The sequence below is a fragment of the Thermobia domestica genome, chromosome 8, assembly GCF_964235325.1.
Source record: "Thermobia domestica chromosome 8, izTheDome1.hap1.1, whole genome shotgun sequence".
Taxonomy (NCBI): Eukaryota; Metazoa; Arthropoda; class Insecta; order Zygentoma; family Lepismatidae; genus Thermobia; species Thermobia domestica.
In genome coordinates, this window is record NC_137461.1 from 178661590 (window position 1) to 178733678 (window position 72089).

Consider the following 72089-nt stretch of genomic DNA (forward strand, 5'->3'; position numbering starts at 1 on the left):
TTTCCATTCTCCGAGCGCAAACGCATTCTATTTTGCAATCGGTACTTGTTGTCAGTTGGAGGCATTTGCGTGTATTCGCTGTTCCTGGTGCAAAAAAAAATTTTTTTTCATTACGTTTACACTTGGTAAATGACACAACGAGCATCTGTTCCATTGTTGTACATTATACATTTCCTAATAAGTTGCATAGTTAAAAGGAAGTCGTTATTTTTTCCATTCATTATTTCTTAATTTGCAATAATTTTATTTTACTTTTATGCAAATATTTATCTTTTTTTTGTTTAATATATTTAACCAACTATTGCCAACAACTGAATAAATAGTTTCACATAAAACATAACAATATATTAATATGTGTTTTATAAAAAGAATCATTTACATGGCTTTCTAGTAAAACAACAATTTTGGATCATCTAAATTTTGTGTTTGGCATAGCAGCAATAGCATGATGAACATAGCTGAAAATAACTGAATAGCCTTTTGCCCCGCTTTACTCTACTAGAGAAGAAATATCTTATCCAGTTCCCTTCCAGGCGGCAACGTACCAAGAACTGACGAAAGGTTGCCACGTTGGATCGCAATGGATATACGTTGTACTAAGAAGGACGGTGAACGAACATCTCCAGAAACGATAGAAATGCGTCTGCCTATCTCTCTGATAAAATCAAGGCTTCTAGAACCCCATGCCCAACTGGTCTCGATGGATATTAGAGCAAAAATAAATTTGTCGAGGAGATTGTTATATTTCCTTTCCTTTTCTGCCTCTCTACGTCTAGCAACTTCTCCAGCATTCATAACAGTCAATGGGAGGCTTGAATGAGCAAATGTGTACGAACATGTAAAAGCCCAAACTAGTGATTTGCCTCTCATCCAAGGTATAATGTCATGGCGTCAGGTTGTTTACCATCGGAACGACCACAGCCTGACGGTTCACGAATGGAAGGAATTCTTGCCGTTGTGAGGGCTCCCAAAATAATGTCATTTACAGATTTTATTTATTTATTTAGACATGACTGGCTTAAAGATCATTATGTCATACTAGGAGTATCCTTTCTCTCACTAAATCATTAAAGTGCAAACCAAATAAAACCGAAAACAGACAGAAGAACCACAAAGCAAGATTTTTGCACAGCGTTATCGTGGACTTTCAAGACTTGTTTCATCCGCTTTCATGTAAGAACATCCTCTGAACGATATTCTACTTGACTTACCTGATCATTTGAAAACTTAGAGAAGGCGGCCCTGCGGAAAACCATGAGACAATTATTTTTACATCAGTCATTGGACTGTTGAAAAGATAACAAACGTGCTTTCTTGTTTTCACACCTGTCTAACCGTTTCAGGTTTTTCGGAGTCTCACTAGACTTTACAATATCGTTGTGGCAGATAATTTGACCGGCCACCATTTTCCACATGAAATTTTAGTGTCGATACTTATTCAGTCTTCTTTCATTGTTCAGTCTTAATCATCAAAAGGGTGTCTGAAGGATGAAGCACGCTCTTGCTGATCGCTTGTTACTGTAATATTTATGAACAAGATATCCGAATTGTAATTTCTCAGTTATTTACAAATCGAGTTCAATTAATATGGAAACTGCCAATGGAGATTTTGGATGCTGAAGGAGACTTTTGCTCTTCTTTAATTACATACATATTTAGGAGTAAAATGAAAAACGGATTTGTAGTAAACTGTAAGATATCTACAATTGATAAGTGAATCCATTGGTAGGGTGAAAGGAGTACTTGCTAGCTGATGCGACTTTAACGACCATTGTGAAAAGACATACTTAGGAATAAACCGAGAGAACGAAATTTTAGTACACTGTCAGATTTTTACAATTGAAAAGTGAGTCCACTCATCAGAGTGAAACGAGTGTCTGATATGTAAATGAGACTCCTGCTGGTCGTTAATATAATCCATATTAAAGAAGAAAACCAAAGAACGGAACTGTCGTAATTTCTAAGATAGGTACAAATAAGCCGGTCTATTCGGTACGGCCAAAAGTTTGATTGGTACCTCAACTAGACTATTGCTGATCTTTCGTTAAAAGCTTACTTGTCTAAAATGAAAAAACGGAATTGTCATTTTTCAAGTATTTACAGTTGAAATGTGAGTCGATTCAATAAAATAAAAGATGCGTTTGATATTTTAAAGAACGGAATTGCGATACAAACATGAAAGAATAAATGATGCATCAAACAGTTTCACTACATTACATAAAGTAGCCCACAAAAGGTAAATAAAACTAAACCGAGTCGTAGGCCCACGTCAGTAAAAAACGTGTTCTATTAGCGGCCCTAGAAATAAGATTTAATCGTATGATGTTGAGACTTATCAATATTGTCCCCTGAATTGATTTGTCATGAATGAAGGGGTCCAGGAAGTAACGGCCTCGCAGACCTTGCCGTCAGGGAGGGCCACAGGCTCCGGGGGGATATAAATAGTAGGAGAAAGATAGAAAGAGGAGGGCCGTGGAAAAAGAAAAAAACTTTCCTGGAGGTCTAAATACACGTATTAATGCTTGCCCCCAGAAAAAATCCAAGTTACGGGGGTCTCTCTAAAGTGAATTTATTGGTACACTCTGCTAATAATTTACTATATCACGTTGGTCTCTTTAAACCTTGGGTCGTGTTGAGAAACAATCTTACAGGAGAATAATATTCAGATTTTAAGAACGTGCGGAACAGAGATTAAGAATGTGAAAGATGAGAAGAAAGAAGGAAACAGAACGAAAGAAACATTTCTCCGTTTACTTGATAATGTATTTAAAGACATAAACGAAAAAGGGATATCTGAACCCACCACCATAATATTTGTGTATTTTTGGCAACATTCTTGCCTAATATACTACCTGCGAATTCTGGGGCCTCAGACTTTGGCACAGTTCTGGCCTTATAGTAGTGGCGGACCCAGGGACGATCGGGGCCCCCCGAAAGAAAACTTCCTCATTTTATATATTTCAATAATACCCATCCCAAAGTTTTTAGCTCTTAAAAGTAGCTCTAGGTAGTAGAACTAAAACCCACGCCCCCCCCAGAAGTCCGTGCTGTATCCGCCGCTACCTTACAGAAGCTATCGTCTAGTCATTCATCTCGTGGGATTGAGGAAAACTTTATTAAGGAATACCAGCCAGTGCTGGGTTCATGCCCATTCTCGATCTACCTATTTTAATGCCTCTTTTTGTGTTGGACAGTATCTGGTAAGGGCACCCAAACATGGTAATTGCGTACTGCTTTAAAATATTTACGTGTTAAAATTCGCTTTATGGTTACTTTGAACATGTCATTCAATGTGTACTATTTTCTTCTTACAGCAGCATGATTTATTTCATAATCTTTTCTCTACGTTTTTTAGTATTATTATTAGGATTAGTCCATCATACTAACCCTTCTCAAAACTCGTTCAATTAGTATGAAATTCTAGACTTGTCACTTTGCAATATTGCAAACCTTCACCAACAGGCATTAATGCGGCGAGAATATTTCGACCTATATTCGCATCGTCATAACGTTAATATCTCAGCCATCACAAAAGCAGCAATTTCTGTTTTAATAATAATTGTTCTATGGCTGTGCAGCATTCGGTTCGGCCACTCATGTGCCTGGCAACCTTGAATTAACCATGTAGGGGTGAGAAGCAAGGTTTGACGTTCGCACTCAATTGTTGATTGAAAACAATTTTCCATCCTAGAGACAACGGAAAGTAACCTTCAGTAGGGCGAATGGAAGCTGATGCAGACAGTGTGCCCATCCCTATTTGATGACATATTTAATAAAAAAATAAAGAACCAGTTCTCGTAAATTGTCAGACATTTACAATTAAAAGTAATTCCACTCAGCAAGGCGAATGAGTGTTTTGAAGAAGCAAATAAAATAGACACCCATTGTTCTTACTTACTGATATATTTAAGCATAAAGTGAAAAGAAAATTGAAGTAAATTGTCTGTAATTTACAGCTGAGAAGCGAGTCTATTGCGTAGGGCGAAATGTGAGTTTTGGTTTAATAAAGCAGACCCTTGATAATCGTTTGCTACTGTAGTATCTTAAAAGAAATTGAAATAATGAAATTTTCCTAAATTGCAAGTTGTATACAATTGAATAGTGGGTATATAGAGTAGTGGGTATATATAAGTACTTGCACCCTCCTGCTGATCGTAGTTTCAGGACTTATTTAATAGTAAAATGAATGAACGGAATTTTCGTAAAAGGTATTAAATTCAACAAAGTGAATCCATTCAGTAGAACGAAAGGAGTGATTGGAAGATTATGTAGACTCGTGTTGATACTTAGTTACTGACATATTTGCTTAAAATGAGAGAACGGATTTCTCCTCTATTGAAAATTGAGTATATTTATCACGCTGAAAGGAGTGTTTGGAAGATTAAGAAGATCAACGCTGTTAGTTAGTTAATTGTATATTTAAGAACCAACTGAAAAAACGGAATTGACGTAAATTGTGTTTTAGAATTTCGTTTAATTTTCCGTTTAGTATAGCAAATGTGTTTTTCGAAGATATAGCACGCTCTTGTTGATCGCTAGATACTGACATATTTAAGAATGAATTAAAATAGCCGATTTGTCATAATTTGCCACATTTTTTCAATTGAATTGCTTTAAAATATATAAGGAAAGAAAGAAGTTTTTGGAAGCTGATGTAGACTCCTGCTGATCTTTTGTTACTGACACATGTAGTAATAAAATGAAAGATCGGATTTGTAGTAAATTGTCAGATATATACAATTGGTAAGTGATTCCATTCTTCAAATTTAAGGGGTGTCTAAAAGATCAAGAAGGCACTTGATCGTTTGTTATCATCATATGTGAGAATGAAAAAAAATAACGGAATTGTCCTATTATTTTAGATATTTACGATAGAAATGTGAGACTTTTGAGTAGGGTGAAAGGTGTGATTGGATGGTGAAAGAGACTGCTGCTGGTTAGTATTCTCAACATAAAAATTATGGATTGAAAGAACCTAATTGTCATAAATTATCAAATATATTTAGACTTGAATTTGCTGGAACTTATGCTCGTTGTTTGGATTAAGTATAAATTCATTGAAAAAAATTTTCTGCACCCAGAACTCCGAATATGTGCAAGTGTCTCACAGTGACAAGATGTGTCTTTGGAAAAAGAGAAAGCGATTCCGCCCGGATATTGGAAATGAAGATGCACATTTTGAACGGAAGCCATTTTGCACAGGGTAATTTAAAAAATTCGAGAATTCTTCGGTTTTGTTTGGCTTTCATTTACCAACAGTTTTCTAATGATATGGTACTTGATACATTTACCATTAGTAATTTTTGAGTTGGGGATGTCTGGGACGCTGTGGATGTCTTTCTGACAAACACTTATGACTTTAGTTCGTTGTTCTATCCAAACGATGACAAATGCCTTTAGCTGTTTTGGTATTTGTCTCACTGCTTGTGATTTCTAAGTTTAAGGGACTTTCTGTACACAATATATAACAATACAATTCGCATACTATATGATTTCGCAAAATTTTTATTACAGTTTCGTAATAGGTGTTATTAGTGTTTTTGATTAGTGTATAAATTATCTTCCACTTCGACATATAATTTCCCTCTCTTCCCCTTTTAACAACCAAGAGGAGTCTGGTTAATCATTTAAACATTTCGTTTGTTACTTTTCAATTGTAAATATTGTCTACTAAAATTCCGATCTAACATTTTTTTGTTACATAAGACCTGAACCAACAACCATCAAGAATCTGTTTTGGGAACGACACCACTCCTTTCGTCTTACTGAATAGGCTAGTCATTTAGTTGTAACTATCTGACATTTTACGACAATTATGCTCTTTCGTTATAATCACAATTATGTCAGTAATTAAAAATCATTAAAAGCCTACTTAAGCTTGCAAACACTTCCTTTGCCATACTGATGCAGTCAAATTTCAATCTAAAATATGTAACCATTAACCACAATTCCGTTGTTTCGTTTTATTTTTAAATATATCAGTAAATAACAATCAGCAAGAGACTACTTTATTTTTAAAACAATCACTTTATCTCTTTCCAAATATAAATATCTTAGGATGTGCGGCTATTCCTTTCTTTGGTTTTAGTCTTAAATATCCTAATTACTAGCAAGACACTCTGCTTCAGATTCCAAATTCAACTATCGGTATTTTATGTTTACTCACTCTTATAATGTTACAAGTTTCATGTATTGCATTATTTTATTTTATTTTAAAATAGTTCAGTAATTAACGATCACCTAGAGTCTGCCTAAATTACCAAAACACACTTTTATCCCTACTCAAATGACTTAACTTATAACTGTAAACATTGGACACTTTACGTCTATCCCGTTCTTTAATTTTATTCTCAAATTATCAGTAACTACCGATCAGCAAGATAAAACGCTACTTTCACCTTAGTATATGGATTCATTATTTGTCTAAATATTATATAATACAGTGAAACCTCTCTAAGGCGGACAGCCTTGGGGAATCAAAAATTGTCCGCTATATATAGTGGTCCGCCTTAAAGTGGTTTCAATATTTTCTTACGTAAATTAGTAAATAAGGTAGTATGCAATAAGAATTATTATTTATTTATTTATTTTTTTGCATGAATCATGTATTCACGAATATTACCGAAATGTTACTGTACCTGCATTGTCCTTCGCCATCCAATACTTTATGTCTAGGCACAACATTCAAATAAGATATTATAGTTCTCCGCCCTTTACATTTATCACTACTTACTAGGTTTTCAGTATCTCGCTTTAATTTGTGCGTTATTGCATTCCATTATGTTTTTTTGATACAATACGCGTCTACACAAGCAAAAAATGACTAACATTTCTTCTGCTTGGTTCGAGATTCTAGCGGGACAGTAGAATAATGTCATCCTAAAATTCGGGTAACTTTCAATTGCTTTTGTGTCCAAAACAGCTTGGGTTTGAGTGGAATGCAAGCAAAAAACATGAGAGTGTTGTTAACAGAGAAGTTCGTCTGGGTTACTGAGCAGACAGTTGAGCAGGCAAAATGTGGTCACAATACTTCTTTGGTGACACATGTATGAATTACTAAAGATGTAGTTTTACAGTACTTTACAACTTGTTTCTAGAGAAAGTGTCCGTAGTACGGAGGTAAATAATATCTATAAAAGACAGAAAAGACTGTCCGTGTCCGTACTAGAGAGTGTCCGCTTTAGAAAGGTTTGAAAATATGTCTTTCCTATTACAGTGTTTGGGGATTACAAAATATGTACGTTACGGGAGGTGTTCGCTTTATAGAGGTTTCCGTTAGTAGAGGTTATACGACAGATCATTTCTTCATTACATTCTTATGGCAAAAACTCCCGATCAGCAAGTCTTCTTCAGCTTCGAAATACTCTTTCCGCCTTACTGAATAGTCTCAAATGTCAATTATAAATATTATAATTACAATTATACCGTTATTTCATATTATTCTTGGATATGTCGGCAAATAACATGAGCTTAAATCTTCCTATTACCCTAATGAATGGACTCACTTATCAATGTTAAATATCTGACAATTTCAGACTTTCAGACTCCATCAACTATCACTAAGAAACTGCTATAGTTTCCATTAACTCCTTTTGCCGTATAGAATACACCCGCTTTGAACTGTAGATATAGCACAATTTAATACAATTGTGCTCATTCATTATATTTATATATATATGTCGGCCACTAACGTTCAGCTAAAGTCTTCCAAACACTTCTCTCGTCCTAGTTAATGTAATGACTATGAGTTGGTAAATGACAGGTAATTAACGATAATTCTGTTATCTTACCTTATACTTAATTATGTCAGTAACTAATACTGCTCTAACTAAATTCTGCTGTTTCATATTATTCCCAAATATGTCAAATACTATCGACTGCTTCAGCTTGTAAACAGACCTTCGACCCGCTGTGTTTACTTACTTGTAAAATGTAACTCTTAAAATTTTCAATATTTCTTTTTTTCTGATTTCACCTAAAATATTTTATTAACTAACGAACGTAACTCTGCTTTTAATACCAAAACACACCTTTCGCAGTGAACAAATGGTCTTAGTTTGAACTATAAATATCTGATAATTTACGTCTATTCCGTTCTCTCACTTTATTCTCAAATATATCAGTAACTAACAATAAGCAAGGGTCTGCTTAAACTTGCAAACACTGCTTTAACCTTAGTGATTGGACTCACTATTCAAATCTAAATATTTCATAATGTACCACAATTCCGTTCTTTCATACCAATCTTATTTACATCAACAACTACCGATCAGCGAGAGTCCCCTTCATCTTCGAAACACTCCTCTCGCTCTACTGAAAAGTCCCAAATTTCTATAAAAAATATTTCAGATATTACAATTCCGTTATATCATTTTATTCTAAAGTATTTTAGTTACATATGATCAAGATCATTCTTGATCTTCTAGACACTCCTACACCTTACTGAATAGACTCAGTAACCAATTGAGAAAATCTGACAAATAACAATTACTGATATACGTAATAAAATGGGGAACAGAATTATTGTAAATTGTTAGCGATTGGTTGCAGCAAGTACTCCTATCCAGTCGAATACAGCTTGAGTAGGAACTCGCAAACCAGGATCGTGAATTCCTTTACCTCTATACACTGGAACACAACGAATAAAAAGTCTGGGCTTTATCGGCATATACTGTTTGAAACCGCAACTTAATCGAAATCCTAACAGAGATTCAATCACGGTACACCCACTGTTAGGCATGTAGTTTGCTTTGCAGGATTCCAAAAACAACTCAAAACTTCTCCGATTGTCCCAGTTTTTCAACAGCTCTACCCTGGTCTCGAATACTCCTGTCATCAATGTAAATCAGTAAAGAAGAAATAAGTATCGTTTCGTACTCATAACTGCAATGCAGAGCAGTTTCCAAATACTATCCATTGTCCAACTGCTTCAAAAACTTTCTTTTGAACCTTTAGTTACACCGAGAAAGAGTCATACTCTTAAAAGTTCTTTTAGTTCATCCACATCAGACTCGTAGGTAAAACATCATCTACCCTTGTACGTGGTTCTCACAACTTTTATTTTCTGGTTTGTAAATTTCACTATCACAGATATCATTTGCTATCACGTGTATAGCGAAAATGCTTTTGAAGAAGTGTCGAGTTGACTTTCAGCTACTTTAGGACCTGGTTTTTCGCTTAGCAAATTTGTTGCCAACTCTACGAAGAAAATAGCTCATATACCAGGAAAAATATTACACTCAATATGAACCCATATTAAAAAAAACTTTTGCGATTGTAATAATTATAACGATTATTATTATTATTATTATTATTATTATTATTATTAATATTAATATTATTATTATTATTATTATCTGTTATTTATTTTGCGAGCAGAAACTAATACATAGGGTCTGAAAGTACCGGGATATACAGCATCTACCCTTGTACGTGGTTCTCACAACTTCTATTTTCTGGTTTGTACATTTCACTATCACAGATATCATTCGCTATCACGTGAACAGCGAAAATGCTTTCAGAGAAGTTTCGATTTCACTTTCAGACCCTATGTATTAGTTTCTCCTCCCAAAATAAATAACAGATAACAATAATATTAATAATAATAATAATAATAATAATTGTTATAATTATTACAATCCCAAAGGTTTTTTTAATATGGGTTCATATTGAGTGTAATATTTTTCCTGGTATATGAGCTATTTTCTTCGTAGAGTTGGCAACAAATTTGCTAAGCGAAAAACCAGGTCCTAAAGTAGCTGAAAGTCAAGTCGACACTTCTTCGAAAGCATTTTCGCTATACACGTGATAGCAAGTGATATTTGTGATATTGAAATTTACAAACCATAAAATAAAAGTTGTGAGAACCACTTAGAAGGGTAGATGCTGATTCACCTACGAGTCTGATGAGGATGAACTAAAATAACTTTTAAGAGTATGACTCTCGGTGTAACTAAAGGTTCAAAAGAAAGTTTGTGAAGCAGTTGGGCAATGGATAGTATTTGGAAACTGCTCTGCATTGCAGTTATGAGATCGAAACGATACTTATTTCTTCTTTACTGATTTAGATTCAATGACAGGAGAATTCCAGACGAGGGTAGAGCTGTTGAAAAACTGGAACAATCTGGGAAGTTTTGAGTTGTTTTTGGACTCCTGCAAATCAAAGTACATGCCTGGGAGTGGGTGTACCGTGGTTGAATCTCTGTTAGGATTTCGATTAAGATGCGGTATCAAACAGTGTATGCTGAAAAGCCCAGCAAATATGGTATAAAAATGTACGTGTAATCTGATAGCGCGACTTTTTATTCGTTGTTTTCCAAAGTGTATAGATGTAAAGGAATTCACGATCCTGGTTTGCGAGTGCCTACTCAAGCTGTATTCCACTTGATAGGAGTACTTGCTGCAACCAATCACTACAACAAACGGCAATTATTATATATCAATCCGTTGGCCAATCAACTCAAGTCATGGTGCCTGTTACTGGTCGGAACCATGAAGACAGACAAGAGATGCATACCACCTTCTTTCCTTACAAAATCTAAAGAATTCTGCAGCAAGTGCATCAATTTTTATGCAAATAGTATAGCAAAGATATTGTAAAGTACGACGTGTGCAAAGACGATTAAGGAGAACTACATAGGAGCAATTACAGAAATAACGAATACTCTTTTGTAAATCCAATGTGCAATGTGGTAAAGATGAGTGTACACAAACAACACAATAATCCATCTGAAAGAGTCTACTTTAGGTTCAAACACTCCTTTCGACTTACTGAATAGGCTCCATTTTCAATTGTTAATATATGACAATATACAAAGTCCGTTTCATCTTCCGATCTCTTTTTCTAATGAATTAAACAAAGTTTCCGTTGTAAATATCAGAAGACATATCTATACTACCATTCATCCTTTTATATATCAGCAAGTAACCTACTGCAGGACCTTGCTTCAACGAATGTACTATATTTCAATTCTCAATATCACACAATTTACATTTTTTTTAATATGTCGTACCCCAAGGATCACCACGAGACTGCTTCACCTTCCTAGCTCTCCTTTCGGCCTACTTAATGGACTTATATTTACTACAATTACGTTCTTTGATTCTATTCTTAAAAGTATCATTAAATAGCGATTAGCGATAGTCCGCCTCATCTTTGAAATACTCCTTTCGCCATACAGAATGGTGTTACTATGATTTGTAAAAATCTGGCAAGTTACAACAAATCCGTTCCTTAATTTCGTTCTTAAATATGTCAACAATTAAAGATGAGCAAGAGTTTACTTAAGCTTCCTTTTATATTACTGAATAGACTCACATTTCAACTGTAAATACTGGAAAAATTACAACCTTAAAGTTTTTTCATTTTATGCTTAAATAAGCTTTCAACGAAAGATCAGCAATAGTCTAGTTGAGGTACCAATCACTCCGTTGGCCCTATTGAATAGACCGGCTTCACAACTGTAACTATCTTACAAATTACGACAATTCCTTTCTTTGATTTTCTTCTTTAATATGTCTTATACTAACGACCAGCAAGACTCTGATCTACATATCAGACACTCGTTTCACCCTACTGAGTGGAGTCACTTTTGAATTGTAAATATCAGACATTTTACTAGAATTTCGTTCTTTCGGTTTATTCCTAAGTATATCTTTTAACTAGGGATCGGTAAAAGTCAGCACCAGCTAGCCAGTACTCCTTTCTCCTTAACAAATGGATTCACTTTTCAATTGTAGGTATCATACAGTTTACTACAAATCCGTTGTTCATTTTATTCGTGTGATAATATGGAAAAACGGAATTTCGGAAATTGATGTATAGTAACAATTGAGAAACGAATCTATTCAGTAAGGAGAAAGGATTGATTTGAAGAACAGGCAAGCTCTTACTGTTCGTTCGTTACCGATATATAGACGAATGATATGAAAGAATGAAATTATCACAAATCTACAAATCAATAGTGTGTCCATACAGTAGAGCGAAAGGAGTGTTTGGAGGAGTAAACAGTTTCACGCTGATCGTTTGTTTGCGACATGTTTAAGAATTAAAAAAATGTACGCAATTGTCGTATACTTGTGAAATTTTTACCACTAAAATGCGAGTCTATTCAGTGTGATAAAAGGAGTGCTTGGAAGGTGAAACTGTATCTTTGTGATCGTTGGTTGACATATTTAAGATTAAAATGAAGCAATTCAAGAATTTACAACAAATCCTGAGTATTACTAGTTAGTAACCTGTATTCACTTTAACAACGTTTGTCTATAAAATCTATTGTTCGTCGTTACACAATTAAATTTCATATATCTTTATCTTTTAATCTGGAACAACTATTTTATATTATTTTTTCTTTTTCTTCTACCAAGTTACTTCCTAAGACTAATATCATAAATGAGAGGAGTTTGATTACAAAGGATAATTTCGTGAAAAGCTTTTCCCGGAGGGAGAGTTCCTTGCATCGCTGTTACGTTCTTTCTTTGCACAGCCATTCATATTCTTTGTATAAGATAGGATGAAGCTCGGGTGTCTCCTGTGTTAGTAGTTATGCAGTGTCCAACTTCCTTAATCAAGTTTAAACCTTCCTGACCCCAGGACCCACAAGTTACGATGGCTATGGTGACGAAGTGGTATTTGTCCAAGAGGTTGTTATATTTTCGTCCCTTTTCATATTCCCGGCGAGTTGCAACTGTCCCAGCTTTTGTAGAAGATGAAGAAAGATTACAGGGGGCTAGGGTATCGGTACAAGTAAAATCCCATGTTAAAGCCTTCCGTCCTTTCCAAAGCACCAAAGACATTCCGTCAGGTCTCTTGCCATCAGAGCGACTACACCCCAATGGCTCACTCACGGTAGGCGTTCCCGAGGAGATGAGGGCTCTCATAATGAAATCGTTAACAGTGGAGTGTCGAGAGTATCTGCCAGCATAGTGAACACATGATGGGCAATGTATATTTTTCTTATCCACTAAACTTCCGCACTGGTGTTGTTCACAGACATCCGCTCCCAAACGTAACACACAAGCGATTCGAAATTTTCGTCGGGAAGATGTAGTAATAGGGATGAAGATGGGGTAGCTTGTAACCAGGCACCTGCTTTAGGAGAAGAAGTGGCAAGAAGGATTGGTGCAGGACTGAAGAATTGAAGATAATCTGGAGTCTGTAAGACGGGCTTCCCATGAAGTTTGAAAACTTCTCTTATCAAAATCAGGTAGATCGAGTCCGCCGCACGATATCCACTCTGAGATAAAATCATTTATCTCACCTTCTGAATCCTGATGAATATCCTGGCGAAAAAGATAGGTGATCAAGAGCATAGAGCTATACATCGATGAAAGAAATGATGGAGTAGCCAAGTCAAGGGCTCGACGAATTCCAAACATCCGTGATCCACAGAGATCCACAAAGGTTATCCACTACATAGGTGCTTGTAGCCATGAATTGTCTGTGAGAGAGCAGTTGAGAAGAGATTCTAGTCCAAGTCGGATGGATGCATCGTATTGTTCCAGATCTGTCTCATGCCAGGATGGAAAACTACGAAGGTAATATTACATTCTAGGAATGGCTAATGAGGCCCGTAGGAAATAAAAAGCTGAGTGGGTAGATATCTTAGATAGGCGAGTGAAGAAGAGATCTAATTTAGATACCTTGTTCAATAACAAAATGCGTCGAGTATCAGTGTGTAGTGCGGCACCTAAAAGAAAGGGTTTGCCGGATGATATAAGTTGAATTCCTGGTGCAACTTCGTTGAAGAGGGAGTAAAGAGTGTTAGCCTGTTCGTTTGAGACTCCCGGGAAACCGACTTCACATTTGCAGAAATGGAGCTCTAATCCAGGAAATTCGACAGAAGAAAATATTTGTGTTGACGATGATACCATGGCGAGGAAGACTTTCGTTCAGGGAGTACATATATCAAAAAAGAATAAATATGATGTGTAAATTTTCAACGTTTGTGCCAGAAAGGGCTATACGTAGAACATTTAGCTGTATATTTGAAATATACACCCGTCCATAACATGTCAATTCCTGAAAGAGTGGCTTTCGATCTTGTAAAAGATCCTTTCAGTAACTGACAGCGAATATACACCGGCAATTATTACACTACTGTTCCTCTCGCTTACCTTGCAATTGACAATAATACCCACCTAATCGGTACAATTATGTCTAACCGTGAATATATGCTACCCGACGTTGTTCAAGAGAAACTGAAGAAATGTGTGATATTGTGGGTAAGGAAACCCGGGAAAGTTTGACGGTTTTGAAGAGGAAAGTTACTAGAAATGTATTAGTGTATCCTATAGCTACTTCTGCTGAAGGAGTAAGTGTAACGAAAAAACGTGGATTAGAAATAAGAAAGCCCTGTTGATTTTCAACACACTGGTTTCCTTTTACTAAATGGACACACTTACCAATTGTAAATATATGATAAATTACGACTATTCCTTTTTTATATTTTCTTCTTAAATATATCATATACTAACGATCAACAAGATTCTGATTTAGCTATCAGACATTACCTTAGTCCTGCTGTATACTACTTTTCACTTGTAAATATCTAGTAAACTACACGTTTTTTCATTTTCATCTAAATAATTCAGTAACTGACGAACATTAAGAGTCAGATATATATAGCAAATTACACCTTTACCCCAACTCAATGGAGTAACATTTGAATTGCAAGAATCTCACAATCTACTTCTGTTACGTTCTTTCATTTTATCAGTAAAAGTCTGCTTAATCTTCCAATCGTTCTCCTGAATGGATTTACTTTTCAATTACAAATATTACGTTCTTATATTTAGTTTTTGAATAAGTCAACAAGAGTTTTTCTTCAGCCAGCAAACACTCCTTTTGTCCAAGTGAATGGTCTGGCTTTTCAGTTGTAAGAATCTAGGAAAATTTCATTTTTTCATTATTTCGAAACATGTTGGTAAATACCGATTAGCAATAATATACATCAGCTTCCACACACAACTATCGCCCTGCTAATAAGACAAGCTTTTCTTTTTTGAATATCTAAGAAATTACAAAATTCTCTTATTTCATTTTATTCTTAATTATGTCATTAAGATCAGCAACAGTCTACTAAAGCTGAGAAACATCGTTTCCGTTTACTAAATGTACTCACATTTGAGTTGTAAATATCTGACAGTTAGCGAAAAATTCTTTCTTTCAATTTAATCTTAAATACGCGAGAAAGTCATGATCCGAAGTGTCTCCTTCATCTTCCAGAGACTCCTTTCGCCCTACTGAATATGCACACAATTAAACTGTTAATACTGAGAAATTTAGAAAGATTACATTATTCATTTTTTTAATAAAATAGTTCAGTAAATAACTATCATCAAGAGTGCTTTTTATAATACCTAAAAAAAACTTTCGTAATACTCGACTCGCTTTTAAATTGTAAGCGACAATTTTCAGAAAATTCCGTTCTTTCTCTTTATACTTAAATTCGTGAGGAACCTACGATAATGAGAGTTTACTGCATCTTCCGAACGCTTCTTTTACACTACTGAATATGACAATTTTTCAATTGTAAATACTATATAATTTTCGGCAATTTCAGTTTTTCATTTTATTCTTATATATGTCGGCAAATAACGATGGGCAGTGCTTGCTTCAGGTTCCATACACTGTTTCGCAATATTCAATCACCTCACTTTCAATTTAATTATCTGGCAAGTCACGACAATTCAGTTTTCAGATTTTCTTCTTAAATATTTCATTTACTAACGACCAACATATTTTTGATCAGCTATCAGCAATACAATTCTCCCTGTTTAATTTACTCCCTTTTCAATTCAATTATTTTGCAATCGATGACAATTCCGTTCATTACTCCAATTCATTTTTATATATTAGATAATTTAAATTCCGTTCTTTTTTGTAATCTAAAACTTGACTTCCACGAGTGTGCTACAGCTTTAAACAATCGAATGGACTTACTAACCAATTGTAGATATCTGACAATTTACAATAATTCCATTCTTTCATTTTATTCCTAGGCATGTCAGTAAGTAAGAACAAGGGTCTTGCCGAAAACTCTTTTGGTCTTATATATATATTGATCGCAACTAAATTGTAAATATCAGACAAATTACAACAATTCTGTTGTTTTATTATATTCTTAAATATGTAAATAACTAGCGAACGACATGGGCATTTTACATGCGCCAGACACATCGTTCACGTTACTGGCATGGCAATTTTAAGTATCTGACATATTACGACAGTCTCTTTATTGGTATTTCTTAAATATATAACAAATTAAGGAACAGCAAGAGTTTAGTTCGTTTTCGAAAATGTCGTTTCACCCTATTGAATGGAATCATTTTTCAAGTGACAATATCTAACAAATTACGATAATTACGTTCTTTCGTTTTATTCTTAAATATTTAATTAAGTTAGGATTAGCAACAGTTTACAACTGCTCGAAATAACTCCTCTATATCTTTTGAATGTTCTTCAATTTATCTTAGAATCATTTTATTCTAAAAAATATCAGTAAGTAAATATTAGCAAGACACTACTTCATCATTAAAACACTCCGTTTTGCTATTCTTTTTGGCCTCAATATTGAATTGTAAATATTTGAGAGATTACGACAATTCCGTTCATTCATTTCGTTCTTATATATGACGACAACTACCGTTCTCCATGAGTCTTATTCGGTTTCCAAATACACCTTTATCGTACTCAATAGACTCTCGTTTCAATTGTAAATATAAGACAAATTACAACAAATATGTTATTTCTTTTTCATCTTAAATATGAGAGCAACTAATGATTAAAAGCTTGCTTTTTGTAACAGTAATTTTTACACCTTACTCTATGAATTCTCTTAGCAATATTAATAATATGTAAAATTATGAAAATTCTGTTCTTTCATTTTATACTCAAATATGTCAATTACTATCGATGGCTCCAGTTTCTGACCGTCTTTTAGAACTGCTGTGTTTACTCATTTATCAATTGTAAATGTGTGACTATTGTCAATGATCCATTCACTAAGGGTGAGCAGTGATTCCAAGATTAACCAGACTCTTCCTGATTTATAGTTGTTGAAAAATTTAAGAATAAAATGAAAGAACGCAATAGACATTAAATGTCAGTTATTTACAGTTCAAAAGCTAGGCCATTTGAATAGCTTGAAAGGAGTGCTTCGGTAGAAAAAGCAGACTTTTGATGTTCGTTATGTACTGAACTATTTTATATAAAATCAAAAGATCCAATTATCAAAAATTTTCAGACAGTTACAATTGACACATTAGTAACCAGTGCGCGTCCAAAGGACTGTTTAAAAGATGAAGCAGTCAATAGTCATTCACATATTTAGAATAAAATAAAAATTAACAATTATCCAATATATCGATTTGTATAGTGATTTCCTTTACGAAGGTGAAAGCAGGGTTTGGAGAATCAAACAGACTATTGCTGATCCTTAGTTGCTGATATATTAGTGACACGGGGTATACGTAAATTATCACATATTTTCACATGAAAAGTTAGGCCATTTGAGAAGGGCGAAAGTTGTGTTTAGTGATATAAATTAGACTCTTGGTGATCGTTAGTTACTGAACTATTTTACAATAAAATAAAAGAATGTAATTCTCAAAACTTGTCAGATTTATACAATTCAAAAGTGAGTAAACTCACCAGGCTGAAGGTTGGATTTGGAAACTGAAGCAGAGTTTCTCTGGTTGTTAGTAATTGAGATATTTAATAATAGCTTAAAAGAACGGAATTGTACACTTTAAGATATTTATATGTAGACAGTGGTGAAGTAAGTGTTCCAAAGATCAAGCAGTCTCTTGCTGATCGTTTATTACTGAAATATTTGATAATAAAATAAAACAACGGAATTGCATTCAGTAGGGCAAAGGGAGTGTTTGGAAGCTGAAGTTGACTATTGATGATCTTAGTTACTGACTTATTTGTGAATAAAATGAAAGAAAGGAATTGTCGCAAATTGTCAGATAGTTAAAAGTAAAAAGCGTGTCTATTCAGCAAGGTGAAACGAACAATTGGAGGTTCAAGCAGACTCTTGGTGATCGTTGTTTCAGGACTTATTATCAATAAAATGATAGATTGGAATAAAAGTAGTGTGATATTTACAACTGAAAAGTGAATCCCTTCTGTAGAATGAAAGAATTGATTGGAAGATTAAACAGACTGATGTTGGTCCTTCCAAAGGGAGAGAGGGAGATTATATATCGAAGTGGAAGATGGTTTAATGGCACCTATTACGAATTGAAAGCATTAATGACACCTATTACGAAACTGTAATAAAAAAATTTCGGAAGTCATATACTGTCCAAATATTCCGTTTCCACACCTTCAAATCGCAAACAGTAATCTAGGTACCAAAACAGCTATACACATTTCTCATCGTTTCAAAAGTACAGAGCATCAAAGTCATAAGTGTTGTCCCGGGGTCATCCACAGCGTCCCAGGCGGGGTCTTTTTCAAATTTCCAAATGACAAGGAAAGTCAAGTAGCATATCGTTGAAAAGCTGCTGGGAAATGAAAGAAGACAAAACAATTCCTGTCTCTCTAACATTAACCTGTTCAAAATAGATTCCAGTGATATTTTATATCTTCATTTCCATTCTCCGAGCGCAAACGCATTCTATTTTGCAATCGGTACTTGTCATTTGGAGGCATCTGCGTGTATTCGCAGTTCCTGGTGGAAGAAAATTTTTGTTTCGTTACATATATACTTGATGAACGAGACAACGAGTATCTGTTCCATTGTTGCACATTATACATTTTCTAATTAGTTGCATAATTAAGGAAGTCGTTATTTTTTCCATTCATTATTTCTTAATTTGCTATAATTTTATTTTTTTTGCAAATATTTTTCTTTTTTTTTTGTTTAAAATATTTAATCAACTATACCAGCAACTGAATAAATAGTTTTAAATAAAAAACAACACTATATTATTTTAGCATATTTATATATGTTTATAAAAAGATTCATTTCACATGGGTTTGGAGTAAAAATAACAATTATGGATCATCTCAATATTGTATTTGGTATAGCAGCAATAGCGTGCTGAACATTAAGTGCGGCCATAATTGTTATTTTTATGCCCCGCTTTACTCTACTAGACAAGAAATATCTCCTGCAGTTCCCTTCCAGGTGGCAACGTACCAAGAACTGACGAAACTTTGCCACGCTGGACCACAATGGATATACGTTGTACCAAGAAAGACGCTGAACGAACCTCTCCAGAAACGATAGAAATGCGTCTGCCTATCTCTCTGATAAAATCAAGGCTTCTAGAACCCCATGCCCCACTGGTCTCGATGGATATTAGAGCAAAAATAAATTTGTCGAGGAGATTGTTATATTTCCTTTCCTTTTCTGCCTCTCTACGTCTAGCAACTTCTTCAGCATTCATAACAGTCAATGGGAGGCTTCAATTAGCAAATGTGTACGAACATGTAAAATCCCAAACTAGTGATTTGCCTCTCATCCAAGGTATAATGTCATGCCGTCAGGTCGTTTACCTTCGGAACGACAACAGTCTGACGGTTCACGAATGGAAGGAATTCTTGCCGTTGTGAGGGCTCCCAAAATGATGTCATTAACAGACTTTATTTATTTATTTAGACATGAGTGGCTTAAAGATCATTATGTCATACTAGGAGTATCCTTTCTCTCACTAAATCATTAAAGTGCAAACCAAATAAAACCGGAAAACAGAGAGAAGAACTACAAAGCAAGATTTTTGCACAGCGTTATCGTGGAGTTTCGAGACTTTGTTCATCTGCTTTCATGTAATAACATCATCTGAACGATATTCTACTTGACTTACCTGACCATTTGATAACTTCGAGAATGCGGCCCTGCGGAGAACCATGAGACAATTATTTTTACATTAATCATTGGACTGTTGAAAAGATAACAGACGTGCTTTCTTGTTTTCACACCTGTCTAACAGTTTGAGGTTTTTCGGAGTCTCACTAGACTTTACAATATCGTTGTGGCAGATAATTTGACTGGCCACCATTTTCCACATGAAATTTTAGTGTCGATACTTGTTCAGTCTTCTTTCATTGTTCAGTCTTAAGCATCAAAAAAAGAACGAAACGGAGGAGCGAAAAAGGGACCGGAGATTGTCAGATATTTACAATTCCCAGCTGTTTCTGTTCAGTAAAGCCAAAGGGTGTCTGAAGGAGGAAGCACACTCTTGCTGATCGCTAGTTACTGTCATATTTAAGAACAAGATATCCGAATTGTAATTTCTCAGTTATTTACAAATCGAGTTGAATTAATATGTATACTGCCAATTGAGTTTTTGGATGCTGAAGTAGACTTTTGCTTTTCTTTAGTTACATACATATTTAGGAATAAAATGAAAAACGTATTAGTAGTAAACTGTAAGATATCTACAATTGATAAGTGAATCCATTGGTAGGGTGAAAGGAGTACTTTCCACTAGCTGATGCGACTTTTACCGACCATTGTTAAAAGACATACTTAGGAATAAACCGAGAGAACGAAATTCTAGTACATTGTCAGATATTTACAATTGAAAAGTGAGTCCACTCATCAGGGTGAAACGAGTGTCTGATATGTAAATCAGACTCTTGCTGGTCGTTAGTATAAGCCATATTAAAGAAGAAAATCAAAGAACGGAACTGTCGTAATATATTTAATCACAACACTATATTATTTTATCATATTTATATATGTTTATAAAAAGATTAATTTCACATGGCTTTGGAGTAAAAATAATTATGGATCATCTCAATATTGTATTTAATATAGCAGCAATAGCATGCTGAAGATAGTTACAAATAAGCCGGTCTATTAGGTACGGCCAAAGGCTTGACTGGTACCTCAACTTGACTATTGCTGATCTTTGGATAAAAGCTTACTTGTCTAAACTGAAAAACGGGATTGTCGTTATTTTCAATTATTTACAGATGAAATGTGAGACGATTCAGTAAAATAAAAGGTGCGTTTGATACCTTAAAGTACGAAAAGTTGGTGTTTGTCACATATTCACAATTGGTAAGTAAGTCTCTTCAGTAAAGTTAAGGAGTGTCTGGAAGACGGAGGAGGCTCTTGATCCTTTGTTACCAGCATATTGAATAATAAAATCAAATAACTGAATTGTTGTAATTACACATATATTTAGAATTCAATTCCGACAAAAATATATAAGGGCAAAGGAGTTTTCACCAGCTGAATCCTGATCTTTATTAACTCACATAAGTAGGAATATTATGAAAGAACAGCATTGACATCACGGTATATCACATATCTACAATTGAAAAGTGGGCCAATATAGTAGGAGTGTAGTTGAGGTCATATTTAAGATTAAAATGAAGAACGAAGTAATAGTAAATTGTCAGATATTTAGGATTGAAAAATACTGTGTCCACTGAGAGATACGAAACGAGTGTCTGATAGCTAAATCAGAGTTTTGCTGAAGGTTAGTAAATGACATTAAGGGAAAACGGTATTGTCCTAATTTTAAATATATTTTCAATTGGTGAGTAAGTCCATTCAGCAAGGCTTAGTTCATCGGTAGTTACGATCGGTAGGAATAATCGGTAGGATCGGTAGTCTGTAGTTGATGGGTAGGAATAATATAATATAACGGAATTGTAGGGTTTCTAAGGTCAGATATTCTCTATAATGTCAGGGCGAAAAGAGTTTTAGAAGACGAACCAGACTATTCCTAATCTTCAGTTACTGACAGAATTATGAATAGAACGAAACAACGGAATTGTAAATATCACATATTAACAATAGAGAAGTGAGTCGATACACTAGACCAAAAGGAGAGTTTGGAAGCTATAGCAAACTCGTGGTGATCCTTGGTTGCAGATATACTATATAATAAAAAGATAACGGAATTGTCGTTAATCTCTGATATATGCAAAACTAAAATTAGTCCATTCGGTAGGGAGAAAAGAATTTTGGAAGATAAAGCGAACTGTTGCTGATCGTTATATGCCAACATGAATAAGATAGAAATAAAATAATGGAGTGTTTTAATTCAGCAGAACGGTTGCAGAATATGAAAGTTGAATAGTCGAATGTAAGAGACATTTAAACTAAAGTGAAAGAACAGAATTGTTGTAATTTGTCATATATTTACAATTGATAAGTGATCCCGTTTAGTGAAACGAAAGGAATCTTCGGAAGATGAAGCAGGCTAATGTTGATCGTTACTTACTGTCTATTTTAAAATTTTAAGTAACAACTGTATTGTCGTAAAATGTCAGATATTTACAATTGAAAAGTGACTCCATTCAGTAGGGTGAAAATAGTTCCAGAAGACGAAGCAGTTCCTTTCTGATATTTAGTTGAAATATTTGTGGATAATATGGAAGAACGGAATTTCGGAAGCGAATATAATCAGTAGGGAGAGAGGGGTGATTTGAAGACGAGGCAAGCTTTTGCCGATCGTTAGTTGCCGATATATATACGAATCATATGAAAGTAAGAATTTGTCCAAGATTGTCTCATATTTACAATTCAATAGTGTGTGCATACAGTAGAGCGAAGGGAGAGTTTGTTTCACGCTGATCGTTTGTTTCCGACATGTTTAAGAATTAAAAAAATGTAGGGAATTATCGTATATTTGTGAAAGTTTTACCACAAAAATGCGGATCTATTCAGTGTGATAAAAGGAGTGCTTGGAAGGTAAAACTGTATTTTTATGATCGTTGATTGACACATTTAAGAATAAAATGAAGCAATTCAATTGCAAATTGTCAGATAATTAACATTCAGGGTTGAGTCTATTCATCAGGGGGAACGGAGTGTTTGCAACATACTGTAAACTCTCGCTCATTGTTATTTGCCGATTTATTTAAAAATAAAATAAAATGACGGGATTGTTGCAAATTTATTGATATTAAAAGTTGAAAAGTGAACAGAGTAAGTAGTCCAGAAGGAGTGATTGCAAGCTAAAGCAGACTAATGGTGATCATTGGTTGAAATATTTAAGATAGAATGAAGAACGGAATTGACGAAAAAAGTGTGATATATATAAGTGAGTACATTCACTAGGGCGAAAAGTTTTAGGAAGAAAAAAGTAGACTTGCTGATCATTATTTTCCAACCTAGGAAAGAATGAATTATATCTCGGAATTGTCGTAAATTGTTAGTTATTTACAATTGAAAAGTTGTTTTAATCAGCAGACCAAAAATGAAATCGGGAAATTTAATGGAGGATAATTTAGGTAGTTACCGACATAATTAAACAATAAGGTGACAAGGGGAAGATCGTAAAATGCAGGTCATTTACAGAGTAAAAGTTATTCCATTCACAAGAAGGACAGGAGTTTTTGGATAATGTAGCGGACTTGCTGGTCTCTATTTTAACACATATTTACCAACAAAATGAAATGACCAATTCTCAAAAATTTTCAGATATTTACAAATGAAAGGGATTACAGTTTTTGGAAGAAGAAGGAGACTGAAATACATCCGTTTATATTTAGTTACTGACATATTTAAGAATAAAGTAAACCAAAGTAATTGCCGTAAATTTTCTTTCATTTAGTATTGGAAAGCCAGTAAATTTCGCAGGGCGAAACTTCAGTTTTGCCATCAAACAAACTCTTGATAATCGCTAGCTGGTGAGCTATTTTAGTATAAAGTAAATTAATTGTAATGTTCTAAATTGCTAATATATATACAATTGAATAGCGGTTCTATTGAGTAGGGCAAAAGAAATGATTGGAGAATGAAACAAACTGTTGCTGATCGGTAGTTGGCGACATATTTAGGAATGAAATGAATGAGCGGGACTGTCGTAATTTGTAAGATATTTACAATAGTTAAATAAGTCAATTCAGCAAGGCGAGAGGAGTGTTTGAAATATATAGCAGGATCTTGCGGACCGCTTGTTGCTGACGAATTTAAGAATAAAATGAAGAACGGAATCGTCGAAAATACTCAAATATTTACAATTGAAAACTGCTATTCTCCGTTTACGGTAGCTCGGCGCTGTGTTTTGACACAAAACATGGCTAGCGAATCTTAGCAGTCCTTCCCCTGCTTTCCTCTTATGGCAGTGATAACAAAGACTCTATCTCTTCAACTTTAGCAGTAGTAGGGTTTAGTATTTGCAACTTGCCTAAATTTCGAAATAGTTTACTTCTTCATCTAAGTTGTTTGGGGCAGGAGAGGGACATCCGCCCGCAGGAAGGTTCCCCGCCGTTGGAACGGACAGATTTTGAGGCAAAAGTTTCTTAATTCATACACGATACAAACATGAAAGAATAAATGATTCATCGAACAGTTTCACTACATTACATAAAGTAGCCCACAAAAGGTAAATAAAACTAAACCGAGTCGTAGGCCCACGTCAGTAAAAAACGCGTACTATTAGCGGCCCTAGAAATAAGATTTATCGTATGATGTTGAGACTTATCAATATTGTCCCCTGAATTGATTTGTCATGAATGAATGGGTCCAGGAAGTAACGGCCTCGCAGACCTTGCCGTGAGGGAGGGCCACAGGCTCCGGGGGGATATAAATAGTAGGAGAAAGATAGAAAGAAGAGGGCCGTAGAAAAAGAAAAAAAACTTTCCTGGAGGCCCAAATACACGTATTAATGCTTGGCCCCAGAAAAAAATCCAAGTTACGAGGGTCTCTCTAATGTGAATTTATTGGTACACTCATGCTAATAATTTACTATATCACGTTGGTCTCTTTAAACCTTGGGTCGTGTTGAGAAACAATCTTACAGGAGAATAATATTCAGATTTTAAGAACGTGGGGAACAGAGATTTAGAATGTGAAAGATGAGAAGAAAGAAGGAAAGAGAATGAAAGAAACATTTCTCCGTTTACTTGATAATGTATTTAGACACATAAACGAAAAAGGGATATCTGATCCCACCACCATAATATTTGTGTAATTTTTGGTAACATTCTTGTGTAATATACTACCTGCGAATTCTGGGGCCTCAGAATTTGGCACAATTCTGGTCGTATAGTAGTGCGGATCCAGGGGACGATCGGGGCCCCGCGAAAGAAAACTTCCTTATTTTATATATTTCAATAATACCCATCCCAAAGTTTTTAGCTCTTAAAAGTAGCTTTAAGTAGCGGAACTAAAACCCACTGCCTCCCCTCAGAAGTCCGTGCTGTATCCGCCGCTACCTTACAGAAGCTATCGTCTAGACATTCATCTCGTGGGATTGAGGAAAACCATATTAAGGAATACCAGCCAGTGCTGGGTTCATGCCCATTCTCGATCTACCTATTTTAATGCCTCTTTTGTGTTGGACAGTGTCTGGTAAGGGCACCCAAACATGGTAATTGCGTACTGCTTTAAAATATTTACCTGTTAAAATTCGCTTTATGGTTAATTTGAACATGTAATTCAATGTGTACTATTTTCTTCTTACAGCAGCATGATTTATTTCATAATCCTTTCTCTATGTTTTTTAGCATTATTATTAGGATTAGTCCATATACTAACCCTTCTCAAAACTCGTTCAATTAGTATGAAATTCGAGACTTGTCAATTTGCAATATCGGAAACCCTCACCAACAGGCATTAATGCGGCGAGAATATTTCGACCTATATTCGCTTTGTCATAACGTTAATATCTCAGCCATCACAAAAGCAGCAATTTCTGTTTTAATAATAATTGTTCTATGGCTGTGCAGCATTCGGTTCGGCCACTCATGTGCCTGGCAACCTTGAATTAACCATGTAGGGGTGAGAAGCAAGGTTTTGACATTCGCACTCAATTGTTGATTGTAAACAATTTTCCATCCCAGAGACAACGGACAATAACCTTCAGTAGGGCGAATGGAAGCTGATGCACACAGTGTGCCCATCCCTATTTGATGACATATTTAATAATAAAATAAAGAACCAGTTCTCGTAAATTGTCAGACATTTACAATTAAAAGTAATTCCACTCAGCAAGGCGAATGAGTGTTTTGAAGAAGCAAATAAAATAGACACCCATTGTTCTTACTGATATATTTAAGCATAAAGTGAAAAGAAAATTGAAGTAAATTGTCTGTAATTTACAGCTGAGAAGCGAGTCTATTCCGTAGGGCGAAATGTGTGTTTTGGTTTAATAAAGCAGACCCTTGATAATCGTTTGCTACTGTAGTATTCTAAAAGAAAATGAAATAATGAAATTTTCCTAAATTGCAAGTTGTATACAATTGAATAGTGGGTATATAGAGTAGTGGGTTTATATAAGTACTTGCAGCCTCCTGCTGATCGTAGTTTCAGGACTTATTTAATAGTAAAATGAATGAACGGAATTTTCGTAAAAGGTATTTAAATTGAATAAAGTGAATCCATTCAGTAGAACGAAGGGAGTGATTGGAAAATTATGTAGACTCGTGTTGATACTTAGTTACTGACATATTTGCTTAAACTGAGAGAGCGGACTTTTCCTATATTGCAAATTAAGTATATTTATCACGCCGAAAGAAGTGTTTGGAAGATTAAGAAGATCCACGCTGTTAGTTAGTTAATTGTGTATTTAAGAACCAACTAAAAAAAAACGGAATTGACGTAAATTGTGTTTTAGAATTTTGTTTAATTTTCTGTTTAGTATAGCAAATGTGTTTTTCGAAGATATAGCACGCTCTTGTTGATCACTAGATACTGACATATTTAAGAAAATAGCCGATTTGTCATAATGTGACACATTTTTCAATTGAATTGCTTTAAAATATATAAGGAAAGAAAGAAGTTTTCGGAAGCTGATGTAGACTCCTGCTGATCTTTTGTTACTGACATATGTAGTAATAAAATGAAAGATCGGAATTGTAGTAAATTGTCAGATATATACAATTGGTAAGTGATTCCATTCTTCAAATTGAAGGGGTGTCTAGAAGATGAAGAAGGGACTTGATCGTTTGTTATTATCATATTTAAGAATGAAAAAAAATAAAGGAATTGTCCTATTATTTTAGATATTTACGATAGAAATGTGAGACTTTTGAGTAGGGTGAAAGGTGTGTTTGGGTGGTGAAAGAGACTCCCGCTGGTTAGTATTCTCGACATTCAAAATATGGATTAAAAGAACCTAATTGTCATAAATTATCAAATATTTAGACTTGAATTTGTTGGAACTTATGCTCGTTGTTTGGATTAAGTATAAATTCATTGAAAAAATTTTTTCTGCACCAGAAACCCAGAATATGTGCAAGTATCTCACAGTGACAAGATGTGTCTCTTGAAAAATAGAAAGCGATTCCGCCCGGATATTGGAAACGAAGATGCACATTTTGAACGGAAGCCATTTTGCACAGGGTAATTTAAAAAATTCGAGAATTCTTCGGTTTCTTTGTCTCTCGTTTCCCAACAGTTTTCTAATGATATGATACTTGATACATTTACCATTAGTAATTTTTGAGTTGGGAATGTCTGGGACGCTGTGGATGTCTTTCTGACAAACACTTATGACTTTAGTTCGTTGTTCTTTCGAAACGATGACAAATGCGTTTAGCTGTTTTGGTATCTGTCTCACTGCTTGTGATTTCTTAGTTTAAGGGACTTTCTGTACACCCTGTATACCAATACAATTCGGATACTATATGTATTTGCAAAATTTTTATTACAGTTTCGTAATAGGTGTTATTAGTGTATTTGATTAGTGTATAAATTATATTCCACTTCGACATATAATTTCCCTCTCTTCACTTTTAACAACCAAGAGGAGTCTGCTTAATCATTTAAACATTCCGTTTGTTACTTTTCAATTGTAAATATTGTCTACTAAAATTCCGATCTAACATTTTATTGTTACATAAGACCTGAACCAACATCTATCAAGAATCTGTTTGAGCCTGACACCACTCCTTTCGTCTTACTGAATAGGCTAGTCATTTAGTTGTAACTATCTGACAATTTACGACAATTATGCTCTACGTTTTAATCACAATAATGTCAGTAATTAAAAATCATTAAAAGCCTACTTCAGCTTACAAAAACTTCCTTTGCCAATCTGATGCAATCACTTTTCGTTTTAAAATATGCAACCATTTACCACAATTCCGTTGTTTCATTTTATTTTTAAATACAACAGTAAATAACGATCAGCAAGGGACTACTTTATTTTCGAAACACTCACTTTCTCTCTTTCCAAATATAAATATCTTAGGATGTGCGACTATTCCTTTCTTTGGTTTTACTCTTAAATATCTTAATTACTAGCGAGACACTCTGCTTCAGATTCCAAATTCAACTATCGGTATCTTGTGTTTACTCACTCTTATAATGTTACAAGTTTCATGTATTGCATTATTTTATTTTATTGTAAAATAGTTCAGTAATTAACGATCACCAAGAGTCTGCCTAAATTACCAAAACACACTTTTCGCCCTACTCAAATGACTTAACTTATAACTGTAACTATTGGACACTTTACGTCTATCCCGTTCTTTAATTTTATTCTCAAATTATCAGTAACTACCGATCAGCAAGAGAAAACTTAGTTTTCCAAACGCTATTTTCACCTTAGTAAATGGATCCACTATTTGTCTAAATATTATATAATAAAGTGAAACCTCCCTAAAGCGGACATCCATGGGGAATCAAAAATTGTCCGCTATGTATAGTGGTCCGCCTTAAAGAGGTTTCAATATTTTCTTACGTAAATTAGTAAATAAGGTAGTATGCAATAAGAATTATTATTTATTTATTTATTTTTTTGCATGAATCATGTATTCACGAATATTATCAAAATTTTAGTGTAGCAGCATTGTCCTTCGCCATCCAATACTTTGTGTCTAGGCACAACATTCAAATAAGATATTATAGTTCTCTGCACTTTACATTTATCACTACTTACTAGGTTTTCAGTATCTCGCTTTAATTTGTGGGTTATTTCATTCCATTAGTGTGTTTTTGATACAATACGCGTCTGCACAGGCAAAAAATGACTAACAAAATTTTTTCTGTTTGGTTCGAGATTCTAGCGGGACCGTAGAATAATGTCATCCTAAAATTCAGGTAACTGTCAATTGCTTTTGTGTCTAAAACAGCTTGGGTTTGAGTGGATTGCATGCAAAAAACATGAAAGTGTTGTTAACAGAGAAGTTCGCCTGGGTTACTGAGCAGACAGTTGAGCAGGCAAAACGTTGTCACAATACTTCTTTCGTGACACATGTATGAATTACTAAAGATGTAGTTTTACAGTACTTTACAACTTGTTTCTAGAGAAAGTGTCCGTAGTACGGAGGTAAATAATACCTATAAAAGACAGAAAAGACTGTCCGTGTCCGTACTAGAGAGTGTCCGCTTTAGAAAGGTTTGACAATATGTTTTTCGTATTACAGTGTTTGGGGATTACAAAATATGTACGTTACGGGAGGTGTTCGCTTTATAGAGGTGTCCGTTAGTAGAGGTTATACGACAAATTATTTCTTCATTACATTCTTATGGCAAAAACTCCCGATCAGCAAGTCTCCAGCTTCCAAATACTCTTCCCGCCTTACTGAATAGTCTCAAATGTCAATTATAAAGATTATAATTACAATTATACCGTTATTTCATATTATTCTTGGATATGTCGGCAAATAACATGAGCTTAAATCTTCCTATTACCCTAATGAATGCACTCACTTATAAATGTTAAATATCTGACAATTTCATACTTTCCTTTCTTTGAATTTACTTTTAAATGTGACTTCAATCAACTATCACTAGTTTCCATTAACTCCTTTTGCCGTATAGAATACACCCGCTTTGAACTGTAGATATTGCAAAATTTAATACAATTGTGCTCATTCATTATATTTATATATATATGTCGGCCACTAACGTTCAGCCAAAGTCTTCCAAACACTTCTCTCGTCCTAGTTAATGTAATGACTATGAGATGGTAACCTTAACCCTAGCTTTAACCTAAGTGATTGGACTCACTATTCAACTCTAAATATTTCATAATGTACCACAATTCCGTTCTTTCATACCAATCTTATTTACATCGACTACTACCGATCAGCGAGAATCCCCTTTATCTTCGAAACATTCCTCTCGCTCTACTGAAAAGTCCCAAATTTCTATAAAAAATATTTCAGATATTACAATTCCGTTATATCTTCTTATTCTAGAGTATTTTAGTAACATGTGATCAAGATCATTCTTGATCTTCTAGACACTCCTACACCTTACTGAATAGACTCACTAACCAATTGAGAATATCTGACAAATAACAATTACTGATATACGTAATGAAATGGGAGAACAGAATTATTGTAAATTGTTACTTTTCAATGTTGTAGAATGATTCTAATAAATAGGTCGAAAAGATAATTGGTAACCTCAAGTAATTAGATTATTGTTGTTTGTTAAGGACTTATTTAAGAATATAATGAAAAAACGGAACAGTCATAAATTCCTAGATATTTAAAATCGAGAAGTGAGTAAATTGAGAAGGGCAAAAGGTGTGTTTCGCTACTAAGGAGATTCGTGATGATTAACTATTTTAGAATTAAATGAACTTATTGAATTGTTCTAAACTGTCAGATATTTAACATTCAAAACCGAACCCTAATCAGCAGGCGTAAGGACTGTTTTGAAGCTGAAGTAGACTCTTGCTGACCGTTGGTCGTCAACGTATGTAAGATAAAATTAAAGAAGGGAATTGACGTAGGTTAATGGATATTTACAAGTGAAGAGATTGTTTAAACAGTACGGCGAAAGGAGTGCTTGGAAGATTAAACACACACATGCACATCGTTGTTTCTCGACATCTTTAAGGATAAAATGAAGGAAGGCAACTGTCGTAAATTGTAAAATTTTTAAAAATATAAAGCGAGTCTATTCAGTAGGAAATAAGGAATGTTTTGTAGACGGTGCTCACTATTGCTGATCGCTGGTTCTTACATTTAGGAATGAAATGAATGATCGGAATTGCAATAAATTTTCTGCTAGATACAAGTGATAAGCGAGTCTACTCATTAAGGCGAAAATTGTATTTGGAACCTTGAAGCAAAATCTAGCATATCGTTTGTTCAAGAAGTGTTTAAAAATAAAATGAAAAAACGGACTTGTCGTAGTCACGTATTAACATATGAAAAGTGAATCAATTCGGTAGATCGACGGACTGTTTGTAAGATAAAGCAGACTATTGTTGATCGTTTCTTACTAAAGAACATGCCATTATTGTAATCAACAATTGAAGTAGGATTTCTTATTTCTAATCCATGTTTTTCCGTCAGAGTTACTCGTTCAGCAGAATGAGCTGTAGGTAACACTAATTCATGTCTACTGTCATTCCACTTCAAAACTGTCACACCTTCCTCGAATTCCTTAAACACAATATCACCCTTCTTATGTGTCTCTTGAACAACGTCGGGTAGCAAATATTTACGGTTAGACCTAAGTGTGTATTATTGTCATTTACAAGGTAATCAAGAGGTACAGTAGTGTAATAGTTGTAGGTGTATAGGCGCTGTCAATCACCAAATAGATATTTTACAAGATCGAAAACAACTGTTTCAGGAACTGATATGTTATTGGTGGTATTTATATTTCCAACATACAGCAAAATGTTCCACGTATAGGTATTACTCGCAGAAACTTTGAAAAGTTACAGACCCTATTTATTTTTCTTAAGGATGTACAGTCTAAACTATAGTCTGCTTCGCCTTGCTATCATCGCTACGTTAACACAAATATTTTGTTCTATCGTATATATTTTCTGGGATCGTGAAATTAATTTTTCAATGATATTCGTAATTTTGTGTAACCTATCATTTGGAACAGCACGTGAATTGTCTCCGAAGTGCAAATGTGGTATGAGTAATTCGAATCTGTTTCTAGTCATAATTCGTCGATGTGGCTGAAAATTGTACAAAGCACCAGTGCTCCAGTAGTCGGACAATTTTGGTACTTGTACCAAGCAATTCCACCCTAAGAGACCCAGGAATTTTCTAAATTCTTCACTGGTGGTAGGTTCCCAATCCTGAAGTCTACAATGCGGGCTCACATCACTCTCATACATTCCTTGTGTTGCACATTTTTTTTATGATTGACAATTATTTGTATTCTTTCCCCATTTATGAAGAATTGAAAGAAATCTTCAGGTTACTGTCGTAATTCTGAGATATTTGAAATTGTCAAGCTTTTCCATTGAGTAAAAAAAGGAGTGTTTGGTACATGTAGTATTCCCTTTTCGATCGCTAGTTACTGACATATTTGAGAATAAAAAATTAGAGAATTTTGCCGTAATTTGAGATATATACAATTTAATTACGATCAACATATACAAGGCCAAAAAAGATTTCGGCAACCGACTAATGTTGATCATACATACTGACATACCCAAAAATAAAATGAAAGAGCGGAATTGCCGAAAATTGTCAGTTTTCTGCAATTGATAGGTTTGTCCATTTGAGTGCTTGGAAGCTCTAGCTGATTCGTGGTGATCCTTTTTTTATAGAAAAAATTTAGGTTACAATCAAAGAACGGAGTTGTAAGTTCTCTTAAATATACAAGAAAAATATTACTGGCTCCGATAAGATGAAAAGACTGTTTGTAAGATCAAGCAAACGTTTGGTTACCTTTATTTACCGACATATATAGGAACAAAATGAATTAACGGATTTGACGAATATTGTTTAATATATTTAATATTGAAAATGTGTTATATTCAGTGCTCAAAATAAGGGTCCGAAGATGATATTAACTCTCGTTGTCCTTAGGTACTGACGTATTTAAGTTCAAAGTGAAAGAACGGAATTTTCGCAAACTGTCATTTAATATTTTAAAGCCAGTAGGACGAAAGATGGTTTTAAGTATAACAATGAACTTCTTGATATTCGTTATTTATTGAAGAATTATATAACAAAAGAAAATAATGGAATTGTCCTACATCCCTAAATATTGACAAGTGAATTGTGGGCCTATTGAGTAGAATTTGCATGGTGAAAGAGGCTCTTGGGATAATGACTTTCTCACGCATTAAAGATTAAATTGAAAGATTTTGACGTTAATTGTCAGATTTTTGCAACTAAAAGTTGGTTATTTAGTAAAGCAAAAATACGAATCTCTGCTGGAATAGACTCAGTTGGGCGAGAGGAGTCTTTGCAGTTTGAACTGTTTCGCTTATCGTTAGTACAATACTTACTGAAGAATAAAACGAAAGAACGGAATTATCGTAGTTAGATATTTGCAATTGAATAGTAAGTCCATTGAGTAGAACGATAGGAGTGTTTGGAAGATAAAGCAGTCTCTTAGTGATTTTAACTACTAACATATTTAAGAATAAAATGATAAAAATAAACAGACGTAAATCTCAGGTATATAGAATTGGACTATTATTCCATTGAGTCGGGGTAAACGTGTAATTTGCTACACATAGCTGATGCTTAATCCACGTCTGGTACAACGACACAAATTACACTAAAATTTGACCACACTTACAAAAGACATCTATACAAATAATATTACTTCTAGAATTAAATTTCTTTATCCAGATATCTTTATTAGAGAATTTGACCAACATTTTCATTATGCTTCAATGTAAAAGTCTTGTTTGTGTACACTCGTCTTTACCACATTGCACATTGGATTTACACAAGCGTATTCGTTATTTCAGTAATTGCTCCTATGTAGTTCTGCTTAATCGTCCTTGCACACGTCGGACTTTACAAGATCCTTGCTATGCTCTTTGTATAAAAATTGCAGCAGAATTCTTTAGATTTTGTAAGGAAAGATGGTGGTATGCATCTCTTGTCTTTCTTCATGGTTCCGACCAGTGACAGGCCTCATTACTTGAGTTGATTGGCCAACGGAATTCATACATAATAATTGCCGTTTGTTGTAGCGATTGGTTGCAGCAAGTACTCCTATCCAGTGGATCACAGCTTGAGTAAGAACTCGCAAACCAGGATCGTGAATTCCTTTACCTCTATACACTGGAACACAGCGAATAAAAAGTCGTGCCATCACATTACACGTACATTCTTTACCATATTTGCTGGGCTTTATCGGCATATACAGTTTGAAACCGCATCTTAATCGAAATCCTAACAGAGATTCAACCACGGTACACCCACTCCCAGGCATGTACTTTGCTTTGCAGGATTCCAAAAACAACTCAAAACTTACCCGATTGTCGCAGTTTTTCAACAGCTCTTCCCTGGTCTCGCATACTCCTGTCATCGAATGTAAATCAGTAAAGAAGAGATAAGTATCGTTTCGAACACATAACTGCAATGCAGAGCAGTTTCCAAATACTCTCCATTGCCCAACTGCTTCTTAAACTTGCTATTGAACCATTAGTTACACCGAGAAAGAGTCATACTCTTAAAAGTTCTTTTAGTTCATCCACATCAGACTCGTAGGTAAAACAGCATCTACCCTTGTACGTGGTTCTGAGTTTCGGTTCTGGGTGGGAGAGCCTTTCAAATATTAAATGTTCTCGATGTATCTGTGTTCGTGTCACTGTCGTTCAAGGTTACTGGAAATAACTGTACACACCTGTTCACAAAGAGCTGGAAAATCGTTCAGAAACTAAGCCTACATCCGTCAATATTTCCGCAGATCTATACAGAAGGAATTGCATGTTCCCGCCTATCTTCATATAGACACTAAATACTAATCGTACTGTCATCCAAGCTTTGTGAAAATGTAAAAACAAAATCAAACTACTTTTTGTAGATTAATATTGATTCCACACATCATGCACACTTCCAATATGCAAAATGAACCATTATGTTAAGCAGAAATTGTTGAAAACGACAAAAAATGGATATTTAAACATCCAAGTAGAAACCTGTGCTGGAGCGATTCTATTATCAATATTATAATACAAGCTCCTGTAATTTGCGTATGTGGTCAAGCGGGTGTAGTACTGATACTGACATTTCTGAAACGAGGAGCGAAGGTTCGAGCCTCCGTACGGAAATTTAAAGTTTTTCTTCCTTTTTTTAAATATATGAGAACTTTTTACTGTGAATATTATAAATATTAATTTTTATTGGAAACACATTATCCGACAAACTGTTACTTTTCAAATCCCTGTCCCATATATTAGCCCGCCATGTCACTAATTCATATACGAAAACGCTAAAAATGAGAAATGTGAACACAGTCGAATACCTAAATCCCCACGTCCAAAATGAAAATTATTCAAATATATAATTCGGGGTGCTTTGCTAACTTAATTCTTGGAAATGTGAACATTCTACAAGATATTTCATTCACTTTACATTACTTTATTTGAATGAACATAAAATTTGATGGGGGGATCAAACCCGGAATTCCCCTAAAATAGATAGATAGGGATATATATATACATAATCGGTACAATTACGTCTAACCGTAAATACTTGCTACCCGACCTTGTTCAAGAGAAACTGAAGAAGGGCGATATTGTGGGTAAGGAAACAAACGAAAGTGTGACGGTTTTCAAGTGGCAGGACAGTAGACATGTTATAGTGTTACCTACAGCTCATTCTGCTAAAAGACTAACTGACGGAAAAAGGTTGATTAGAAATAAGAAAGTCTACTGCAATTGTTAATTACAATAATGGCAATTCCTTTATTGAAGTAAGTGTTCAGGTTGCTTCGTACTGTTAATCTCTACGAAAACCTACAGAATGGAATAAGAAAGTGATTCTACAATTGATACGGTGAACGTATAAACCATTGAAGTTTAAAAAGTACTCAGCCAATTAAACATAAATCTTTATAGGTTATTTAGAAAAAAAACCTGTGTAAAAAAATGTACCAAAATGATTGTATATTGAAAAGTTTTCTAAGAGTCTAGAAGTGTCATTGACGAGGTACATAATGTATCACCTTGTGAAATCGAACTTCAAATACATTGTATTTTGCGACCAAACTATCTCTTTCATTTGTCAATAGTAAATACAACAATTCGCAATTGTGAATAAAGTTTTGAACATTTTTTCTCTTGCGAAATAAAAGAACTTAAAATTCTTACTCTCCCGTTTTAGCTGAACGCCATGTGTTTAAGGATCATATAGTCTTGTTTGAATGAGTTAACAATTTTATACACAAGGTAAACAATTTTATAATCTTACTGAAAGGACTAACTAACCAATTGAGATTATCTGACAATTAAACAATTTTATTCTTTCACTTTATACTAACGATGTCACTACTAACGAAATGAGTCTTTTTTTTCACCTTCCGCTTGCTTCATTTGCCATACTGAATAGAACAACTTTACAAATGTAAACATAAAAAAATTTGCAACACTTCCGTTATCTCATATTATTCCTAAATATATCGGAAAATCAACAGGTGTTTGCTTCAGCTTCCAAACACTTTTTCCGCCCTATTAAATGAAATTACCTTTCAAATTAGGATGTGTAACAATTTATGACAATTTCGTGCTTTCATTTTATTCTTAAATATATCAGTAATTAACGATCAGCAACCGTCTCTTTCATATTCAAAACACTCCCTTGACTAGTAACAATAAAATATATTTCTAATCACTTCTTCTGAATACATTATACATTTTTTCTACACTCTCCGGGAAGCTGAGATGTACGAGCTAGGACGCAGTTCTCTTTCGAAGAAACATATGATTGACCTGTATTTCTGAGACATTTTCTCGTTTCACGAATATTTCGTGTATTGCCTTTTAAACCTCGTGATTCCTTCCGATGTTCACGGGACATATTTTCCACAGGTTCGATGTCAGATGTTCCTTGTGTCTCTGATAAATTGTGCAGTTGTGTACACTGGCCGAGCACAGTAATAGTTGATTTCCCCCCTCTCTTACTATTATCTTCTTCATTACTTGTCTCTTACCAGTCTGTTTATTGCTTCTCGTCCTATGACTTTTAAGCTTCTCTTCTGCCTTGGGTTCTGTTAATTCGGATGCAGAATCATTCCCATAAAATCCGGGTCTATTTCTATTGTTGCGCACTTGTGTTACTCATAAAAATATTCAAATAGAGATAGAAAACAGAAACAGAGTAATATGATTTTATTTATTTGAAACAAATACTACTTAACCTCTGAATAATATGAAAAACCAATATAATTCGAATAGTACTAAGCAAATAATTTACAAGGTCGTTTCTCCTTAACATATTTCACATAACTTTATTGCTTGGATTTGTTTCATTCACACGATGGACTTACCTTTCTTTTCACACTCATATATGAGTGAACAAAGTTGGGAAAAACATGTTAAGTCCACTTACTACGGACTTAACTGGTTTTGCACGAAATAGAATCAGTATGTCAAACATGACTGAAAACGCACTGGTTTGTAACATCTTTGAAAAACCTAATTGGACTAGCCGAGCATACCCAATTGTAGAGAAAAATTTTCTTATACAGGTAGCATGAAAACCTCATTTTTGACCAGTTTGGACTTAGCATGTTATGCACACCCACCCGAGATATATTTTTATCGCAATTTATTTGCAAATATATGTGTAATTGTAGATATATGTGTAAATATCTGACAAATACCAACAATTCCCTTATTTCATTTCATTCTTAAATATGACGGGAATAATCCATCTGAAAGAGTCTACTTTAGGTTCAAAAACTCCTTTCGACTTACTGAATAGACTCCATTTTCAATTGTTAATATATGACAATATACAAAGTCCGTTTCATCTTCCGATCTCTTTCTCAACTGAATTAAACAAAGTTTCCGTTGTAAATATCAGAAGACAATTCTATACTACCATTCATCCTTTTATATATCGGCAAGTAACCTACTCCAGGACCTTGCTTCAACGAATGTACTAAATTTCAATTCTCAATATCACACAACTAGCAGCGTTCACCCCGCTTCGCTGGGGTCACCCCGGAACGCAATAAACTTTGTTACTTAGATAATTTTTACTTTTTCGCTTTCAATTGATATGATAAAAACCATAGAAATTGCAGTAAATGTTAACATTATATCGCCTGTCATTTATGTTAACCCGCCGAGTGACACGGTCATGTGGGTTGCATATAAATACGTTTATTTTTACCTATGATGAACTAACAAAGGATTTGTACGTTATGGACACTTGAATGGTCAATTATCTCAAGACACTGGTAATTGAAAATTAAAGTGATATGATAAAAACCATCTAGGGTCCAAATCATAATAACCCCCCAAAAATGAAAGAAATTGGTTCAGCCGTATTAGCGTGATGAGGGAACAAAGGATTTGTGCGTTCTCTTTTATATATATAGATTTACATTTTTTTTTTTTTACATTTTTTGTTAAATATGTCACACCAAGGATCACCACGAGATTGCTTCACCTTCCGAGCACTCCTTTCGGCCTACTTAATCGAAATATATTTACGACAATTCCGTTCTTTGATTCTATTCTTAAAAGTATCATTAAATAGCGATTAGCGATAGTCCGCTTCATCTTTGAAACTCTCCTTTCGCCATACAGAATGGTGTTACTATTGATTTGTAAAAATTTGGCAAGTTACAACAAAACCGTTCCTTAATTTCATTCTTAAATATGTCAACAATTAAAGATGAGCAAGAGTTTACTTAAGCTTCCTTTTATATTACTGAATAGACTCACATTTCAACTGTAAATACTGGAAAAATTACGACCTTAAAGTTTTTTCATTTTATGTTTAAATAAGCTTTGAACGAAAGATCAGCAATAGTCTAGTTTAGGTACCAATCACTCCGTTGGCCCTATTGAATAGACCGGCTTCACAACTATAGCTATCTTATAAATTACGACAATTCCTTTCTTTGATTTTTTTTCTTTAATATGTCTTATACTAACGACCAGCAAGACTCTGATTTACATATCAGATACTCGTTTCACCCTGCTGAGTGGACTCACTTTTGAATTGTAAATATCAGACATTTTACTAGAATTTCGTTCTTTCGGTTTATTCCTAAGTATATCTTTTAACTAGGGATCGGTAAAAGTCAGCATCAGCTAGCAAGTACTCCTTTCTCCTTACCAAATGGATTCACTTTTCAATTGTAGGTATCATACAGTTTACCCATTCCGTTGTTCATTTTATTCGTGTGAAAATATGGAAAAACGGAATTTCGGAAAATGACATATAGTAACAATTGAGAAACGAATCTATTCAGTAAGGAGAAAGGATTGATTTGAAGATCAGGCAAGCTATTACTGATCGTTGGTTATCGATATATAGACGAATGATATGAAAGAATGAAATTATCACAAATCTACAAATCAATAGTGTGTCCATACAGTAGATCGAAAGGAGTGTTTAGAGGAGTAAACAGTTTCACGCTGATCGTTTGTTTCCGACATGTTTAAGAATTAAAAAAATGTACGCAATTGTCGTATATTAGTGACATTTTTACCACTAAAATGCGAGTCTATTCAGTGTGATAAAAGGAGTGCTTGGAAGGTAAAACTATCTTTATGATCGTTGGTTGACATATTTAAGAATAAAATGAAACAATTCAATTGTAAATTGGCAGACATTTAACATTCAGAAGTGAGTCTATTCATTTGGGGGATGAAGTATTTGGAACATATTGCAAACTCCGGCTTATTGTTATTTGCCGATTTATTTAAAAATAAAATGAAATCACCGGATTGTAGGAAATTTATTGATATTAAAAGTCGAAAAGTGAATAGAGTAAGTAGTCCGGAGGGAGTGATTGCAAGCTAAAGATCATTGTTTGAAATATTTAAGAACGGAAATGACGAAAATTGTGTGATATATATAAGTGAGTACATTCACTATGGCGAAAAGTGTGTAAGGAAGCACAAGTAGACTCTTGCTGATCGTTATTTTCCAACATACAAAAGAATGAATGATATCACGGAATTGTCGTAAATTGTTAGGTATTTACAATTGAAAAGTTGTTTTAATCAGCAGAGCAAAAATGAAATCGGAAAATTAAATGGAGGATAATTTATGTAGTTACTGACATAATTAACTATTAACGTAACGAGGGGAAGATCGTAAAATGTAGGTCATTTACAGTGTAAAAGTTATTCCATTCACAAGAAGGATAGGAGTTTTTGGGAGATGTAGATATTGAGCTAGTTTACAATAAAATAAAATAATATAACACATGAAACTTGTAACATTTTTACAATATAAGACTGAGTAAACACAACATTCCGATAGTTGGATTAGGAATCTGAACCAGAGTGTCTCGTTAGTAATTGAGATATTTAAGAATAAAACCAAAGTGCGGAACAGTCGTACATCTTCTAATATTTATATTTGGAAAGATAGAAAGTGAGTGTTTCAAAGATAAAGCAGTCCCTTGTTAATCGTTAATTACTGACATATTTAAGAATAAAATGAAACAACGGAATTGTAGTAAATGGTCACATATTTTAAATGAAAAGTGATTGTATCAGTAGGGCAAATAAAGTGTTTGCAAGCTGAAGTACACTTTGCTGATCTCTAATTACTGACAAATTTCTCAATAAAATGAGAGAGAGTAATTATGATAAATTGTCAGATAGTAGCAACTAAATGACGAGCCTACTCAGTATGACGAAAGGAGTGATTGCTGGCTCAAACAAACTCTATGTGATTGTTGGTTCGGGTCTTATTAACAGCAAAATGAGAGGTCGGAATGTACTAGTCAGCTATTTACAATTGAAAAGTGAATCCCTTCAGTGTAACAAACGGAATGTTGGAAAGATTAAGCAGACTCCTCTTGGTTCTTAAAAGGGGTTAGAGAGGGAGATTATATATCGAAGACGAAGATAATTTATACACTAATCGAAAACACCTATTACGAAACTATAAAAAAATTTTGCGAATACATATAGTATCCGAGTTGTATGCTTATACAGGATGTCTTGAATTTAATGCAATTCAATTGCAAATACCTGGCAAATTTTGACAAATTTGCTTTTTTATTTTATTCTTAAAAATGTCAGTATCTAGCGATGAATATGAGCGTGCTATATCTTCGAAAAACATATTCGCTATACTAAACGGAAAAACTTAGTAATTCTAAAACTAAATTTACATCAATTCCGTTTTTTATTTGGTTCTTAAATATACAATTAACTAACTATCAGCGTGGCTCTTCTTAATCTTCCAAACACTCCTTTCGGCGTGCTAAATATACTCACTTTTCAATAGACGAGAAATCAGCTCTCTCATTTTAAGCAAATATGTCAGTAACTAAGTATCAACACGATTCTACATAATCTTTCAATCACTTCTTTCGTCTTACTGAATGGATTCACTTCATTCAATTTAAGTATCTTTTATGAAAAAATTCCGTTTTTTCATTTTACTATTATATAAGTCCTGAAACAAGAATCAGCAGGAGGCTGCTGGTGCTTCCATACCTACTTCCCTTCGGCCTAATTTATCTACCCGCTATTCAATTGTATACAACTTGCAATTTAGGAAAATTTCATTTTCATATTATTCTAAAATACTACAGTAGCTAACGATCATCAATGATTTGCTTTATTAAACCAAAACACACAGTTCGCCCCACGAAAGAGACTCTTATCTCAGCTGTAAATTACAGACAAATTACATCAATTGCTTTTTCGCTTTATACTTAAATATGTCAGTAAGTAACAAAATGGGTATCTATTTTATCTGCTTCTTCTTCCAAACACTCCTCTCGCCTTGCTGAATGTAATTATGTTTTAATTGTAAATGTCTGACAATTTAGGAGAACTGGTTCTTTAATTTTATTAGTAAATATGTCATCAAATATGGATCGGCACACAGTCTACATCAGCTTGCATTCGCCATACTGAAGGGTATTGTCCGTTCACTCTAGGATGGAATGTTTTTTAAAAAACAACAATTGTAGTGCGAGCGTCAAATCCTTGCTTCTCACTCCTACATGGTTAATTCAAGGTTGCCCGGCACATGAGTAGCCGATCCTAATGTACCTACGTCTCCACAGTCATAGAAGAATTATTATTAGTACATAAAGTGCTGCTTTTGTGATGACTAAGATATTAACGTCATGACAAAACGAGTTAGTTATTATGTAATACAATCTTACATATCATGCACACTGAATTGTGTACAGTGTTCTAATTCAAAAGTGTGAGAAAAAATTGTACGCCTGGCAATAATAGAAGCATGCAGTTTGAATTGTAAACAATATACAAAGATCGCGAAAACCGTCAAGTTCGCTAAACAGTGTTGTTTTCATGATTAGGCAACAGAAACATCTTGCATTGATTGTAAACAGAGGCTGGGAATTTCGATGCGAATATAGATGGAAATATTCTCGACACATTAATCCTTTGGTGAAGGATTGCAATGTGGGTGAAGGATTGCAACAAGTCTAGAATTTCATACTAATTGAACGAGCTTGGAGAAGGATTAGTATTAGGAAATGAAGCATCCTGCTGTAAGAATAGAATACACATTGAATTACGTGTTCAAAGAACAGTATAAAGCAAATTATATCATGTAAAGATTTTAATGCACTACGCAATTACCCTGTTTGGGTGCCCTTACCAGACTCTGTCCAACACAAAAAGAGGCATTAAAATAGGTAGATCGAACGTATGCATGAACCCAGCTTTGGCTGGTATTCCTTATTAAGGTTTTCCTCAGTCTCACGAGGTGAATGCCAAGACGATAGCTTCTGTAAGGCAGGGGCGGATTCAGGACGAACTTCTTGGGGGGAGTGGATTTTAGTAGTGATGCTTAGAGCTACTTTTAAGACATCCAAACTTTGGAATGGGTTTTATTTAAATATATAAAAAAGAAAGTTTTTTCTCCGGGGGCCCCGATCGTACCCTGGATCCGCCACTGTTGTAAGGCCATAATTGGGCCCAACACTTAGGCCCCAAAATTGGCGGGAAATATATTACGCCAGAATGTTGCCAAAAATTCCACAAATATTATGGTGGTGTGTTCCGATATCCCTTTTTCGGTTATATGAGTTTAAAATCATTATGAAGTAAACGTAGGAGTGTTTCTTTCATTCTGTTTTTTCTTATTTCTCATCTTTCTCATCCTCGCTCCCTTTTCCTCACCTTCTTAAAATCTGAATATTATGCTCCTGGAAGATTGTTTCTCTCCTTGACTCAAGGTTTAAAGAGACCAACCTGATGAAGTTAAGTATTAGTAAGAGTGTACCAGTAAATTTACATTAGAGAGAGTGGTGTTACTTCGATTTTTTCTTAATATAAAGAAATGAATAGTAGTAGTAGTAGTGAATGAATAGTAGTATTATTGTATTTCGAAAGTGGCGAAGAGTGTCTCGAATATAAAGCAGTCTTTTCCTGATCGTTCATTACTGACATATTTAAGAATAAAATGAAAGAACGGATGCATGGTAATTGTCACATAATTTGAATCAAATGTGACTCCATACAGTAGTAAGCAAAGAGTTTCGGAAGACGAAAGAGGCTCTTGCTTATGTTTAGTTACTGACATATTTGTGCATTGGAAGAGCGGAATATTCGTAATTTTTCAAATATTTCCATTTAAAGTTCGGTAAAATATATAAGGGTATTGAGGATTGAGGAAGCAGCTATTAGAGTCTTGTTGATATTTATTTACATAATTAGAAATAAAATGAAAGAGGGATACTGTCGCAAGTTGTCAGATATCTACAATTGATATGTGAGAGTATTCAGTAGGGAGAAAGGACAGCTTGGAATACTGTTGCACACTTGTGGCGATCACTAGCTGAGGAAATATTTGATGATAACGTGAAAGAAAGAAATTCTAGTTAATTCTCATATATTTACAATTGAACAGTGAGTACACACAGCAGGGCGAAAGGAGTGTCTGATATTTGAATAAGGGTCGTTAGTACAGTCCATAATTACTAAGATAATCAAAATACAGAATTGTCGAAATTTGTCACATATTTACAATTTGTAAGTGCGTACATTCAGTTTCTTAGAAAGAGCCTGGAAAATGTCACAGTCTCTAGTAAAACTTTAGTTGCATGCATATTTAAGAATAAAATGAAATATCGTAATTGTAGTAATTTACCATATATTTACAATAGAAATCTGATACTTTTCAGTGGGGCAGAACGTCTATTTGGTAGCTGAATTAGACTCTTCTGATCGGTAGTGTTCGACCACGGTATTAAACATCGAAAAGAAAGAACCTCCTTATAAATTGTCGGAAATTTGGAATTCAAAACTGAGGCCATTAAGTATGGTGTACGGTGTGTTTTAATAATTAAGCAGACTGTTGATAATCGTTAGTAACAGAAACATTCAAGAATAAAAGGAAGGAACGAAATTGCACATTGCAAGATATTTATATTTGAAATTGGCAAAGAGACTGTTCCAAGAATCAAGCAGACTCTTGCTAATCATTAATTACTAAAATATTTAAGAATAAAATGAACGAACGGATTGTCGTATATTGTAAGATATTTAATTGAAAAATGAGTCAATTTAGTAGGCGAAAAGAGTATCCAAAAGATGAAGCGGAGTTTCGCTGATCGTTAGTTACTTACAATCTAAAAATAATTCAAAGATTGGAATAGTTGTAAATTGTCCGTTATTTAGAATCAAAAGCCAGTCTATTCAGTAGGACGAAAGTGTTTATTGGAACATGACGTAGGTTCTTGGAAATCATTACAAACTGACGTGTTAAGAATAAATTGAAAGAAAGGATTTCTCATAAATTGTCAAATATTTTTAATTGAAAAGTGCTGACACTGTGTAAGGCGAAAAAAGTGTTTCGAAAGTGAAGTGGACTCTTGGTGATCTGCAGTTGACAACAAATTAAAAAGAAATAAAAGAGCGGAATAGTCATAGATTGTGAGATATATACTAATCAAGCGAGAGGGAATTCAGCATTCCGATAGGAGTACTTGAATTTAAAAAAATGGAATTGTCGTAAATTGATAGGTATTTGCAAGTTAATAGCGAGTGAGTCTATTGAGTAGGGCAAAAGGAATCATTGGGTAGTAACCGACATATTTAGAAATGAAATGAATGTGCGAGACTGTGGAAATTTGTCAGTTATTTACAGTTGAAATTTGAGTCTTCTCAGTATGCCAAAATAAAGATTGGGAGCAGGAGTAGACCTGCTGATCGTAGATGTCAACATATTTAAGTATTAAGTGAAAGAACGGAATTGTAAAATGTTATATATTAACAATAGGAAAGTGAGGGCATTTAATATTGCTAATTGAGTGTTTGAAGTATGCAATAGACTCTTGCTAATCGTTAGTTACTGAAATAATTACGAACAAAATGAAAGAACGGAATTGTCGTAAATTGAAAGATATTTATAATTGCAAGCTGTGTGTATTCTGTTTGGCGAATGAAGTGTTTGGCAGTTGTAGGGGACTACTGCTTATCGGTAGCTCCCAGCACACTTAAGAATGATATAAAACAATGCAAGTACAGTTAATAATGAGATATTTACTATTGGAAAGTAGAGTCCATTCATTCGTTCAAAGGAGTGCTTGAAAGTTTTTGCCGATCCCTAGTTGATCATATTGAAGGAACTAATTCTTGAAAATGCCAGGTCTTTACAATTAAACAGTGATTCCACTCAGCGAGGCGACAGGAGTTTTTCGAGGATGAAGCAGCGAAAAAAACCTCTCATTACCGTTTGTTACTGACATATTTTAGTATAAAATGAAAAAAACGGGACTGTGGTTAGTTTTAATGTAACCGTTCCGTGTTCGGATCACTATTCGGGCTGCCATTTCATTTCGAGGTTTCGATCGTGGTTCGTGGTCCTACCAATAAGTATTCTCTTCAGACTAGAACTTATCTGGACATGACGACGAAGGAGCTCTGCAAGAAGAAGTTACAAATTGTTTCCAAATCACTCGTCGGTCTCAAGGATGAGATGAGCATTAGGTGCCGAGAGGTTCGGATGTCTCGTCTCGAAAACCTCACGGATGATCAGAGGGTTATCCAGACCATAACACACACAAAAAACTAAAACACCCTACATTAAATAACATTATACTTATTTATTAGAATTAGACACTAGTTTGCTACAGCTCGCAAACACTCCTATCGGCCTACTGAAACTAGTCAGTTTTTAATTGTTAACATCTAACAATTTAAGACAATCGAATTTTTAAATTTTATTCTTATATCTTTCGGGGAATAACAATGAGCGAGTGTTTGCTTCATCTTCCAAAGACTCCTTTCACGCTATTGAATTGTCCCAGTAACCAATTTTATAATTCTCACAATTTACGACTGTTCTAATCTTTCATTTGTTCTATATACGTCATCAACCAAGGAGCACCATCAGACTGGTTTAGATTACAAACACTCCTTTTACCATACTGAATAGACTCGCTTTTCAGTTGTAAAAATCTGAGAATTTACGACAAGCACGTTTCTTCATTTGATTTTTAAACATTTCGGAAACGAATGATTGCATGTGTCTGCCTAGTTTTCCAAACACTCCTTTAGCCCTACTGTATGGAATCACTTTTCATTCGTAACTATGTGTCAGTTTTCCAAAATTTCATTCTTTCATTTCATTCTTATATCTGTGTGCACGATCAGCAAGAGCCTGCTTTATCAAAAGTGTGCGAAAAAATCCCTGGTACCCCTGGCAATAATGGAAGCATGTAGTTTGAATTGTAAACAATATACAATGATCGCGAAAACCGTCAAGTTCGCTCAACAGTGTTGTTTTCACGATAAGGCAACAGAAGCAATTTGCACTGATTGTAAACAGAGGATGGGAATTTCGATGCGAATATAGGTGGAAATATTCTCGGCACATTAATTGTGGGTGAAGGATTGCAATGTGGGTGGAGGATTGCAACAAGTCTAGAATTTGATACTAATTAAACGATCTTTGAGAAGGATTAGTATGATGCAATAATTAAAATACTAACAACCATAGACTTAAAGCATTGGGAAATTAAGCATTCTGCTGTAAGAATATAATACACATTGAATCACGTGTTCAAAGAACAGTATGGTTATTCCATTATTTTCTTTATACTTAAGTATGTCAGTAAGTATATATAAAGGGAGTGTATTTCATCTGCTTCCTAAACCTAACAGTCAGTTGGCTCTACTTAATGGAGTCAATTTCAATTGCAAATATCTGACAATTTCCGATAATTGGTTCTTCATTTTTTTTTAAATATGGCTTCAAATTGGGATCGGCAAGTTCACTATATCTCTTTCTTGTGAATGGAATAACTTTTGTTATAAATGACCGACAATTTGCGATCATTCCATTGTTACCTTTGTAGTTAATTATATCAGTAACTATATAAATGATAGTCCGTTTTATTTTCCGACATCCTTTTGGCTCTACTGAATGAAACAACTTATGAATTGTAAATATATAACCATTTACAACAATTTCGTTATTTCATTCATCTTTTACATGTCGGCAAACAACTGTCAGCAAGAGTTTGCTTCTCCCAAACACTCTTTTCGTCCTAATGATTATTCCCAAATCGTCACTTGCATGTATGACATAATTTACAATTCCGTCCTATGAATCTATTTTTAAATATTTGAACCAAGGATCGCAAGGAGTCTGATTCAGCTTACAATCAGGTCTTCCGGCCTGCTTAGTCAACTGACTTTTCAATAGTTAATATCTAACAACACGGCAATCCCGTTATTTCATTTTATTCTTAAATAAGTCGGTAAATAACAATGAGCAAGTGTTTGCAATATGCTCCAAACACTCCGTTTACCCTAATGAACTGACTCACTAATTTTTTAGTGTTAAATATCAGTCAATTAACAATAATGCCACTGTTTCAATGAAATTATTGATCAACATATTTACGACAAATCCGTTCTTTCATTTTAAACCTTAATGTATTATGAAATAAGGACCATAAACTATCTGCTTCATCATTGAACCGCTAGCTAACGATCATCAAGGGTCTGCTTTATTAAAGCTAAACACACATTTCGCCCCACGAAATAGACTCGCTTCTCAGCTGTATATTACAGACAATTTACATCAATTTGCTTTTTTCACTTTATAACTAAATATATCAGTAAGTAACAGAATGGGTATCTATTTTATCTGCTTTTTCTTCCAAACACTCATCTCGCTTAGCTGAGTGTAATTAGGTTTTAATTGTAAATGTCTGACAATTTACGAGAACTGGTTCTTTGATTTTCTTAGTAAATATGTCATCAAATATGTATCGGCACAAAGTCTGCATCAGCTTCCATTAGCCTTACTGAAGGGTATTGTCTGTTCACTCTAGGATGGAATTTTTTTTAAAACAACAATTGTAGTGCGAGCGTCAAATCCTTGATTCTCACCCCTACATGGTTTATTGAAGGTTGCCAGGCACATGAGTTGCCGATTCAAATGTACCTACGTCTTCACAGTCATAGAACAATTATTATTAGTACATAAAGTACTGCTTTTGTGATGACTGAGATATTAACGTCATGACAAAACGAGTTAGGTATTATGTAATACAATCTTACATATAAAGGACACTGAATTGTACACAGTGATCTAATTCAAATGTGTGCGAAAAAATTGTACCCCTGGCAATAATGGAAGCATGTAGTTTGAATTGTAAACAATATACAAAGATCGCGAAAACCAAGTTCGCTGAACAGTGTTGTTTTCATGATAAGGCAACAGAAGCATCTTGCACTGATTGTAAACAGAAGCTGAGAATTTCGATGCGAATATAGGTGGAAATATTCTCGCCACATTAATCCTGTGGGTGAAGGATTGCAACAAGTCAAGAATTTCTTACTAATTAAACGATCTTTGAGAAGAATTAGTATAATGCAATAATTAAATTACTAACAACCATAGACTTAAAGTATTGGGAAATGAAGAAGAATATAACACACATTGAATCACGTGTTCAAAGAAAGTATGAAGCAAATTTTAATATGTAAATATTTTAAAGCACTACGCAATTACCCTGTTTGGGTGTCCTTACCAGACACTGTCCAACACAAAAAAGGGCATTAAAATAGGTAGATCGAGCGTATGCATGAAATCAGCTTTGGCTGGTATTTCTTATTAAGGTTTTTCTCAGTCTCACTAGCTGAATGCCTTGACGATAGCTTCTGTAAGGCAGGGGACTTCTGGGGGGCGGTGGATTTTAGTAGTGCTACTTAGAGCTACTTTTAAGACCTTCAAACTTTGGAATGGGTTTTATTTCAATATATAAAAAGAAAGTTTTTTCTCCAGGTTGCCCCGATCGTACCCTGGATTCGCCACTGTTGTAAGGCCAGAATTGGGCCAAACACTGAGGCCTCAAAATTGCGGGAAATATATTACACCAGAATGTTGCAAAAAATTACACAAATATTCCGATATCCGATATCCTTTTTTCAGTTATATGAGTTTAAATTCATTATGAAGTAAACGTAGGAGTGTTTCTTTCATTCTGTTTTTTCTTATTTCTCATCTTTCTCATCCTCGTAACCTTTTCCTCACCTTCTTAAAATCTGAATACTATGCTCCTATAAGATTGTTTCTCTCCTCGTCTCAAGGTTTAAAGAGACCAACCTGATGGAGTTATCTATTAGTAAGAGAGTACCAATAAATTTACAATAAAGAAAGTGCCGTTACTTTGATTTTTTCTGGGGGAAAGCATTAATACGAGTATTTGGGCTTCCTAGAAATTTTTTTTCTCATTCTAGGGCTTACCTCATTCTATCTTTCTCTTATTATTTACATCCCCCCTCATAGCAAGGACTGCGGGGCCGTTACTTAGTGGACCACTTCATACATGACAAAATATTCAGGGGAAAATATTGTCTAATCTAAAAACCTTATGAATAAATATTATTTCTATGGCCCCTAATAGTACACGTTTTTTACTGAAGTGGGCCTACGCCTCACGTTTGTTTTATTTACTTTTGTGGGCTACATTCTGTAGTGTAGTGAAATTGTTTGATGCTTCATTTATACTTTCGTATTTGTATCGTATATGAATTAAGAAAATTTTCACCTTCGAATAAATATTTTTCTATGGCCCCTAATAGTATACGTTTCTTACTGTAGTGGGCCTACAACTCACTTTATTTGTATTTACCTTTTGTGGGCTAGTTTATGTAATGTAGTGAAACTGTTTGATGCTTCATTTATACTTTCATGTTTCTATCTTATATTGATTATCGTATATGGATCAGGGTTTACCCCTCCCCGCCCCACATAAGTTAGATTAACAAATAAACTGTTTCGAAATTTACGCAACTTGTAAATACCAAACCCTACGAATGCTTAAGTTACTGACTCTGATACCACTGTTATAAGGGTAAAGGAATGGGAATAACTGCTAAGATTCGCTAGCTATGTTTTGTGTCAAAACACTGCGCCAAGCTACAGTATACGGATAATAGTAGTTTTCAATTATAAATATCAGACTATTTAAAGACAATTCCTTTCTTCGTTTCATTCTTAAATTCGTCAGCAACAAGCGGTGAGCATGAGCCTTTTTTATATTCGAAACACTCCTCTCGCCTTGCTGAATTGACTTAGTTACCTATTGTAAATATCTGACAAATTACGACAGTCCCGCCCTTTAATTTCATTCCTATATATGTCGCCAACTTCCGATCAGCAACAGTTTGACTCACATTTCAACTGTAAATACTGAAAAATACGACATTTAACTTTTTTGATTTTATGCTTAAATAAGCTTTGAACCAAAGATCAGCAATAGTCTAGTCGAGATACCAATCAAACCTTTGGCTGCACTGGCCTCACTATTGAACTGTAAATCTGTGACAATTTACAAGTCCGTTCTTTCATTTTGCCGAGCCCATTTAATCAGAAGAATCTATTTCAGGTTAGAAACAAGCCTTTGGCAATGTTCCTAAGGCATGTCATAAATACTTTTCATTGTTGGAGAAAAATGAATCTTTCTATTATAATTGTCAGAGTTGGAATTTTTAAACATTTTTTCTAATAAAGCACAGCAAATTAAATCAAATGACGGTAATATCGTAAATTCTTAGATATTTACAATCCAATATTGAGGTCATTAAGTGAGGCAAAGGGAATGTTTCAATTATGAAGCAGACCCTTGCTAATCGTTAGTTGCTGATATTTTTAAGAAAAAGATGTAGAATGAAATTGTTGTAAATTGACAGACATTAGTAATTAAAAATTGATTCCATTCAAAAGAGAGAAAGGAGTCATGCAAGCGGAAGTAAACTTTTGCTGTTCCCTAGTTACTTACATATTTAAGAATAAAAGATAGAAAGGAACTGTCGTAAGTGTCTAATTTAAAATTGCGAAGCTTATCCATTTAGTAAAGGGAATGGAGCGTTTGGTATATAGCATGCACATGTCGATCGCTAATTACTGACATATTTAAGAATAAAATAAAATAACAGAATGGTCGTAATTTGCCGGATATATAATATTTAAATGCGATCAACATATATAAGCCCAAAGGAGTTTTCCGCTACGAAGTAGACTCTTATTGATCAAACCTACTTACATACCTAGGAATAAAATGAAAGCGAAATTCTTGTAAATTGTCAGATATCTACAATTGATTGTTGTGTCCATTTGCGTGTTTGGAAGCTGTAGCAGACGCAGACTCTTGGTGATCCTTTTTTGTAGGCATATTTTAGGTTACAATTAAAGATCGGAATTGTAAACTGTCTGAAATATACAATTGAAAAATTATTGGTTTCGGTGAGAAGAAAAGAGTGTTTCAAAGATGAGGCAAACCTTTGCTTACCATTATTTACCAACATATATAAGAATGAAATGAAACAAAATAATTGCCGCAAATTGTTTAATATTTACAATTGAAAACTTGTTATATTCAGTTTTGAAAATAATGTTCGGAAGATGTAATATACTCTCACTATTGTTAGTTATTGGCGTATTAAGTTATAAAATGAAAGAGCGGAATTTTCGCAAATTGACATTTATTATTGAAAAGACATTCTCTTCAGTAAGACGTAAAGTAGTTTTAAGTGTAATAATGGACACTCTTGATGATCGTTATTTACTGTAGGATTTTAAAATAAAATTAAAAAATGGAACTGTCCTACATTCCTAAATATTGATTATTGAATTGTGCGCCTATTCAGTAGGTGGAAGGCAGTGTTTGCAAGGTGAACGAGGCTCTTGGGATCATTACTTTCTCACGCATTAAAGATTAAATTGAATGAATTTGTCAATACTTGTCAGGTATTTATAATTAAAAATTGGTCATTTAGTAAAGCGAAAAAGAATTTTTCTCAGGTCAAATAAACACTAATTTTCGGTTGTTGACATATTTAAGAATAAAATGAAATAACGTTATTATTGTTATTTGTCATATATCGACAATGGAAAGGTTGTCTTATCAGTTAAGCGAAATGTGCGTGTGGAAGTTGATGTACACTAATGTTAATCAGTAACCAACATATTTCCATTTAATGGAAGAATGGAATTGCCCTAGATATCTACAATTCAAAAGTGAGACTATTCAGTTGGGCGAAAGGAGTGTTTGCAGCTTGAAGAAGTGTTTCGCTGATTATTAGTACAATATTTATTCAAGAATAAAATGAAAGAACGGAATTATTGTAGTTAGATATTTGCAATTGAAAAGTTAATCCATTCAGTGGAACGATAGGAGTGTTTGGAAGTTTAAGAAGACTCTTACTGATCGTAACTAATGACATATTTAAGAATAAAATGATAAAATCTAAACAGACGTAAATATTCTGATATATAAAATTGAAATATTATTCCATTGATTCGCGATAAAGGTGTAATTTGCCCCCGCGAGATATTGCTGACTCTTAACTCCCGTCTGGTGCCACAATTAAATTTACACTAAAATTTGACCACACTTACAAGTCACATCTGTACAAATAATATTACATCTATAATTATATTTCTCTATTCAGGCATCTACATTAAAAAAATGTGAACGACAATTTCATTATTTTTCAATATTAATGTGTTGTTTGTGTACAGTTATCTTTAGCACATTGCGCAATGCATTTACACAAGAGTATTCGCTACTTCTGTGTTTGCTCCAATGTAGTTCCGTTTAATCGTCCTTGCACACGTTGCAACTTACAAGACTCTTGCTATTCTGTTTGCATACAAAATTGATGAACTTAGAGCAGTATACTTTAGATTTTGCAATGATAGAAAGTGGGATGCATCTCCTGTTTTTCAACATGGTTCCGACCAGTGCCAGGCCCCATCCCTTGGGTTGAGTGGCCAACGGAATAGGTATATAATAATTGACCGTTGTGATGTAGCGATTGGTTGCAGCAAGTACTCCTATCCAGTAGAATACAGCTTGAGTAGGAACTGCCAAACCAAGATCGGGAGTACCTTTACCAATATACACTTTGGAACACAACGAATAGAAAGTCGTGCTATCAGATTACACATACATTTTTATTTGCTGTGATTTTTCGGCAGATAATATCTGAAACCTCATCTACCCTTGTACGTGGTTTTCACAACTTCTATTTTCTGGTTTGTATATTTCACTATCACAGATATCATTCGCTATCACGTGAACAGCGAAAAAGCTTTCAGTGAAGTGTCGACTTCACTTTGAGACCCTATGCATTAGTTTCTCCTCTCAAAATAAATAAGAGATAATAATAATAATAATAATAATAATAATAATCGTTATAATTATTACAATCGCAAAAGGTTTTTTTAATATGGGTTAATATTGAGTGTAATATTTTTCCTGGTATAATAGCTGTTATCTTCCTAGAATTGGCAAGAAATTTGGTAAGCAAAAAATCAGGCCCTAAAGCAGCTGAAAGTCAAGTGGACACTTCTTCGTAAGCATTTTGGCTATACACGTGATAGCAAATGATATCTGTGATAGTGAAATTTACAAACCAGAAAATAAAAGTTGTGAGAACCACGTACAAGGGTAGATGCTGATTCACCTACGAGTCTGACGAGGATGAACTAAAAGAACTTTTAAGAGTATGACTCTTTCTCGGTGTAACTAAAGGTTCAAAAGAAAGTTTGTGAAGCAGTTGGGCAATGGATAGTATTTGGAAACTGCTCTGCATTGCAGTTATGAGATCGAAACGATACTTTTTCTTCTTTACTGATTTACATTCGATGACAGGAGTATTGGAGACCAGGGTAGAGCTGTTGAAAAACTGGGACAATCGGGGAAGTTTTGAGTTGTTTTTGGAATCCTGCAAATCAAAGTCCATGCCTGGGAGTGATTGTACCGTGGTTGAATCTCTGTTAGGATTTCGATTAAGATGCGGTATCAAACAGTGTACGCCGAAAAAGCCCAGCAAATATGGTATAAAAATGTACGTGTAATCTGATAGCGCGACTTTTTATTCGTTGTTTTCCAAAGTGTATAGAGGTAAAGGAATTCATGATCCTGGTTTGCGAGTTCCTACTCAAGCTGTATTCCACTTGATAGGAGTACTTGCTACAACCAATCACTACAACAAACGGCAATTATTATATATCAATCCGTTGGCCAATCAACTTAAGTCATGGTGCCTGTTACTGGTCGGACCCATGAAGAAAGACAAGAGATGCATACCACCTTCTTTCCTTACAAAATCTAAAGAATTCTGCAGCAAGTGCATCAATTTTTATGCAAAGAGTATAGCTGGGATATTGTAAAATACGACGTGTGCAAAGACGATTAAGCAGAACTACATAGGAGTAGTTACAGAAATAACGAATACTCTTTTGTAAATCCAATGTGCATTGTGGTAAAGATGAGTGTACACAAACAACACATTGACATTGAAGCATAATGAAAATGTTGGTCAAATTCTTTAATAAAGATATCTGGATAAAGAAATTTAATTCTAGTAGTAATATTATTTGTATAGACATCTTTTGTAAGTGTGGTCAAATTTTAGTGTAATTTTTATCGTTGTACCAGACGCGGATTAAGCGTCAGCTATATATAGCAAATTACACGTTTACCCCGAATCAATGGAATCATATTTCAATTCTATATATCTGAGATTTATGTCCGTGTATTTTTATAATTTTAATCTTAAATATGTCAGTAGTTAAAATCACTATGAGCCTGCTTTATCTTCCAAACACTCCTATCGTTCTACTGAATGGATTTACTATTCAATTGCAAATATCTAACTACGATAATTCCGTTCTTTAATTTTATTTTTGAATAAGTATTGTACTAACGATAAGCGAAACACTTCATCAAACTGCAAACACTTCTCTCGCCCAGCTGAGTCTATTCCAGCTGAAAAACATATTTTTGCTTTAGTAAATAACCAATTTTTAATTGCAAATATGTGAGAATTAACGTCAAATTCTTTCAATTCAATCTTTAATGGGAGGCAAAGTCATTATCCCAAGAGCCTCGTTCACCATGCAAATTCTACTCAATAAGCCCACAATTCACTTGTCAATATTTAGGAATGTATTACAATTCCATTATTTTATTTTGTTATATAATTCTTCAGTAAATAACGAATATCAAGAGAGTTCATTGTTATACTTAAAACCATCTTTCGTCCTGCTGGCTTTTCAATATTAAATGACAGTTTGCGAAAATTCCGTTTTCACTTTATACTTAAATACGTCAGTAACTACCGACAATGAGAGTTAATTTAATCTTCCGACCCTTATTTTGAGCACTGAATATAACAAATTTTCAATATTAAATATAATAAACAATTTTCGTGAAATCCGTTAATTCATTTTATTCCTATATATGTCGGTAAATAAAGGTAACCGTCTTTTCATCTTACCGGAGCCAGTAATTTTTTTCTTGCATATTTAAGACAACTTACAATTCCGTTCTTTGATTGTAACCTAAATTTTTCCATAAAAAAAAAAGGATCACCACGAATCAGCTAGAGCTTCCAAGCACTCAAATGGACAAACCTAACAATTGCAGATATCTGAGAATTTACGGATATTCCGCTCTTTCATATAATTTTTGGGTGACAGTATCTATGATCAACATTAGTCGGTTGCCGAAATCTTTTTTGGCCTTGTATATGTTGATCGTAATTAAATTGTATATATCTGACAAATTACGACAATTCTCTAATTTTTTTATTCTCAAATATGTCAGGAACTAGCGATCGACAAGGGAATACTACATGTACCGAACACTCCTTTCCCTTTACTGAATGGAAAAGCTTGACAATTCTAAATATCTGAGAATTACGACAGTAACCTGAAGATTTCTTTCAATTCTTCAGAATTGGGGAAAGAATAAAAAAATTGTCGATCATTAAAAAAAAAAAATTATGCAAAACAAGAAATGTATGAGAGTGATGTGAGCCCGCATTGTAGACTTCAGAATTGGGAACCTACCACAAGTGAAGAATTTAGAAAAATCATGGGTCTCTTAGAGTGGAATTGCTTGGTACAAGTACCAAAATTGTCCGACTACTGGAGCACTGGTGCTTTGTACGATTTTCAGCCACATCGACGAATTATGACTAGAAACAGATTCGAATTACTCATACCACATTTGCACTTCGGAGACAATTCACGTGCTGTTCCAAATGATAGGTTACACAAAATTACGAATATCATTGAAAAACTAATTTCACGATCCCAGAAAATATATACGACAGAAGAAAATATTTGTGTTGACGTAGCGATGATAGCATGGCGAGGCAGACTATAGTTTAGGCAGTACATCCTTAAGAAAAATAAATAGGGTCTGGAAATTTTTAAATTTTCGCGAATAATAGCTACACGTGGAACATTTCGCTGTATGTTGGAAATATAAATACGACCAATAACATATCAGTTCCTGAAAGTTTGTTTTCGATCTTGTAAAATATCTATTTGTGACTGACGACGTCTATATACCTATAACTATTACACTAGTGTTCCTCTTGATTACCTTGTATATGACAATAATACATACCTAATCAGAACAATTAGATCTAACCGTAAATATTTGCCACCCGACGTTGTTCAAGAGACACTTAAGAAGGGTGATATTGTGTTTGAGGAATCCCAGGAAGGTTTGACCGTTTTGAAGTGGAAAGACAGTAGACATGAATTAGTGTTACCTACAGCTCATTCTGCTGAACGAGTAACTGTGACGGAAAAACATGGATTAAAAATAAGAAAGCCTACTTCTATTGTTGATTACAATAATGGCATTCTTTAGTAACAAACGATCAATAACAGTCTGCTTTATCGTACAAACATCCGTCGATCTATCGAATTTATTCACTTTTCATGTGTTAATACGTGACTACGACAAGTCCGTTTTTTCATTTTATTCTTAAATACTTCTTGAACCAACGATTTGCTAGATTTTGCTTCAAGGTTCCAAATACAACTTTCGCCTTAATGAGTAGACTCGCTTATCACTTGTATCTAGCAGAAAAGTTATTACAATTTCGATCATTCATATCATTCCTAAATGTAAGAACCAGCGATCAGCAATAGTGAGCACCGTCTACAAAACATTCCTTATTTCCTGCTTAATAAACTCACTTTTCATTTTTAAAAATCTTACAATTTACGACAGTTGCCTTCCTTCATTTTATCCTTAAAGATGTCGAAAAACAACGATGTGCATGTGTGTGTTTAATCGTCCAAGCACTCCTTTCGCCGTACTGTTTAAACAATCTCTTCACTTGTAAATATCCATTAACCTACGTCAATTCCCTTCTTTCATTTCATCTTACATACGTTGACGACCAACGATTTGCAAAAGTCTACTTTAGCTTCAAAACAGTCCTTTCGCCTGCTGATTAGGGTTCAGCTTTGAATATTAAATATCTGCCAGTTTAGAACAATTCAATAAGTTCATTTAATTCTAAAATAGTTAATCATCAAGAGTATCCTTAACTACCGAAACACCTCTTGCCGTTCTCAATTTACTCACTTCTCGATTTTAAATATCTAAGAATTTATGACTGTTTATGACGTTTTTTCACTACATTCTTAAATAAGTCCTTAACAAACAACAATAGTCTAATTACTTGAGGTTCCCAATAATGTTTTCGACCTATTTATTAGAATCATTCTACAACATTGAAAAGTAACAATTTACAATAATTCGGTTCTCCCATTTTATTAAGTATATCAGTAATTGTTATTTGTCAGATATTCTCAATTGGTTACTGAGTCTATTGAGTAAGGTGTAGGAGTGTGTAGAAGATCAACAATGATCTTGATCATTTGTTACTAAAATACTTTAGAATAAAATGATATAACGGAATTGTAATATCTGAAATATTTTTTATAGAAATTTGGGACTTTTCAGTAGGGTAAGAGGAATGTTTCGTAGATGAAGGGGACTCTCGCTGATCAGTAGTTGTAAATAAGATTGGTATGAAAGAACGGAATTGTGGTTCATTATGAAATACTTAGAGTTGAATAGTGACTTCAATCACTAAGTTGAAAGCAGCGTTTGCAAGGTTAAGCAGACCCTTGCTTATCGATAGTTACTGATATATTTGAGAATAAAGTGAGAGAACGGATTAGACGTAAAATTATGAGATATTTATAGTTCAAAAGTAGGGCCATTTGTTCACTGCGAAAGGTGTGTTTTGGTATTAAAAGCAGAGTGACGTTCGTTAGTTACTAAAATATTTTAGGTGAAATCAGAAAAAAGAAATATAGAAAATTTTCAGAGTTACAATTTACAAGTAAGTAAACACAGCGGGTCGAAGGTCGTTTTAGAAGCTCAAGCAGTCGATAGTATTTGACATATTTGGGAATAATATGAAACAGCAGAATTTAGTTAGAGCAGAATTAGTTACTGACATAATTAAGTATAAGGTAAGATAACGGAATTATCGTTAATTACCTGTCATTTACCAACTCATAGTCATTAGGTTAACTGCGACGAGAGAAGTGTTTGGAAGACTTTAGCTGAACGTTAGTGGCCGACATATATATAAATAAAATGATGAGCACAATTGTATTAAATTGTGCTATATCTACAGTTGAAAGCGGGTGTTTTCTATACGACAAAAGGAGTTAATGGAAACTATAGCAGTCTCTTAGTTGATTGAAGTCACATTTAAAAGTAAAAGCAAAGAAACGAAAGTCTGAAATTGTCAGATATTTAACATTGATAAGTGAGTCCATTCATTAGGGTAATAGGAAGATTTAAGCTTATGTTATTTGCCGACATATCCAAGAATAATATGAAATAACGGTATAATTGAAATTATAATATTTATAATTGACATTTGTGACTATTCAGTATGGCGGAAAGAGTATTTCGAAGCTGGAGACTTGCTGATCGGGAGTTTTTGCCATAAGAATGGAATGAAGAAATGTTTTGTCGCACAACCTCTACTAACGGACAGCTCTATAAAGCGAACACCTCCCGTAACGTACATATTTTGTAATCCCCAAACACTGTAATAAGAAAGATATTGTCAAACCTCTCTAAAGCGGACACTCTCTAGTACGGACACGGACAGTCTTTTCTGTCTTTTATAGGTATTATTTACCTTCGTACTACGGACACTTTCTCTAGAAACAAGTTGTAAAGTATTGTAAAAGTACATCTTTAGTAATTCATACATGTGTCATCAAAGAAGTATTGTGACAACATTTTGCCTGCTCAACTGTCTGCTCAGTAACCCAGACGAACTTCTCTGTTAAAAACATCCTCATGTTTTTTGCCTGCATTCCAGTCAAACTCAAGCTGTTTTAGACACAAAAGCAATTGACAGTTACCCGAATTTCAGGATGATATTATTCTACTCTCACGCTAGAATGGAATGCAAGAACCCACAAATTAAAGCGAGATACTGAAAACCTAGTAATTAGTGATAAATATAAAGTGCAGAAAACTACAATATCTTATTTGAATGTTGTGCCTAGACATAAAGTATTGGATGGCGAAGGACAATGCTGCTACAGTAACATTTTGGTAATATTCGTGAATACATGATTCATGCAAAATAATAAATAAATAAATAATAATTCTTATTGCATACTACCTTATTTACTAATTTACGTAAGAAAATATTGAAACCTCTTTAAGGCGGACCATTATATATAGCGGGCAATTTTTGATTCCCCACGGCTGTCCGCTTTAGAGAGGTATCACTGTACATTATAATATTTAGACAAATAGTGAATCCATTTACTAAGGTGAAAGTAGCGTTTGGAAAACTAAGTTTTCTCTTGCTGATCGGTAGTTACTGATAATTTGAGAATAAAGTTAAAGAACGGGATAGACGTAGTGTCCAATATTTACAGTTATAAGTTAAGTCATTTCAGTAGGGCGAAAAGTGTGTTTCGGTAATTTAGGCAGACTCTAGGTGATCGTTAATTACTGAACTATTTTACAATAAAATAAAATAATGCAATACATGAAACTTGTAACATTTTTACATTATAAGAGTGGGTAAACACAAAATACCGATAGTTGGATTTGGAATCTGAAGCAGAGTGTCTCTCTAGTAATTAAGATATTTAAGAGTAAAACCAAAGAAAGGAATAGTCGTACATCTTAAGATATTTATATTTGAATAGAGAAGAAGGTGAGTGTTAAAAAAAGAAAGTAGTCCCTTGCCGATCGTTATTTACTGTTGTATTTAAGAATCAAATGAAACAACGGAATTCTGGTAAATGGTTACATATTTCAAAATGAAAAGTGATTGCATCAGTAGGGCAAAGGAAATGTTTGCAATCTTTAGTAGGCTTTTAGTGATTTTTAATTACTGACATAATTGTAATTAAAACAAAAGAGCATAATTGTCGTAAATTGTCAAATAGTTACAACTAAATGAGAGACTATTCAGTAAGACGAAAGGAGTGGTGTCAGGCTCAAACAGATTCTTGATGATTGTTGGTTCAGATCTTATTTAACAACAAAATGTTGGATCGGAATTCTAGTAGACAATATTTACAATTGAAAAGTAACAAACGGAATGTTTAAATCATTAAGCAGACTCCTCTTGGCTGTTAAAAGGGGAAGAGAGGGAAATTATATGTCGAAGTGGAATATAATTTATACACTAATCAAAAGCACTAATAACACCTATTACGAAACTGTAATAAAAAGTTTTCGATTACATATAGTATCCGAATCGTATTGGCATACAGGGTGTACAGAAAGTCTCTTAAACTAAGAAATCACAAGCAGTGAGACAGATACCAAAACCGCTAAACTCAAATGTCATCGTTTCGAAAGAACAACGAACTAAAGTCATAAGTGTTTGTCAGAAAGACATCCACAGCGTCCCAGACATCCCCAACTCAAAAATTACTAATGGTAAATGTATCAAGTATCATATCATTAGATAACTGTTGGGAAATGAGAGACAAAGAAACCGAAGCATTCTCGAATTTTTTAAATTACCCTGTGCAAAATGGCTTCCGTTCAAAATGTGCATCTTCGTTTCCAATATCCGGGCGGAATCGCTTTCTATTTTTCAAGAGACACATCTTGTCACTGTGAGACACTTGCACATATTCTGGGTTTCTGGTGCAGAAAAATTTTTTCAATGAATTTATACTTAATCCAAACAACGAGCATAAGTTCCAGCAAATTCAAGTCTAAATATTTGATAATTTATGACAATTAGGTTCTTTTAATCCATATTTTGAATGTCGAGAATACTAACCAGCAGGAGTCTGTTTCACCACCCAAACACACCTTTCACCCTACTCAAAAGTCTCACATTTCTATCGTAAATATCTAAAATAATAGGACAATTCCGTTATTTTTTTCATTCTTAAATATGATTATAACAAACGATCAAGTGCCTTCTTCATCTTTTAGACACCCCTTAAATTTTAAGAATAGAATCACTTACCACTTGTATATATCTGACACTTTACTTCAATTCCGATCTTTCATTTTATTACTACATATGTCAGTAACAAAAGATCAGCAGGAGTCTACATCAGCTTCCGAAAACTTATTTCTTTCCTTATATATTTTAAAGCAATTCAATTGAAAAAATGTGGCAAATTATGACAAATAGGCTTTTTACTTCATTCTTAATAATGTCAGTATCTAGCGATCAACAAGAGCGTGCTATATCTTCGAAAAACACATTTGCTATACTAAACGGAAAAGTAAACGAAATTCTAAAACACAATTTACGTCAATTCCGTTTTTTCAGTTGGTTCTTAAATATACAATCAACTAACTTACAGCGTGGACCTTCTTAGTCTTCCAAACACTCCTTTCGGCGTGTTAAATATACTGAATTTTCAGTAGAGGAGAAATCCGTTCTCTCATTTTTAGCAAATGTGTCAGTAACTAAGTATCAGCACGAGTCTACATAATCTTCCAATCACTCCTTTCGTTCTACTGAACGGATTCACTTATTCAATTTCAATATCTTTATGAAAATTCCGGTCTTTCATTTTACTATTAAATAAGTCCTCAAGCTACGATCAGCAGGAGGCTGCAAGTACTTATATATACCCACTACTCTATATACCCATTATTCAATTGTATACGACTTGCATTTTAGGAAAATTTCATTATTTCATTTTCTTTTAAAATACTACAGTAGCAAACGATTATCAAGGGTCTGCTTTATTAAACTAAAACACACATTTCGCCCTACGCAATAGGCTCGCTTCTCAGCTGTAAATTACAGACAATTTACTTCAATTTTCTTTTCACTTTATACTTAAATATATCAGTAAGTAAGAACAATGCGTGTCTATTTTATTTGCTTCTTCCAAACACTCATCTCGCCTTGCTGAGTGGAATTACTTTTAATTGTAAATGTCTGACAATTTACGAGAACAAGTTCTTTATTTTATTATTAAATATGTCATCAAATAGGGATGGGCACACTGTCTGCATCAGCTTCCATTCACCCTACTGAAAGTTATTGTCCGTTGTCTCTAGGATGGAAAATTGTTTACAATCAACAATTGTAGTGCGAGCGTCAAAACCTTGCTTCTCACCCCTACATGGTTAATTCAAGGTTGCCAGGCACATGAGTGGCCGAACCGAATGCTGCACAGCCATAGAACAATTATTATTACTACAGAAATTGCTGCTTTTGTGATGGCTGAGATATTAACGTTATGACAATGCAAATATAGGTCGAAATATTCTCGCCGCATTAATGTCTGTTGGTGAAGGTTTGCAATCCTAATAATAATAATAAAAAACATGGACAAAGGACATAAATCATGCTGCTGTAGGAAGAAAATAGTAAAAATTGAATTACATGTTCAAAGTAACCATATAGCGAATTTTAACACGTAAATATTTTAAAGGAGTACGCAATTACCATGTTTGGGTGCCCTTACCAGATACTGTCCAACACAAAAAGAGGCATTAAAATAGGTAGATCGAGAATGGGCATGAACCCAGCTCTGGCTGGTATTCCTTAATAAGTTTTTCCTCAATCCCACGAGATGAATGTCTAGACGATAGCTTCTGTAACGTAGCGGCGGATTCAGCACGGACTTCTGGGGGGGGGGGGCAGTGGGTTTTAGTACTGCTACTTAGAGCTACTTTTAAGACATTTTGGATGGGTATTATTGAAATATATAACATAAGGAAGTTTTCTTTCGGGTGGGTCCCGATCGACCCCTGGATCCGCCACTACTATAAGACCAGAATTGTGCCAAAGTCTGAGGTCCCAGAATTCGCAGGTAGTATATTACACAAGAATGTTACCAAAAATTACACAAATATTATGGTGGTGGGTTCACATATCCCTTTTTCGTTTATGTGTTTAAATACATTATCAAGTAAACGTAGAATGTTTTCTTCATTCTCTTTCCTTCTTTCTTCTCATCTTTCACATTCTAAATCTCTCTCCCTTACGTTCTTAAAATCTGAATATTATTCTCCTGTAAGATTGTTTCTCAACACGACCCAAGGTTTAAAGAGACCAACGTGATATAGTAAATTATTAGCAGGAATGTACCAATAAATTCACATAAGAAAGACCCCGTAACTTCGATTTTTTTCTGGGGGCAAGCATTAATACGTGTATTTCGGCCTCCAGGAAAGTTCTTTCTTTTTTACGGCCCTCCTCTTTCTATCTTTCTCCTACTATTTATATCCCCCCGAAGCCTGTAGCCCTCCCTCGAGGCAAGGTCTGCGAGGCTGTTACTTCGTGGACACCTTCATTCATGACAAATCAATTCAGGGGACAATATTGATAAATCTCAACATCATACGATTAAATCTTATTTCTAGGGCCGTTAATAGTACACGTTTTTTACTGACGTGGACCTACGACTCGGTTTAGTTTTATTTACCTTTTGTGGGCTACTTTATGTAATGTAGTGAAACTGTTTGATGCATCATTTATTCTTTCATGTTTGTATCGTATATGGATTAAGAAACTTATACTAAACCCTACTACTGCTAAAATTGATGAAATAGTCTCTCTGTTATCACTGCGATAAGAGAAAAGCAGGGGAAGGACTGCTAAGATTCGCTAGCCATGTTTTGTGTCCAAACACAGCGCCGAGCTACCGTAAACGGAGAATAGCAGTTTTCAATTGTAAATATTTGAGTATTTTCGACAATTCCGTTCTTCATTTTATTCTTAAATTCGTCAGCAACAAGCGGTCAGCAAGATCCTGCTAAATATTTCAAACACTCCTCTCGCCTTGCTGAATTGACTTACTTAACTATTGTAAATATCTTACAAACTACGACAGTCGCGCTCATTCATTTCTTTCCTAAATATGTCGCCATCTACCGATCAGCAACAGCTTGCTTCATTCTCCAATCATTTCTTTTGCCCTACTCAATTGAACCACTATTCAATTGTATATACATTTGCAATTTAGAACATTACAATTAATTGATTTTATACTAAAATAGCTCACTAGCTAACGATTATCAAGAGTTTGTTTGATGGCAAAAATGAAGGTTCGCCCTGCGAAATATACTGGCTTTCCAATACTAAATGAAAGAAAATTTACGGTAATTACTTTGGCTTACTTTATACTTAAATATGTCAGTAACTAAATATAAACAGATTTATTTCAATCTCCTTCTTATTCCAAAAACTGTAATCCCTTTCATTTGTAAATATCTGAAAATTTTTGAGAATTGGTCATTTCATTTTGTTGGTAAATATGTGTTAAAGTAGAGACCAGCAAGTCTGCTACATTATCCAAAAACTTCTGTCCTTCTTGTGAATGGAATAACTTTTACTCTGTAAATGACCTGCATTTTACGATCTTCCCCTTGTCACCTTAATGGTTAATTATGTCAGTAACTACCTAAATTATCCTCCATTTAATTTTCCGATTTCATTTTTGCTCTGCTGATTAAAACAACTTTCAATTGTAAATATCTAACATTTTACGATAATTCCGAGATATAATTCATTCTTTTATAGGTTGGAAAATAACGATCAGCAAGAGTCTACCTTTTCTTCCTAACACTTTTCGCCCTAGTGAATGTACTCATATATATCACACTTTTTTTGTCAATTCCGTTCTTCATTCTATCTTAAATATTTCAACCAATGATCACCATTAGTCTGCTTTAGCTTGCAATCACTCCTTCCGGACTACTTACTCTGTTCACTTTTCAACTTTTAATATCAATAAATTTGCTACAATCCCGTCATTTTATTTTATTTTTAAATAAATCGGCAAATAACAATGAGCGAGAGTTTACAATATGTTGCAAACACTCCGCTCCCCCTAATGAATAGATCACTTCTGAATGTTAAATATCTGACAATTTACAATTGAACTGTTTTATTTTATTCTTAGATGTGTCAACCAACGATCATAAAGATACAGTTTTACCTTCCAAGCACTCCTTTTTGTCACACTGAATAGACTCGCATATTAGTGGTAAAAATTTCACAAATATGCGATAATTGCGTACATTTTTTTAAATTCATAAATATGTCGGAAACAAATGATCAGCGTGAAACTGTTTACTCTTCCAAACTCTCCTTTCGCTCCACTGTATGCACACAGTATTGAATTGTAAATATGAGACAATCTTGGACAAATTCATACTTTCATATGAATCGTATATATATCGGCAACTAACGATCGCCAAGAGCTTGCTTCGTTCAAATCACCCCTTTCTCCCTGATGAACAGATTCACTTCCGAAATTCCGTTCTTCCATATTATCCACAAATATTTCAACTAAATATCAGAAAGGAACTGCTTCGTCTTCTGGAACTTTTTTCACCCTACTGAACGCAGTCACTTTTCAATTCTTAATATCTGACATCTTACGACAATACAGTTGTTACTTAAAATTTTAAAATAGACAGTAAGTAACGATCAACATTAGCCTGCTTCATCTTCCGAAGATTCCTTTCGTTTTACTAAATGGAATCACTTATCAATTGCAAATATATGACAAATTACCACAATTCTGTTCTTTCACTTTAGTTTAAATATGTCTCTTACATTCGACTATTCAACTTTCATATTCTCCTACCGTTCTACTAAATTAACACACTCCATTATTTTATTTCAAACTTATTTAAGTCGGCATATAACGATAAGCAACAGTTTGCTTCATATTCCAAAATTCTTTTCTCCCAACCGAATGGACTAATTTTAGTTTTGCATATTTCAGAGATTAACGAGTTCCGTTATCTTTTTTATTATATAGTATGTCTGCAACCAAGGATCACCACGAGTTTGCTATAGCTTCCAAACATTCTTTTGGTCTAGTGAATCAACTCACTTCTCAATTGTTAATATGTGACATTTACAATTCCGTGGTTTCGTTCTATTCATAATTCTGTCAGTAACTGAAGATCAGGAATAGTCTGGTTCGTTTTCTACAACTCTTTTCGCCCTGACATTGTAGACAATATCTGACTTTTTATGCCCTACAATTCCGTTTTATTAATTTATTCCTAAATATATAAGTAACTACCGATCAACTTACCCTTGCTGAATGGACTTACTCACCAATTGAAAATATATTTAAAATTAGGACAATACCGTTTATTTTTCCCTTAATGTCATTTACTAACGACCAGCAAAACTCTGATTTAGATATCAGACACTCGTTTCGTTTCTTTCAGTGGACATAGTATTTTTCAATCCAAAATATCTGACAATTTACTATTATTTCGTTCTTCATTTTAATCTTAAATATGACCTCAACTACACTCCTACTATATTGACCCACTTTTCAATTGTAGATATGTGTTATACCGAGATGTCAATGCTGTTCTTTCATAATATTCCTACTTATGTAAGTAAATAAAGATCAGGAAGAGTCTAATTCAGCTGGTGAAAAATCCTTTCCCCTTTTATATTTTTGTCGGAATTGAATTCTAATTATATATGTAATTACTACATTTCTGTTATTTGATTTTATTCTTCAATATGTTGGTAACAAAGGATCAAGAGCCTCCTTCGTCTTCCAGACACTCCTTAACTTTACTGAAGGGACTTACCAATTGTGAATATGTGACAAATACCAACAATTCCGTTCTTTCTTAAAGTACCAAACGCACCTTTTATTTTACTGAATCGACTCACATTTCAATTGTAAATACTTGAAAAATAACAATTCCTTTTTTTCATTTTAGACAAGTAAGCTTTAAACCAAAGATCAGCAATAGTCTAGTTTAGGTACCAATCAAACCTTTGGCCGTACTGAATAGACCGGCTTATTTGTAACTATCTTACAAATTACGACAGTTCCGTTCTTTGATTTTCTTCTTTAATATGGCTTATACTAACGACTAGCAAGAGTCTGATTTACATGTCAGACACTCGTTTCACCCTGCTGAGTGGACTCACTTTTCAATTGTATATATCTGACAATGTATTAGAATTTCGTTCTTTCCGTTTATTCCTAAGTATGTCTTTTAACAATGGTAGGTAAAAGTCGCATCAGCTAGCAGGTACTCCTTTCACCCTACCAATGGATTCACATATCAATTGTAGATGTCTTACAGTTTACTACAAATCCGTTTTTCATTTTATTCCTAAATATGTATGTAAATAAGAAGAGCAAAAGTCTACTTCAGCATCCAAAAACTAAATTGGAAGTATACATATTAATTGAACTCAATTTGTAAATAACTGTGAAATTACAATTCGGATATCTTGTTCATAAATATAACAGTAACTAGCGATCAACAAGAGCGTGTTTCATAATTCAGACACACTTTGGCTTTACTGAACAGAAACAGCTGGGAATTGTAAATATCTTACAATCTCCGTTCCTTTTTCCGCTCCTCCGTTTCGTTCTTTATTTGATGCTTAAGAGTGAACAATGAAAGAAGACTGAACAAGTATCGACACTAAAATTTAATGTGGAAAATGGTGGCCGGTTAAATTATCTGCAACAACAATATTGTGAAGTCTAGTGAGACTCCGAAAAACCTGAAACGGTTAGACAGGTGTGAAAAAAAGAAAGCACGTGTGTTGTGTTTTTAACAGTCCAATGACTGATGTAAAAATAATTGTCTCATGGTTCTCCGCAGGGCCGCATTCTCGAAGTTTTCAAATGATCAGGTAAGTAAGTAGGATGTTCAGAAGATGTTAATACATGAAAGAACAGAATTTTCCGAAAATTGTCGCTTACAATTTAAAAGCGAGTCGAGTATTACGAAAGTTTTGTTTAGGTATTATAAAAGGCACTTTTAATGATAGTTATTTACTGAACTAATTTATTTAAAAAAATGAATAATGTAATCTTTCTAAATTTCTCAGTATTAATAATTTAATTGTGTGCATATTCAGTAGGGTGAAAGGAGTGTTTGGAAGATGAAGGAGACACTTAGGATCATGACTTTCTCGCGTATTTAAGATTAAATTGAAAGAAAGAATTTGTCGCTAATTGTCAGATATTTACAACTGACATGTGAGTACATTTAGTAAACGGAAACGATATATCTCAGCTTTAGTAAACTCTTGCTGATCTTTAGTGACGTAATTAAGCATAATATGAAATAACAGAATTTTGTAATTTCTTAGATATTCACAAAAGAAAAGCTTGTCTTATCAGCAGGGAGATAGATGTGTGTGGAAGCTGATGTATATTATTGCTAATCTGTATTTACCGACATATTTCGAAATAATGAAAAAATGAAATTTTCCTAGATTGTCAGATATCTACAATTGAAAACCCAGACCATTCACTTGGGAAAAAAGTAGTGTTTGCTGTATGAAGAAAAACTCTTGTTGAGTTATTCAAAAACAAAATATAAGAACGGAATATTTTTTAATTGAAAAGTAAAATCGTTGAATAGAACGATTGGAAGATAAAGCAGACCTTTACTGATAAAATGAAAAAACGTAACAGAAGTAGATTGTCAGATTCTTGCAATTGAAATGTTACTCCATTGAGTTGGGGGAAAGGTGTAATTTGCTGTATATATCTGACTCTTAATGTTCGTCAGTTACTGAATTATTTAGAACAAAATGAAAAAACGGAATTGTAGTTTACAAGATATTTACAAGTAAAAACTAGTATATAGCAGGACTAAGGAAATGTCTGATAGCTAAATCAGAATTTTGCTGATCGTTAGTATGTGATATATTTAAGAAGAAAATATAAAAAAATAGTCGTAATTCATCATATATTTACAATTGGTAAGTGTGTCCATTTAGTAAAAGGAAACCAGTGTGTGGAAAACCAACAGGGCTTTCTTATTTCTAATCCACGTTTTTCCGTTACAGTTACTCCTTCAGCAGAAGGAGCTATAGGAAACACTAATACATTTCTAGTAACTTTCCTCTTCAAAACCGTCAAACTTTCCCGGGTTTCCTTACCCACAATATCACACATTTCTTCAGTTTCTCTTGAACAACGTCGGGTAGCATATATTCACGGTTAGACATAATTGTACCGATTAGGTGGGTATTATTGTCAATTGCAAGGTAAGCGAGAGGAACAGTAGTGTAATAATTGCCGGTGTATAGTAGCCGTCAGTCACTAAAAAGATCTTTTACAAGATCGAAAGCCACTGTTTCAGGACATGGCAGTTATTGGACGGCTGTATATTTCAAACATACAGCGAAATGCTCTACGAATAGCAGTTTTTGGCACAAACACTGAAAATTTACACACCATATTTATTCTTTTTTCATGTATGTACTGCCTGAAAGAAAGTCTTCCTCGCCATGGTATCATCGTCAACACAAATATTTTTTTCTGTCGTATATATTTCCTGGAATCGTGGAATTAGTTTTTGAATGATGTTCCTAATCTTGTGTAACCTATCATTTGTGTAATCTATGTGAACCGTCCTTTCCACCAGCTGTGTTAATCATTTATCAATTGTATATGTGTGACAATAGCCGATAATCCCACTAAATGAATTTATCTAAAAGAAAATCAGTAATTTACGAACTACAAGAGTCTGTTTTTTGTACCAAAGGCAGTTTTCGCTCTCTTCAAATGGCCATGGTTTTGTATTCTAAATATCTGACAAATTACGTGAATTCCGTTCTTTTATCTTAGTCTGAAATATGACTTCAACCAACGATCACCATTAGATTCATTTTGGTTTTCCAAAACCAATTCGCCTTACTGAATGAAATCACTTCTCATATCAAAATAATGACAATAACAATTCCGTATGTTATTTACTCTTAAATATGTCAGTACTTAAGGACCACCGTTTAAGGATCCTCATTTCTGAAACGCACACTTCGCCAGTTTCCAAATATGAATATTTTAAAATACGAAACTTCAGTTATTTCCTATTATTTTTAAATATATTTTGCGTGCAACTATCAGGAAGAGATTGCTTCTTATTTGAGACACGCGCTTCGATATTTTTCAATAAAAATATCTTTTAATCTATGACTATTTACTTAATTCATTTCTTTCTTAAATATGTCAATAACTTCCGATGAACAAGAGCCCGCCTGATCCCCTTATCATTCGTTTCGCCTTACTGACTGGATCCACTTACCATATGTAAATATATGACAAATTAAACAATTTTCTTCTTTCAGTTCATTCTTAAGTATGTCAATTACTAGGACAATCAAGAGTTACCTTCGCCTAGCACCGTTCTTTTATTTCATTATTAAATATGTTTGCAACTGTAAATCAGTAACAGTATACTTCAGCTTCTAAACTCTTTTGTCGCCTTAAAGAGTACAATTTCAATTATAAAGATTTGACAATTTACGAGAAATCCTTACTTTCTTTAAAATTATTATTATATACGTTAGTAAGAATAGACCTCCAGCAGACTACTTCATCTTCGAAACTCTTCTTTCAATACGAGACAATACGACAATTGCTTGCTTTCATTTTATTCCTAAAATTGTAGTCAAATACAGATCAGCCCGAGTCTGTCTCATCTTCGAGATATTACATTAGTTCTGCTAAAAGGATTTTTCTTCCAATTGTAAATATTTTACAATATACGAAAATTCAAGAAATAATTTTTGATAAATTTATATATATATATATATACATCTAAGCTAAGAATCAGCAAGTTTCCTTCGGCCTCCAAGCACTTAATTCGTCGTAATGAATGGAATCATTTTTTCAATTGAGACGGCCTGACAACCTACATTTAAAGAATAATATGAAAGAAAGGAACTGTACGATGTAAGTTAGTTATATTTTAAATTGGTGAAAGGAGTGTTCCAAGTATGATGTAGACCTTTGTTGGTCATTAATTACAGACATATTTAAGAACAAAGTAAATGTACGCAATTGTCGTACATTGTCAGAAATTTTCTTATTAAAAAGTCACTCTTTCAATAGAGCGAAATCAGAGTTTGGAAACCGAAGTAAACTCTTTGTGATCGTTCGACACAGAGATATTTAAGAATAAATTGTAAGAACCGAATTGTCTTACATTGTAAAATATTAATATTTGAAAAATCCGGAATCAGCTTGGCGAAAGTAGTATATAGATGATGAAGCAGACTCTCGCTGATCGATAATTAATTACATATTTAATAATAAAATGAAAGAACGTAATTCTCGTATCATATGAGATATTTACAATTGAAATGGGAGTAGGGCAAAAGGAGTGTTCGGAAGATGAAGTACGAAAGAAGTGTTTGGAAGATTTAGAAGACTCTTGTTGATCCTTAGATACTGAAATATTTAAAATTAGAGTATGGATTTCCCGTACATTGTCAGATATTTACATTTGAAGAGTGCCTATTTAGCACGCCGGAAGGAATGTTTGTAAATGGACACTCGCTGATCGTTAGGTTTTTACAGATTGTAGAACCAAATGAAAGAATGGAAATATCGTAAATTGTCAGATATTTACAATTACAATGTGTTCCTTACAGTAAAACGAAAGGAGTGTTTGGATGAAGAATCACGCTCTCGTTGAAGGCTAGTTAATGTCATATTTGAGTAATTTAATCGAATTATACCAATTATCCAAATTTGTCATATATTTGTTACTCTTGCTTTCCTTGCAAATTACAAT